The sequence below is a fragment of the Jaculus jaculus genome, chromosome 10, assembly GCF_020740685.1.
Source record: "Jaculus jaculus isolate mJacJac1 chromosome 10, mJacJac1.mat.Y.cur, whole genome shotgun sequence".
Lineage (NCBI taxonomy): Eukaryota > Metazoa > Chordata > Mammalia > Rodentia > Dipodidae > Jaculus > Jaculus jaculus.
The window spans coordinates 72,624,850-72,696,938 of record NC_059111.1 but is presented as its reverse complement, the minus strand read 5'-3'; the positions used below and the strand labels follow the sequence as shown (position 1 = coordinate 72,696,938).

Sequence of the window (72,089 nt, the reverse complement as noted above, 5' to 3'; positions counted from 1 at the left end):
TTGTTTTGCTCATCCTGTCCTCCTTGTTGTTCCCTTCCATGTCAGTGCACACAGGCTCTGATGACAAAATCACCTGTGTGGGCGGCTTAAACAAAAGAAAGTAGTGATGGGGAGATGGCTCATTGATAAAGTGCTTGCTGTACAACTCTTGAGTACCTGAGTTTGGGTCCCCCAGACTCCATGTAAAAGTTAGAAGGGTGGCAGGTTTCTGTAATCTCAGAGTGCCCATAGCAGGAAGGGAGGTGAAGGAGAATTTCCAAGAAGTGGTGAATGACAATGAGATACTCTGAGACAGTCTCAAATGTGGTGGAAATGGAGAGGATAGAAAGTTTCCCCCTATTTTGCACACATGTGCAATGGGTGTGAGCATACCCACACAACACACACAAGCACATATCCCAAATAAATAAGTTACATTAAAACAAAAGAAAAAACCAAAAGCCAGGCTGGATTATGGATAGGGCCTGTGTGCTTGGACTGGGAAAGATGCAGGTGTGCTTGAGGTCTGTAAGCTCAGGGAAATGAGGTGCAGGTGTGACTGGGGCCTGTGTGGTCCTGGCAGATGAGGTGCAGGAGTGTTTGGGGCCTATGTTATTGGGACAGGGCTTGATTCAGGCCTGTGAACTAAGACTCAGGGGAGGACTGCCAGTGAATTTGGGGCCTGGCTAGGAGTGAGTTAGGAAATGCTGATTACAGGCATGTTTGGGACCCATATGGGTAAGTTCCAACAACTTTGCCAAGCTTGGAGAAACACACTAGACTGGAATACCGAAACTGCCAAGCCTGTGGCCGCAGCTCTAGCACTCACGTGCTCTTAGGTCTGACTGTACAGAAGAGCCAGCTGTGGGGTAAGCCAGGCAGTCATCATAAAGTGACTATGTTTCCTGAGGGCGTAGTGGTAGCTATTAACAGAAAGCATCCACACCACCTCATCTCAGAGCAACCTGCCTCTCAGGCCTGGGCCATCAGCCTTGTGCCCAACAGGGCCCCAGTGAAGATCACACTCCAGTGGACTGCAATCAAGCCAAGCAGGCTGGGGTTACACCCAGACCCACCTGGTGATGACACACAAGGAGGACCCTGCTTAGACCCTAGGTCACTCAACCCAAGCAAATGGGAAGACAACCTTCCTACACCCTCCCTTAACCAAAGATGACTTGGTGATTTCTATCAGATCCTACCCACCCCCACTCCACTCCACTCCACACTGCCCACACAACAGATCCTTCTGGCCTCCTGCAACTCCTCTGAACAAGCAAAGCTGTTCTGCTGGCTGCCTCTGCACAACACCACTGCTGGCCTTACCAGCCACATAGCGGGCCTAGTCCATGGAGCCCTCTCCCTCCCTCCTACTCCCTTTCCCCTACTCTGACATCCCTATTGGCGCCCCCTAGGGGCATCGCTCCTGCACCAGAGAAGCGCAGGAGTATTTGGCAACTACCAGCTAGGGGATACCTGCTCAGCTGGGGAACAGTGGGGAACAGGGGAAAGTACTACTACTCCAGAGCCTCACAGGAAAGGCATGGCTGTGATCAGGGGCTGAGGAGATCCTAGACCTGCAACAGCTGCTCTCATATCAGCCACCAGCCCAGAGCTGCTGGCATACTTGCAACATTCACAACCTGCACATTTGTGGGTACACCAGTCGGCTCAAAGCTGTTTCAAGCCCAAAACAGAATTCTCACTGAAGATCCTACATGAGCAAACACTTGCTCCCCCCCTTAAATAAATACAGACTTTTACCCTGAGATGGGTAGACCTCAATGCAAAAAAGATAAAAATAAAAAAATAAAAATTGCAAAACAACAAATTGAGAGATCGCCACCAAAATTGCCTAGTCCCACAATGAAAGTCTCCAGAGGAGACACATAGGAGACAACAGAAATAGAATCCAAAAATGAAAGCATCATAAGCTCATTGAATATACCCAATGAGACCCTTACAAAAAGAATGGTAAAATTGGAAGCAAAACCTAACAATTGCATAAATTAAAAGCAACAGAATCATCATAAATTAAAAGCAACAGAATCATCAATCCAGATCACAGCTTTTATCACTAGACTTAATTAATTGAGGAAAACCAGAGATACCTCAAAAGAGAGATAAATGAATTGAAGTTGAGTCAATAAATAGAAGATCTCAAAAAAAACATGATTAAGTGCAAAAATGGATTCCAAGAAACATCAAGAAAATCAAACCACTACCTGAAAGTGGAACTCCACATAGGGATGGATATGATATAGAAAAATGCAACAGAAAACAAGCATCAAATAGAGCCTGTAAAGCCTCTCTAGGAACCCTCACTAACAGTTGATCATGTGGAGGATAGAAGCTCAGATCTGGAATCCACGACAGAGAAAATTTACCAGGAGTCAAAAAATTTTTAAATTACAAAAATTAGTCATGTAAACCATATGAGGAAATTGTGTGAGACCCTAAGATTACCAAAAAGCATCCATATCAAGGGTATCCCAGAAGGGGAAGAAATTGGGGTCAAAGGCATGGGGAATACATTAAACAAAATTATTAAATAAAACTTTCCCACTCTTGCAATAAAGAGACCCATCCAGATACAAGAAGCTCACAGAATACCAAACAGACAGGACCAAAGAAGGAACTCTGCAAGGCATATCACAGTGAAAACTATAATAAATGAAAATAAAGAGAGTGCTAAAAGCAGCAAGAGAGAAACAAAACTTACAGCACTTAATGCCTTCATAACAAAGACAGAGTTCTTAAATTAATAACCTAACCATACACCTAAAAGCATTGAAAAAACAAGAACAATCCAACCCTAAGAGTTCCGGACAGAAAGATAGAATTAAAATCAGAGTATAAACTAATAAATTGTCAATGAATAAAACATGCTTTAAAATTGCTGAAATGAACAGCTGGTTCTTTGAAAAAATAAAGAAGATTGGTAAACCCCAGTCAATTTGATCCAAAGGGAAAAAAAGAGAAGTCTCAAATTTATAATATTAGAAATTAAAAGTTAGAGGCCACAACAGGCATCAATAAAATTGAAAAAATAATCAGGATATATTTCAAAAACCTCTACTCCCCAAAATTGAATAAATTTGAAGAAACAGATGAATTTCTACCTACATATCACCTACCAAAATTAAATTCAGAACAGATAAATCTTCTAAATGAGCCTATTACATCCATCAACATTGAAAATATAATCAAAATTCTCCCCCCAAGTAAAAGGGACCCAATGGATTCTCAGCCAAATTCTACCAAACCTTCATCAAAGAACTGAAATCACTTTTTATCAAGATTATTTTTACAAAATCAGAGAACAGAGAGTACTTCCCAACTCCTTCCATGAAGCTAGCATCAGCCTAGTACCAAATTCAGACAGAGCTATGACAAGAAAACTATAGACCTATACCCCTGATAAAATTTGATACAAGAATCCTAATGAAAGCCAGGCATGATGGCACATACCTTTGATCCTAGCACTTGGGAGGAAGAGTTCAAGGCCACCCTGAGAATACATAGTGAAATCCAGGTCAGCCTGGGCTAGAGTGGAGACCCTATCTTGAAAAAAAAAAATAATAATCCTAACAAAATCCTCACAAACAGAATTCAGCAACACATCAAAAGCATTATCCCCCTCAGTTAAGCAGGCTTCATCCCAGGGATGCAGGGATGTTTCAACATATGGATAACAGATTCTTGTTATTCAATATAAATAAACACAAGAACCACATGATCATTTAAATTGGTATAGAAGACCTTTGACAAAATACAACATCATGGTCAAAACATTATAAAGACTAGGCATGGAGAGATCATGTTGCAACATGACAAAGGCCACAGACAAAGCACCTGAGGCCCAAATCATGCTTAATGGGGTAAGATTCAAGGAGTTCCCTTTAAGATCAAGAACAAGACAGGGGTGCCTACTTTCACCACAGCTCTTCAACTTAGTACTAGAAATCCTAACCCAAGCAATAGGGCAGGAGAAAATTATAAGAGGGATACAAATTGGAAAGGAAAAAGTCAAACTAACCCTATTTTCAGCTGACATGATCCTGTACATAAGTGACCCAAAAGATTCTGAAAGAAACTGAGAAAAAGATGAAAACATGGAAAGACCTGCCATGCTCCTGGATAGGTGGAATAAATATTGTGAAAATGGAAATTCCACCAAGATCAATATACAGATTCAGCACAATACCAATAAAAATCCCAGCATCAGTCTCCACAGAAATAGAAAAAGTAATCTCAGCATTCATATGGAATGGCAAAAGGCCTCTGATATCCAGAAAATGTCCTTAGGAAAGGAAACACCTCTGGAGGTATCTCTTTGCCTTATTTAAAGCAATACTACAAAGCCATAGTAACAAAGATGGCATTGTATAAGCATAAAAATAGATAAATGAATTAAAGACTTCAACATAAGACATGCAGCTCTTAAATGACTGGAAGAAAAAATACGAAGAACTACCCATGAGGTAGAAGTGGAGAAAGACTTTGAATACTACTCCAGTATCCCAAGGAAATAAATAATCACTCAACCAGTGGGATCTTATGAAGTTTAAAAGCTTTTGTATAGGTAAAGATAACATAAATTGTGCCAACAGACTACCCTCAGAATGGGTGAAAATCATCACCAGCTATACCACTGACAGAGGCCTAACACCTAGAATCTACAAAGAACTCAAAAAACAAATGAATAAAATAAAAGAATCAAACTATGCACTCAAAAATTGGAAACAGAACTGAATAAGGAATTCCCAAAGGAATAAATACAAAAGGCTCATATTTACTGAAGAAAATGTTCAATGTTCTTAGCCATCAAGTAAATTTACATTAAAAAAAAAAAACTATGAGAGTCCACTTTACTCCACAAAGGACGACAATCATTTAAAAATTCAATGACAATAAATGTTGGCAAGGAAGCAAGGAAAGAGGCACTAGTGGTGGTAGTGAAAACTTGTACAACCACTATGGAAATAAATATGGGGACCTGAAACAGATGAAAATACAGCTACCATCTGACCCAGCCATTCCTCTACTGGGGATCTATCCTAAAGGCTCCACTCTTCACTGCAGAGATATTTGCTCAACCATGTTTATACCTGCACAATTAATAATAGCTAATAACCGGAATCAACTCAGGAGCCCGTTATTGGATGAATGGATAGTGAGGATGTGCTACATATACACAACAAAATTCTCCTCAGAAGGGAAAATGATATAATGAAACTTGTAGGAAAATGGATGGATTTGGAACAGTTCATACTAAGTGAACTCACACAAGCACAGAGAGACATATGCATGCCATATGTTCTCCCTCCTATGTGGTACCTAACCTGAAATAGCTTGAATTGCAGGTATATCTGACAGACAACTTGAGGGACAGATAAAGATGCGAGGGTTTGATATGACAAGGGGATATATACACAAAACTAAACCCAAAATGAATTGGTACCATGGAAGCCTTCCTCATGACAGTAGACTAAGAGACAGAATTGGTAATTGTCAATAGGAGTGTGAGGAGATATCTGGTAAGAAGTACCCTAGAGAGAAAGGGATGAAGCCTAACCCTAAAAATCCACATTGTTGGTGTTGTTGGTTACAAATATCTACCTGGTCTCCAAAACAAGACAGGCTTCTTGTCTAAGCTCTTGATTACTTGCCTAAGTTAAAGGATAAGACCCTATTGCTGAACACTTCACATGATGCCCACTGTGATAGTTAAGGTGTCGTCAACTTGATCTGTTTAGTAATCCACAGGTTGCTTCTAGGAAGGCTCAACTAAGGAAGAAGTCTTTCCCCCAGGGTGAGCCCTTCCCCCAGAGTGGGAGGCCCAGCTCAGAGGGGGCCTTGACATAAGGAAGCTCTGGGTAAAAAGAGTTCCTTCCTTCCTTCCTTCCTTCCTTCCACTTGGCTGCTGGAGCTGCTCACTACCTTCCAGTGTGGATTGAAGACCAGCATCAACTGAAGACCCGCGTGGATCGAAACCCAGTGGCTCCTCAGGAAGCCGCCAGGCTTCCCGGCACCATCTGCAGTGCCGGGTGGGAACTGCTGAGGCTTCTGGACACGAGGACTGAGCAGCTACCAGTTTCGGTGATTCTTAGGCCTGCAACTGCTATTGGACTACTGTAAGCTTATCCAATAAAATCCCCTTGTAAAATAATTCATTCTAGCAGTTCTATTCCCCTAGAGAACCCTAACTAATACACCCACACAGAGCCTTGAAAGATCTGGTTAGATTCTGGAAGGAAGACAGTTACCCATTGGTTAGCCTATATAGTTTTAGAAAGTGCTACATGAGCTGATGAGGGAAAAATGGTGAACAATATTGTGAGCAAGCAGGGGACACTGCTATATTAAAGCAACAAACCTAACCAGATGTAAATGCCTGTGTAATAGTTGCATTCAGCCTTGTTGGGTAACTAATAGTTCTGAGACCACAGAGATCGCTCAGTGGAAAGGAAATCATAACTGGAACTGGGAACTAGGTGATAATCCTATTGAGACCAAGATTATGGACTCAAATGAGAAGCTCCCAGTAGTCTTTGGCCAAAAGAGAGGCGACAGCCACCATATTTTTTCTAAATTAACAGTGCATATCCCGTTTAACCTGTGCTGACCTCACTCTCTGTTGGAGAATCATTTTCTTTTTCAGAAGGCAACAAAAACTGAGGGCAACCAAAATCTATCAACAAGACAAGAAAAATTAGTTGACTCTCTGTCAGGAGATGAATCATCCCTTGCACATCAACCAGGGCCCAGGTGACACCACAGAAGAATTAGTGAGATGAGCAGGAGTGTTTCTTCCTTGGCAAGCCTGACACCCTGTGCAAGGGTGTTGGAGACAGACACTGAGGGTATTCCAAATGTACAAAGCAGAAATCTAGGAGCTGGTGAGAGCTCAACACTAAAGTAGATTTAAAACATACCCACAAAGGCTCAGGGAAGTTTGCAGATAGACAGAGCCAGAGAGTAGGCGGCAATATCCAGAGGCATTGTCCATCCCCTACCCACCCATTGACTGACTGCTGCTCTCACTACTCATAACCTACAACTCCAGTGTGAATACTAGTAATCCCACAGGGCCCTCAGTGGAATGTAGGCAGGTAGGAGGGAAATGATGGTACCAACACATGATGTGTTCATATCAAGTTTATACTTCATAAAATATTGTGTATTTTAAAAATAAAAATTAAACAAAATGTTCTGGGCATGGTGGAGCATGGCTTTAATCCCAGCACTTGGGGGGCAGAGGTTGGAGGATCACCATGAGTTCAAGGCTACCCTGAAACTACATAGTGAATTCCAGGTCAGCCTAGACTAGAGTGAAATCCTACCTCAAAAATCTAAGAATAATAATAATATTAATAATGATGATGATGATGATGTCCTGGTGAGATGGCTCAGTGGTTAAATGTACTTGCCTGTAAAGCCTGATTGCCCAGGTGAAATTCTCATGTACCCACATTAAGCCAGGTGAACAAAATGGCCTATGCTTCTGTTGCTTGTTTGCAGTTGTTAAAGGCCCTGGTATACCCATTCCCCCTGCTTGAAAATGAATGAATGATTAATAAATAAATAATAACAATAGAAATTATTTTTTCAAAGTTCTTGTGATTGAGGAAGTCCAAAATCACAGAACCCACTGATTTGTTTGTGATGACTGGCTTGATCGCTTGCACACTGCTGAATTAACACCTCGATAAGAACTTGTCCATTGCTGCATGGAGAAGCAAAGACCCCTCTTTCTTTTTATGTGGTTACTGATTTCATAATGGAAGACATACTACAAGTGGTTAGGCCTTGCCTAATGCTAATTGCCTTCCAATATTCTCACCATAGCATGCCATAAGAGTAAGAATTAGGACTTAGGTATATAAGTGAGGTTTCAGCGTTCAGACAGTAGTCATCTTCTCTTTTTCAATCCAGTTTAAATGGGATGATTATAATCTATTCACAGCTATGACTCTTCTGTCTCTCATCTGTAACTTTCCCTTTACAATACCAAATTTATAATTCAATCTATTTTCCAACTACTCTGGACTTGAATATATAGCAGTGAGACTAAGTGCAGCCATACAACACAAATACATTGATCTATTTCAATTGTAGTAAATTTCTAGACACTTCTTCCTGGCTCATTCACCTTTCCTATTTCCCTTGCAGCATTGCTATTCTGCACATAATCCATCAGACAGCATCAGTGATATTAGCATTGTGGAAAATGTGCAATCTCAAGGTCTAATCTAGACTTACGGAGAGTTTGAGTATTATAAAGATCTCAGGAGAGGTTGGAAAGAAGGCTCAGGGGCTAAGGTGCTTGCCTACAAAGCCCAGTAACCTAGGTTTCATCCCTCTGTACTCATATAAAGGCAGATGCACAGTGTCACATGGAGCTGAAGTGCATTTGCAGTGGCTGGAGGCTTTGGTGCACCTTTTCTTACTCTGTCTGTCCCTCTTCTCTGTCTCTTTCTGCTTGCAAATAAATGAATAAAAATGTTTTTTTTTTAAAAAAAAACGAGTCTTTTTATTAATTATGGACATACTTAGTATGGGGCAACACATGTTGGTACCATCATTTCCATCATCCTTGCCCCTTTTCCAAAGGGACCCTCCTCACTGGGGTCACATGATATCCCTGTAGGGATTGTGGGTTGTGTACTATGAAAGCAGCAATCAGTTATTGGGGAGAGGCAATGGCTCTGGGCATAATGTCCCAATTTGGGGCTCTAACAATCTTTCTGCCCCCTCTTCTGAAAAATTCCCTGAGCCATGTTGAGCGTGTTTTAAGTCTATTTCAGTGATGGGCTCTTAGGAACCCCTGGATCTCTGCTTTGGTAGGTGTTGTGTGTCCTTAGTCTACTTCACCCTTGTGCTGATTATCAGGTTCACCATGGGAGCTGAACTCTTTCTCATCTCTCCAGTTCCTCTGTAGTTTGAGCTGAGGCCAGGCTGAAGTGTGATGGGTGCCACTCCTGTCTGAAAAATAGAAGCAGATTCTCCAACAAAGACTGAAGTCAGCATAGGTTAAATGGGATAAATGCTATTAATTTAGAGAGAATTTGATGGGTGGAATCCCTCTTAACATATCTTCAAGAAAAGATCTCAGGAAATTTCTTTGCATATTTAACTCTGACAAGCATGGCCTTAAAGGACTTTCTTTTGAAAACCCCCAAACTCTTCCCTTCTACTCTTCTAGATGTCTCCACCAGAGCAAGGTGTGGCAATTTCTTTATAAGGAACTATGCCATCAGAATAATAAGATCACCTTAATAGATAGATGACTACTAGAAACAGAAGCCATTCGGGCAGAGGCCAGGTGATTTATTAATCCTTTAGCTGTCTTGTTCTTTGAGCTCACATAAATCCAAAGACTATAATCACCTTTACAGTGTCAGCACAATCCACACACACTACATTGTTTGTATATAATTCACAAGTGACATACTCATTTCAACAAGCATACTTCATGGAATACCAAATTGGTTTTCCATGGTCTAGCCGGTATATAGAACACTTTTTCTCCATGAGCATCACTTAGTAACATGGAAGACAAACCTTAGCTGTCCCCATCTGGAAAATTGATTTTATAATAGAAATACTTTATGGACCACATTTCTTTGAATAAATATGATTGTAGAACCTAAGTTTAAGTAATTTATTAAATAGTTCTATGTAAAAATAGACATTATGCCAATGTAGCCAATTTGGATCAGTTAGACTTGTTATTATGAGCAATTATACACTGAGTTTTTATGACTATGTTTTTTATACTGGAACTTAAGAGTATATGGTTGAGTAAACATTTTAAATATGCCTAGATAGATATATATGCATATGTCAGTACTAATGGTTAAACCCAGAGCCTCGTGCATGCTAGAGTAACTGAGCTACGCTCCTGGTCCTTAATTGTTTTCTTAAAACGTCTTCAAATATTTTGTCTGGGGCTAGGGAGATGGCTCAGTGGATAAAATTCTTCCTGCCTAAACATAAGAATTTTAGTTCAGATCCCAAGAATCCATATAAAAATGGATACTTTACCACTAGCGTCTATAATCCCAACTCATGTAGGGGAAGAAGGGAAAATTTTCCAGAAGCTCACTAGCCAGTTAGCCTCGCAAATACAGCTGTAAAAATCAAAATGAGATTCTGCCTCAAACAAGACAGAAGGTTAGGATTGACACCTGAAAGTTTCTTCTCACCTTCATACACACACTGTGGCATGCACATGCCCCCCACATGAATGTGTGTGCACACACACATATGGACTTTCTATGGAACAATCATGATTAGCACTGTTGGGATATACTTTCTGAATTATATGTGCTAGGCAATTATAAAAAAATATAAACTATAAAGAAAAAGTAAACTTTGATAATTAATAATCCCTCTACTTAAGATATTGCTCCAAATGGGTTCACTTATTTTCTGAATTTAGGCTGGACCACTTAGCTAGAATGACCCCACAGGTCACATGGTGATGATCACTGCTGCGATAGTCCCTGGAAAACAGAAGCCTACGGGGAAGAGGGACTCCCATAGGAAAGGTTCTAGGATGGAATCTCAGGGAACAGCAAAGCTCATGGGTTCCTACAAGACTGCTCAAGGACCCGAACAAAGCACTCCACATAAGAGACCACACATAGCTTCCTACTGTCCCTACTACAGCAAAGAACCCAGCTCCACCTCCCTACCAGCTCCCAGAGACCCATACTGAACAGCTCCCTCCTACAAGTCAAGCAGCTAAGGTCCCTCTTGTCTCTCTCCTTGAGGAGTCAGTGTCAGCCCTGGCTCTCTACCCAACACTGACACCAGAATTGGCTTGGGTGCTCGTGCAGGTAGGTATCTGGGATTTCTCTATCTTCAGCTAACTAATATACAGGGAAGAATCTATGCCCCTCTGCTCACTGCAGGAGATCTAAGGCCCTCCCCTCCTGCTAGATAATGGCACATGCATCCCTGGGCCAGCAACTCTCATTTATCAGCCCTTCACTACCATTGACCTCTTGAACTGGAGGCAGCACACCCCACCCTACTCTGAGAAGCCCCAGGCCATGATAGACCTGCTGTCCTCCATTATAGACACCCACAGGCCTACTTGGGAAGACTGCCACCAGCTATTCGCCATGCTCTATGACTCTGAAGATAGGCTGCACATCCTCCAAGCAGTGAGAACATGGCTGGCTGCACAGTCGGCAGCTGGGACAATGAATCCAGAGGGCTTTGCAGATGATGCCCTGCCTAATGTCCAGCTGAACTGGTACCCAAATGCAGATGCAGGGGCCCAGTCTCTCAACTGGATGAGACAAGCTATTCTTGAAGGGGCCAGGGCAGGAACACAGAGTGCCACAAAACTGACATGTGGGAGCAAAGTGATCGAGGGAGAACAGAGCCCTCTAGCCAGTTTTATGAGAGACTTTGTGATGCATATTACAGATATACCCCATTTGATCTAGAAGCCCTGAAAACTACTAAATCGTGAGCACAGCTTTCTTAATTCAATCAGCCTATGATATGAGACATAAATTGAGGCCCTGGAAGGGTTTGTGGAAAAGAACATAAGTGAGCTTCTTGAAATCACTCCCAAGGAAGTCACCAACAGAGAGTCTGCCACCAGGAAGGGAAAGGACTGATGAGAGGAGAGTTCCAGTGCTCAGGTTTGCCATGAAAGAAGACATAGACCCCCCACAGATCCAGGGCAGAAACAAGGAGGAAAGGGTGATGTCTTCCCCCTTAGGCAGAGAGATAAGGGCACCTGTAAGAGGAGAGGTCACTGGAAGAACAAATGCCTGGAAAGAAAGGAGTGAGCATGCTCAGGAAACAAACAAACAACAAAATAGAAAGGGATATATTCAAACCCGCAGTAGTTGTAGCTTCCAACCAGGCACAGGCCTCTAATGCCAAGATCCCTGATTGGGACTCTGAATCTAACTAAGGACTATTGGGCTCACCTGCAATTGGCCCCTAGGAGCCCATGGTCAGAATTAATCTGGGGGAGGGGCAAACCATGGACTTCTTTGTGGACACTGGAACAGCCATCTCCACTGTAACCGCTAACTGGAAGACTCACCGAAGACTCTGTCACCATCCTAGGAGCAACTGGGACCACCAAGAAATAACCAATTCTGTGAACATGTCCTAAGACCCTGGGACCTCTAATAGGGAGAGAGTTACATTCAAAACTGGGCCTTACAGTGACCACGTACTTGGACCATTTGACAAGTCTTGGCCACCTGCCTGTACTGATGCTGGAAGTCCACCCAGAAGAGGAATGAAGGCTTCACCAGGAGACAACAAAGGAAAAGACTCAGGATGCCACAAATATTAACTGGTATCTGGAACACATTCCCCAGGTCTAGCCAGAGACCACCTACCAGTGATGGTGACACTAAAACTAGGTGCCACCCTAGTGAGTCAGAAACAATGCCTGATTTCCCTGGAAGCCCTGCTTGGGATAGCCCCCCCACACACACATTAAAAGCCACAAGGATGGGGATATCCTATGAGTAATCCAATCTTGATGGAACACCTCCTTGCTCCTGGTGAAGAAGCCAGGTACCAATGATTACTGGCCAATCTAAGACCTCTGCAGTTATCAATGCAGCTAAGTCCCTACATCACATGGTCCCCAATCCATATACCTTGGTGAGTCTGATATCACTAACAGCCATTGTCTTCATTTACCTGGACTTGAATGATGCCTTCTGCCTGTGGTTAGCAGAAATAAGCCAGCCCCTGTTTGCCTTTGAGACTGGTGTAAAGGGCAGTTAACATGGACTTGTCTGACACAAGGGTTCAAAGACTCCCCTACCACTTTTGGGGAGGCACTAGAAAAGGACTTAGGAAACTGCTGACCTGGTGGGTGAACCATCTTACAGGACATTGATGATCTGTTGCTGACAGTTTCACAAGAGAAGGCTGTGAGAAAGGCATTGAGGAGCTGCTGCATTTCCTACAAGAGGCAGAATATAAGGTCTTTAAGAAGAAGGATCAAATCTGTCATGAGGAAGTCACCTACTTGGGGTATCACCTCAGCTGGGAGAGAGGACACTAGGGGAAGGATGGAAATGAATGATCATCTTGTACCCCCACCACACAGCTAAAAAAAAAAAAAAAAAACAAAAAAAAACTCAGAGAGTTCCTAGTGGCAGCTGGGTTCTGCTGACTCAGGATCCCAGAATTCTCCATCGCTAAGCCTCTTCACAGTGCCCTCCGAGGGTCCACTAAGGAACCACTGAAGTGGGAAAAGGAGGAAGAGAATGGCTTTGATCAGTTTAAGAAAAGAGTGAGACTCTTACGTTGGAACTCCTAGAGGTCACTACCCCTTTGTTCTCTATGTACATGAAAAATGGGGAATTGGATTATGGGTCCTAACCCAGTGGGTAGGCCCATGGAATAGACCAGTGGCAAACCTGTCCAAAAGACTAGACCCAGTGGCCTTGGGATGGCCCCCTTGCCTGTGGGCACTGACAGCTACAGTAGTATTTGCTCAAGAAGCAGACAAATTAACTTTGGGACAGAGCATCACTGTCAAAGTACCTCAACAGATGTGACAGCCAGCTTCTGGATGACTGGAAAATGAGTGGCTCAATGTCAGGCCATGCTAGCAGACAATCCCTGAGTGTGGGTGGAAGTTACAGGAGCCCTAAACTCAGCCACATACCTACCAGAAGAGGAGGGAGAGCCTCTCCACACTTGCGAAGAGGTCATGGAGGAGATCTACCTTTAAGCAGGACTTAAAGGATGAGCCACTCCCCAACTGAGATATGGATCTCTTTACTGATGGAAGGTGAACACTACGGCAGGGGGAGTGCCGCACTGGGCGTGCTATGAGCACTACAGACCCGGTCATAGAGGAGTGTCAACTGCCCATCACTGGTCTGCTCAAAAGGCTAAGCTCCATGCACTGGTGAGAGCATGTGGCATAAGGAAAGTGAGCCACCATTTACCCTGACTCCTGGTATGCTTTCACCACCCTGCACATACATGGAGCAATATATTGAGAAAGGGGAATGACTGCTCACCTCAGGGGGGCAAAGAAATCAAAAACAGTGACCAAATCCTTCAACTCTTAGAAGGTGTCTGGGCTCCCTGGGCCATAGCAGTGGTGCATTGCCAAGCTCACACAAGAAATCAGAACAGGGTAAGTTAGGGAGACCAGCTCGTGGACCAGACAGCCAAACAAATAGCCCTCCATGCAGACGTGGCCCTACAGTCCCCTCCCACTATCTCTTGGATCATTTGTTTTGCACTCCCAGTGCCCCCAGAGTGGCTCATATACAATAACTAAGAAAGAAAATAGACCACCAGGCATGGTGGCACACGCCTTTAATCCAAGCACTCAGGAGGCAGAGGTAGGAGGATAGCCATGAGTTCGAGGCCACCCTGAGACTCCATAGTGAATTAAAGGTCAGCCTGGGCTAAAGTGAGAAACTACCTTGACCCCCCCCCCAACACACACCAATAGGCAACTGATCAAGGAGCAATGAAGAATCCAGAAAACTGGCTAATTACCTCAAATAGAAAAATAATAGTCCCAAGAGGGGTGGGGAGGCTGCACCCAGCCTGGACTAGGAGGCCCTCACCTGGGAAAGAGGGCCTTGTAAGACCTGTTGCAGAAATACCTGGTGATCCCAAGATTGTCAATGTTAGCCACAGCAGGCCAGCAGACCTATCTGTTGTGTGCCCAAAATAGCCCCAAGCATTGGCCCTGGACCCCATTATTGCCACAAAGACAGGGACCCTACCCGTATATGCATCCAGAAATGGACTTCACAGAAATTCAGCTCAGTAAAGGATTTGAATGCTTGCTAGTTATAGTCTGTACATTTTCAGGATGGGCAGAGGCCTTTCCCACCTGCACAGAAAAAGCAGAAGAGGTGTCCTGCATTCTGGCTAGAGAAATTATTCCATGCTTTGGAGTCCCAATGGAGTTGGGTCAGACAATGGCCTAGCTTTTGTCAACAGGATTGTTCAGCAGGTATCCAAAGCAGTGGGTCTATCTTGGAATCTACACATACAGTATCACCCTCAAGTCTCAGGCCAAATTGAGGGACTGAATAGGGCCTTGAAGACTGCAATGGCTAAGCACTTACAAGAAACAGGTCTTCCTGGGCCAGAAAGTCTGCTACTTGTACTATTCAGAGTGTGCTGCACACCCGCAAATGTGTATTTTCCCCTTTTGAAATTTTTTTGGGCACTTTCCCCTGCTGTTCCTAGAGACTCTGGGGACCTCTGGGAGTATGGACAAACTCATCTCCAGTGGTTCTTAAAGAACTTAACTCTGTAAAGGAAATTTCTGGACATTTAGATCTCTCCCCTCTGCTCATGGCTCAGGACCCCCAACATTTCTAGAACCCAGGAGAGTGGGTCTGGGTAAAGGTCCAAGTCTGTGGAAGCTTAGACCTAGGATGGTCTTAACCACTCCCTCAGCTCTTAAAGTTACAGGTTTCAAGCTAGGGATCCATCACACCCTTGCAAAGGCAGCCTCTAACCCAGACCAAATTTGGATGGGGGTTGTGGATGCCCAGGAACCCTTGAAGCTGAAATGCTTCATGAAAAGTGGAGATGAGGACCTTGCCCACACCTTGGATCCTGAGGGTGATGTGTCTGATGACAAAACACTTCACAGCTAACACACTTCTGACATTGGGACCCACACTTATCCCAGATGGTGACTGTGGGTGGGACATTGGGTATCATCTAAAATAAGTGGACATGGGCTAGAGAGATGACTTAGTGGGTAAGACACTTGCCTACAAAGCCAAAGGACTCAGTTTTGATTCCCCATGACCCACATAAGTCAGATACACAATGGGGCATATTCATCTGGAGTTTGTTTGCAGTGGCGGTAGCCCTGGTGTGCCCATTCTCTCTCTCCCCTCTCTCTGCCTCTTTCTGGTGTGCCCATTCTCTCTCTCCCCTCTCTCTGCCTCTTTCTATCTTTCAAATACATAAATAAAAATTAAAAATAAAAACATTAAAATGGTGGACATCTATTGACTTTAGTAGCAGGGAAGTAGGAGGAACACCTGACTCCAGACAAAGGGTACAAAGTACCAAGGGCCTTCCCCCAGACAGAAGGGGAGGTGTGCAAATAGTGTTGGCCCTTAAGAGCCCCATTACTTGGGGAACTCTCAGACTGTTATTAAGATTAAATGATTGGGAAAGCTGATGACCCAGCAAGATCCTATGACTGTCGATAAGACAGGTTACCAAGAGAGGAAAATCAACTCCCTGGATAACCCCTGTGCCCCTAAGCATAAAAGAGAACCCCAACTATCAGTCTGTCCCAAGGCCATTTGATCTTGAAGAACCCCTACTGAAGATGCTGTCCCCAGTAAATGCTAGTCATGAAATTCTTAACCAGGCAACTATCTCCTTGGGAAGAGATTGCTGGCTATATCTGAGAGCCAACCAGGTCTCTTATAGTGGGTTGGGAATATCTAGCTGTAACCTAGATATCACAACAGGAGAAGCTTGCTTAATTGGGCCAATGGTCCAAGTTATACAAGAGGCTCACTGGGTTGGAATAGAGAAAAGCTATGCTAGATTGGCCCCAAGGGAACATATTTTGCCTGCTCTAAAGGTATCCATACTTGTTATCTAGGAGGGAATTGTAAGCTAGCATTTCTAGCCCCAGACTTGGATGTTTCCAGAAGATGAAGTCTGTCAGTACTTACAACTCAAGGAGGAAAAACAGAAGAGAGTCTCAGTGCTCCTGCCCATTTTGTTAGGATTTTCCCTAGCAGGACCTACAGCCACCAGTGCCACTGTGATAGGCCTCCAATAAGTACAGCATAGTCTACTCTCTAGCCCAGATTTAAGTGGACCTGACCATTGTCCAACAAAGCATAGTCACCCTCCAGAACCAAACAGACTCGCTGGCACCAGTGATCCTGCATAACTAGAAAGGACTAGATTTGTTTACTACAGAGAACAGGGGAGTATGTGTATTCCTGGGTGAAGAATGTTGCCTTTATACCAGTCAATCTGGGTTAGTAATAGAAAATTCTAAGCAGTTGTCAAAAATAATTAAGGATAGTAGCAAAAAGGAAGGTACACAATGGGAAGCTGTTTGGACAACATGGGGACCTTGGCTTGTGCCCCTAGCAGATCCCCTAACCATGATCTTATTGGGCCTGCTGTTTGGGCCTTGCATTCTCAACCTTTTATCTAGGTTTGTCAAGAATCAGATAGAGGTAGTAAATTTCCAGGTGTTATGCCAAGAATACCAATGACTTCCCACAAGATAAGGAAAAAGACATAAGCTATTATGTAGGCAAAGAGAAGAGAATGTGGTGGAACAATAGAAAATTACAAAGTTGCTGGAAAAGAAGGCCTAAATTTGCTGTGGCAACTCCCTTTGTGGCCAAGGACATGAGACCAGGCAGTCTTGTGTGCTAAAGATAAGAACTACACATACTTGGTTTTGGAATTTCTCCCATGTACATCCCTCCCCATCTTCTTGCAAATTGCAGCTGCTAACCGCCCATATCTGCTTTTGAAACACCCACATGCCTGCCTGCCGGGCTCCATTTATTGCCAAAACTATAATCTGGAAGGACACTCAGTGCTGGGGGCCAGACACTTTCAGGAGCTAAAATGACTCTGGATCATGCATGAATAAATCTCCTCTTTTCCACCCAAGTTGGTGTTGAGTCAATCTCTGGAGGGGCATTTCCCATAGCACTGTGACCAAATTCCTAAGAAAAGGAACTTAAGGGGGGAAGTAATTACTGGCTCATGATTTCAGAAGGTTCTGGCCATGGACACTTGGCCCCTTGAACTTGAGCAGTGCATCATGGTGGTGGGAGCCTGTGCTGCAGGATAGTCCTCTGCTTCATGGCACACAGGAAGCAGAGACACAGGATGAAGGCAGATAAGCTAACTAAATCATAAAGTTTTCTGAAACTCTCAAAATAGTCCTACCAACTTGTGACCAGTCACATGAGTCTGCAGCAGACATTTCCTTGAAATCATAAAAGATGTATTTGAATCTCTCATAAAGGTTATGTTTTCAGAGGCATTCAAAGCTAATTTCCTTTTAAACTTTCTTTTTGTTTATCCATAGTTTAAATTTTCTCCTTCATGAAAATGTTTTGGTGATTCTAGTTATATTGCATTTAAGTGAACCATAGTTAACTACATATGGTACATAGTAGCATAATTTTTACAAAAACATACTAGTAATATATATTATAGTAATATGATAATATACATAAATGTTCTGATAAAATGCATGCTTAAAAATAATTTATGCTCTTTGGACTAGACTACATATGTTGATAAAGAACTATTAAGTCAGAGATCATTCACTTTTTGCTCAATCTTTTGAAAATATTTTTTATTAATTTCTGAATCACATGTTAAATACTGTACTTTTTCTTTTCAAAATTCAGTCTCATTGTTGGTATATTACTAATATTGCTACTACTGTAGATTATTGCTAGAAAGACTCCAACTCCAGATCTTCATGCCACAGCTAAGTGATACATGACACCATACTCAGCTCCCACTATCATTTTTTACTTGTTGGCATCTGCATTATAATATCATATTTTTGCTTCCTATAAGCCCATGCCTGTGTTGTGGGCATGTGTAAGTACATGTGCTTGGTGTCCAGAGGCTGATATCAGATGTACTCTTCAGTTTCCCTACATTTTATTCTTTGAGACAGGATCTCTCACTGAAACTAGAGCTCACAAATTCAGCTAGACAAGCTATCCAGACAGTCCTAGATATTCTGTCTCTGCCTCCCCAGTGCAAGGATTACAGACAGGCATGTGCCATGAAGCCTGGCATTTTATGTGGGTATTGAGGATCTATCTGAATTAAGATCCTCAGCTTGTATGTCAGTTACCCACTAAGCAATCTCCTCAGCTTTTTTTCTTTCTTTCTTTCTTTCTTTCTTTCTTTCTTTCTTTCTTTCTTTCTTTCTTTCTTTCTCCCCTCCCTCCCTCCCTCCCTTCCTCCCTCCCTCCCTCCCTCCCTCCCTCCCTCCCTCCCTCCCTCCCTCCCTTCCTTCCTTTATTTATTTTTTAAGGTAGGGTCTCACTCTAGCTCAGTTTGACCAAGAATTCACTATGTAGTCTCAGGGTGGCCTTGAACTTGTGGCGATCCTCCTACCTCTGCCTCCTGAGTGCTGGGATTAAAGGCCTGCGCCACCATGCCCGGCTCATTCTTTTTTTTTTTTAATTTAATTTATTAGTTTTCTTTTCAGCAAAAACAGGCAGTTTGCTACCATTGTTTAGGCTCATCCATGATCTACCCCCTCCCATTGGACCCTCCTTGTTGATGTAAATGGGTCGTGCATTGTGGAGTTAGCCCACAGTTATTGGTATGATAAATGTCTCTGCATATCATGACTCAACATTTGACTCTGACATTCTTTCCTCTCCCTCTTCTGCAAAATTTCCCTGAGCCATGTTGGGTTCATTTTTGGTTTGCTTCAGTGCTGAAGTGTTGGGGGCCTCTGAGGCTCTGGCTCTCTGATTTGGTTAGAAAAAATGATCTCAAATTTCATATGGAAAGGCAGAAGGCCTCGCATATCCAAACATATCCTCAGCAAAAGAAATACCTCTGGTGGCATCACCATACCCGATATAAAGCTATATTACAAAGCCATAGTAATAAAAACAGCATGGTACTGGCATAAAAACAGGAGTATAGACCAATGGAATAGACTTGAGGACCCGGATTTTGGGCCAAGCAACTATAGCAACTTGATATTCGACAAAGGCCCAAACAATATAGACTGGAAAAAAGATAGCATCTTCAACAAATGGTGCTGGACAACCTGGATAACCACATGCAGGAAACTAAAACTTGATCCACACATTTCACCATGCACAACACTCAAATCCAAATGGATCAAAGACCTCAACATAAGACCAGAAACTCGAAAACTACTGGAAGAAAATTTAGGAAGTACTTTCCATGATATAGGAATGGAAAAAGACTTCCTGAATAAAACCCCAGTGGCTCAAGTTCTTAAACAGTCACTCAACCATTGGGATCATATGAAGCTGAAGAGTTTCTTTACAGACAAGCATATAATAAGCAAAGCCAATAGAAAACCCACAGAATGGGAGAAAATATTTGCAGGTTATCCAAATGATAGAGGCCTTATCTCTAGAATTTACAAAGAACTCAAAAGTCTAAACAATAAGAAGACAAATACCCCACTCACAAAATGGGGCACAGAGTTAAACAGGCAATTCACAGAGGAAGAGATACAAATGGCAAACACACACCTAAGAAAATGTTCATCATCCCTAATCATCAGAGAAATGCAAATTAAAACAACTATGAGATTCCACCTTACCCCAATAAGGATAGCCAACATCAAAAAGTCAAATGAAAATAAATGCTGGCGAGGATGTGGAGAAGCAGGGACACTCATTCACTGTTGGTGGGAATGCAGAATGGTACAACCACTTTGGAAAGCAATATGGAGACTCCTGAAAAAGCTGATTTGGTAGGAGTTGATTTTTCTCTGTTTTGGTCTACTTCCCCTTTGTGCTGGTATCTGGTTCATCAGGAAAACATCACCCTTGCTTGTTTCGCCAATTGTCCTTAGTTTCAGTCGGGCCCCTTTTGAGGTATGTTGGGGCAGGTCTCTCCTTAAGATCTGCATCTATCTGAAAAAGAGAAGCAGATTCTCCAATGGAGAGTAAGTTAGCACCCAGAAAATTGAGATAACAATTACTTTTTTGATAGAGAGTTTGATAGGTGTAGGCCGTCTTGTACCCCATGATTGATGGTAGCTTGATATTGGAGAGTGGGCTTATGTTTGGGTATGGTTCTGACTTGTTTCCCAGCTCCAGCTATGGGTCTCCTTCCACTGAGGGGATCAGTTAGCCAAATCAAGAGCAGTTGGTTCCCCACCATGGCTGAGTGCCACTATTGCACTTGTGTGGGCATCACATCAGGTTATTTGTTGCTAATTAGGTTAGACAATGAGTTGCTTGGACAGATATTGGTCATTTCCCCCAGTCGCCCATGTAGCACCTTCTGGCACGAGACATGCTGACTGTCTGGGGACTGACTCTCTCCTGGCTTCCAGCCATGTCATTCCATTTTACGTGTCAGCTGTGTATGGAGTCTTCGGCAATAGGGTCTTACCACTGGCCTTTGGTGGGTCATCAAGTACTCTGACAGAAGTCTGTCATTGTTTTGGGAAACCTTGTAGGTTTCTCTGATCAAAAACTCATTGTGGATGGTAGGCCCAAGCTGGTAGTGGGGGCTACAGGTCAGTGCCCACTAAGAACTTGAGGAAAAACATAACTAATATACAAGGGTTAGAGAGGAGAGAGAGAGAGAGAGGGGAAAGGGGGAGAGGGAGGGAGGGAAGATGTAGAAGATTTGGGTTAGTCTTGATCCTACCCTCTCCAGTGTCTTGTGGAACAGATTATTCTCAGTGAATTTACCCAATCACAGAACAACAACAACAACAACAAAAAAAAAAACAGACACATAGTCTCACTCATCTACAACACCTAACCTGAATCTACCCAAGATACCTTACACATCCAGCAAGCACCTCATGGACTAGACAACAGGATGGATGGGGAGGGCAGGGAGGGCATCAAAGGGTGGAAAATAGTAATCAGGACCCAAATGGCAATGGTACCATAAAATTCTACTTCCTAAAAGACAGACCAAATGGCTGAACCTTCACTAGACCCTTACAGGAAACACCGGCTCATTCTTTTTTTTGCCTTTCAATAGAGCTATTCTTTTCATTGTAAAACTGATTTTGGAGACTGAGACAGGATTTGCATGAGTTTTGGAAAAGCCTGGGCTAGAGAGTTCCAGGTCAGCCAGAGATATATACTGTAAACTTGTCTCTAAAACTCAAATACTATTAATAATATTAATATTAATAATAATACTAATAAAATGACTTGAGTTGGGAAGTACTCGTATTGCAGTATTAGTTCAAACAAATATGTGACTATTTGAAACTTTGGCTGGGCATGGTGGTATATGCATATAATCCTAGCTGTTCACAATGCTGAAGCCAAAGGACTGCAAGCCCATGGGTGTGCCCATTCTCTATCAGCTTCCCTCCCACTCTCTCTCTCTCCAATAAATAAATAAGTAAATAAAAATACCAAGAAAGGGAGGGATGGGGAATGTAGCTTAGTGGTAGAGTATTTGCTTAGTATGCATGAGTCCCTAGATTTAATCTCTAGTACCATAAATATCCTTATTGTATGTGACAGTTTGAGTGACTCCCATAGACTCATGTGTTTGTGATTAAGTCCCATAGTTAATCCCTAGCCTTTGAAGGTAGAATCTTGTGGAAGGAGGTGTGCTACTGGGGAAGGCATTGGGATATTGGATCCCAGCCCTGCTTGCCACATTTAGCTGTCTCAGTATTTCTCCCCTTGTGAAGATGTGATACTTGGTTGTCTGTTCCTGCCATGTTTCCCCACCATAATGAAAATTCCCCTCAGAACTGTAAGCAGAAATAAACCCTTCCATTCCACAAACTGCTTCTGATCAGTTGTTTTGTCCCTGCAATGAGAAAGTAACTTCACTATTGTACTTATTTATTATTCATTTAAGTATTACAAAAAGAAAAATTCCCCCAGAGTTGGGTCTACACAAATGTATATGGGAAACAAGGATAACGAAAAGTTGTTCTCTAGTGAGGACATAGCTGCCCATCAAAATACACATAAGACCATCTCCCTATATTTCTCACCTATGGACAACATAGGACTTTTTCATATTTTTCTAGTGTGAAGGACAAATTACATTTTATTTGCATTCTTTCTTTGTGGATTCAAAAGTAATTTGAACAGTTTTTATTGAAATTTTATTTATTTCCAGCTGTAGGCTAGAAAGATCGCTCAGTGGTTAGGGTGCTTGCTTGCAAAGCCTATGGCCTGGGTTTGATGTGCCAACACCCATGAAAACCAGAAACACAAAGTGGCACATGGAGTTTATTTACAGCAGCAAGAGGCCTTAGAGCACTCATAATGTCTCTCTCTCTAATAGATATAATAAAAATATTAAATATAAGAAAATATAACAACATAAATAAAATATTTAAAAATAAATTGATAGATGAACTAGACACTGTAGTAAACACTTTCAATACCACATCCTGGAAAGCCTAAAGCAGAAGGAAAACTAGTTTGAAGCTGGTCTCTATACTGAATTTGAGGCCAGTCTGGTCATAAAAGGATGGATGAAAAAGGATTGAGGTGCAGCTCTACAATAGATTTCCTAGCACTGTGTTTGTTCCCTAATACTCCCTGTCATGTGAAACTTTTTCCCTTGGGAGATGTGAACATATGTCTATCCCCACTAGATAGGATACAGATGACAGACCAAAATACAATTGCATCAAAACCAATTTTGGTGAACCAGTGAGTTTATTGGGGTTACTAGAGATCTGGGTGATGGGTTTGCTTACAGAAGCATGGGTGACTCAAAGGCAGCTGCATCACCAAAAAGCCCACCCCAGCATAGGTGATTCCCCCCCACAAGGAAACTGCAGCTTTGGAACATACTACAGGACTCACAGGCATCTGGGCTGGTCAGAGAGTCCCCAACCAAGAAGTTATTTATAATGGTAGGGAGGGATCTTTTAAGTTTTATCTCTGTCAGTCTTGATTTCTATTCCCTTGGAGTGGGGGAGGCATTTCAATTTGGTGAAATGTTCTGTACAACAACCCATTACTAAATGATATCTGAAATAAATGGATTTGAATTAAGGAGGATGAGTTTGTGTATCATCTTCTTATATTTAGTCACTAGTTTGTGCTAAAAGTCCATCCTGAATAATCATATGATTACATTACCTATTTCATGAAATTAAAAAAAAAATTCTTAAAAAGAGTAAACTTACATGGTCCTAGGCTGCTTTCATTTTCCAATTTTTGGCCACAAAATAACTTAGCCTTAGAAAATAAATACAGATGAATACATCTGTTATTTGCACTAGTCTGAGTTCAATTAATTGTGGATACAGACAGCTGGCGTGGCTGAATGTTTCTGTAGCTCAAATGAAATCCGATTAGAGGGAGCTGTCTGAAATTTCAACCAGGCAGTTTATAAAACAATTCAAAGTGGCAACTTGCTCAGATAAACTAAATAAAATTCTCCGTGAAGAAAGCAAGTGTCCTTCTACATTTGAATAATAAAAAGGAGAATTTGAACAATGTTCCTAGCATTTAAAAATCTCTGCTTTCCCGACTGTTTTAGATAACTCACCCTATATAAAGACAGTTTGATTTTCTTGTCAGTCCTTATTCCTAATGCAGTGAGCACTGGTGTACAAGATGGTTGTCTAGAAAAGTTATCTCTATCTTGCTATTTATTATTATGTTGTAAATTATTTCCTTCAAAAGGCATAAAATCATACAAGCAGATCTGAATCCTAGAGTTGACTGAAGAGAAGACTGAGGAAATAATGGTTTCATCCATTCTAAGAATGAAGGGAAATGCATTTGCTACAAATGATCATGTTCATCTCTTTCTTAAAGTGCACAGCTTCTCAATGTTTTCATCCACTGCATCACAAGAAACATGTTCTCCTAAAGACAAGCTAGTGGGGTTCTCAGGGGCTGAGATGACCACCCACTCCAGGACCCAAGTGGGCTAGTAGAGGGCTGGCAAAACGAACCCCATTTGAGGAGTATATTGAGTGTTTAGACATCCTTGTTTATTGATACAGGGTCTCTCATTGGCCTGGAACTCACCAATTTGGCTAGACTGACTGGCCAAAGAGCCACAAGAATTCCCCTTTTTAACTCTCCATAACTGGGATCTCAAGCATGTTTCATCACTCAGCATTTTACATGGGTACTGAGGAGCAAACATCAGTATTGTCCTTGCAAAGATACAAAGTAAGCACTTCACTATCTCTTCAGCCCACACTTTTTAAGGTTGGCTTATTACTATTATTGTTGTTGTTACCATTATTATTTTTTTAAATTTTTTTGTTCATTTTTATTTATTTGAGAGTAACAGAGGAAGAGGTAGATAGAGAGAGAATGGGTTGCCAGGGCTTCCAGCCACTGCAAACGAACTCCAGATGTGTGCACCCCCTTGTGCATCTGGCTAACGTGGGTCCTGGAAAATGGAGCCTCGAACCGGGGTCCTTAGGCTTTACAGGCAAGTGCTTAACTGCTAAGCAATCTCTCCAGTCCACCATTATTATTTTTGACATAGTCTCATATAGCCCAGCTGGCACTGAACCTGCCATGTAGCAGAGGATGACCTTGTATTTCTGTTCCTCCTGCTTCCACCTCATGAGTGCTGTGATTCCAGGCTTGCGACATCACTGAGGTCAGGCAATGCTGGGGAATAAGGGTAATAAACTCGCTGCTAAGCAGGCACTCTATCCATTGAGACACACCTCCAGCTAGGATGGGATTCTTCTAAAATAAAAATCTGATACAGGGCTTGAGAGATGGTTAGCAGTTAAAGGTGCTTTTTTGCAAAGTCTGAGTTTGATTCCCCAGTACCTTTGTAAAGCCAGATGCACAAAGTAGCGCATGTGTCTGGAGTTTGTTTGCAGTGGGAGGAGGTCCTGGCCCACCCATATTCTCTCTCTGTGTGTCTGCCTCTTACTCTGCTTTTGTCTTAAAGAAATAATAAATAAGTATACAAAATTTAAAAAATCTAAATTATATTGTATTTTTGAATAAGAAGCGATTTATGAATTTGGTGACATGAGACTGAAGAATCGTGTTCCAAAGACAAAAAGTCAGAGATATTTACCAGAAAAATGAGAAAGGAAAATATGTAGGGAAGAATGTAATTCAGTGGTAGAGTGCTTGCCAAGCATGCCCCAAACCATGGGTTCAATTTCCAGTCCTGCAAAAACAGTAACAAACCAAAAAGTATTTACCCACTTGGAAAGTTCCTAGTTATATAACCATATTTTATTAACTATTTATGATTAGCTGGGGTTTTTATTCTAATCTAACATAGCATCTATCAGAAAAAAAGCTATGTAAAATTTTGTTTCCATTTATAGTTATGATTCAAAAATAGATAAATAGATTTCATTTGTGAATATAAATTAGACTTTTTGTTTTTCTTTTGCATTGCTGGGCCTAGAATACATACCCACTAAGTTACATTTCTAGCCCTAAGGCTATCTTTAAAGACATTGTTCATTTGGTTTGCTAAGAAATATTTCAGCACCTGTCACTATTTTATTTTATATTTAAAAATATTTTATTTAATTGAGAGGAGGAGATACACATAGGAAGAGAGAGAGAGAGAGAGAGAGAGAGAGAGAGAGAGAGAGAGAGAGAGAGAGAGAGAATGGGCACACTAGGGCCTCCTAGCCACTGCAAATGAACTCCAGATTGAGGTGCCACCTAATGCATCTGGCTTTATGTGGGTACTGAGGAATTGAACCTTGGTCCTTTGGATTTGCCAGCAAGAACCTTAACCACTAAGCCATCTCTCTACTTTAATTTTGCTTGAACAGGCCGTATGTTTTCATATCTGTACCACCACAACTAAATGAAGGCCTTTGTGGCAGTTTGGGTGCAAATGTGTGCCCCGCCTAGTCTTAGGTGCTTTTGATTAAGCTTCTTACTAAGTCTTCTGCAGGCAGAGCCCTGCTGAAGGGAGTGTGACACGGGGGCAAATCTTGAGTCCAGCTGTAGGGTGAATAAAGGGCCAGCTTGAGCTCTGGCTGTGCATGCTTGCTGGTATTTGGTTCTCTCTCTATGCTATGGATATGCTGATGTGAGCCAGCTTCTTCCACCATGATGGGGCCACTGAAGCAGGGTTAAAATCCTTGTATTGAGGGCTGGAAAAATGGCTCAGTGGATAAAGGTTCTTTCTGGCAAAGCTTACTTGCCCTGATTCCGTTCTTTAGTACCCATGTAAGCCAGATACACAAAGTGGTGCATGACTGGAGTTGTGGCGGCAGCAGGCCCTAATGTACCCATTCTTCTTCCACTCTCAGATAAATAAAAGATATATATATATATATATATATATATATATATATATATAAAATCCATGTATGAGAGACCAGTAAGGCCACTGTGTGGAGCTGTGAAGATGAGCAGTGGTTTGCAGTGTAGATGAGATGTTTTGGATATACCAACACTGTGGAACAGCTGTCATGGAGAGCTGCTAGCTTGTGATGGAGTTTTCCCTAGGTTGTGAGTAGCCCAGCTGGAGTGGTGAAATTGGAAACCCAGTCTTCATCTCTGGTTATAGACGCTGGACTTGGGACTGCAGATATCTAATGTTTGTCTTCTGGCTATTGATCTTGCATTGGTCGTCTCTCCTTGTTATGCCTTCTTTTTACAATGGAAAGGTGTGCTCTGTGCCACTGAGTTGTAGATATGTAACTGTGTTTTGATCTTTTAGGGTTCACAATTAAAAGGAAGTTTTGAATCTCAGATGACACTTTAGACTTTTGAACAGTGTTAAAGTTGGTAAAGACTATGGGAACCTTTGAAATTGGATTGAGTATAATTTGCCTTGAGAGATTACCATGAGCCTGTATGGGGCCAGGGGAGAAATGTAGTGGTTTGAATGTAAGTGTATGTCCCGCATACTCTTAGGTATTTATTAAACTTCCTTCTTAGTCTTCAGCAGGCAGAGCCTTGTTGAAGGAGGTGTGTCACTGGGGACAGATCTGGGGTCCAGTTGTAGGGTGTGTAGAGAGCCAGCTAGAGCTCTGGTTGGCTATATTTGCTGTTGTTCATTTCTCTCTGCTGTGGATGGATGCTGATATGAGCCAGCTTCCCTGCCATGGTGGAACGCCCCTGGGAATCTGTAAGCTTGAAATAAGCCCTTTCATCAACTGCTTCTGGCTGGGTGTGTGACCCAACAACAGAAAGGTAACTGCAGGCTGAGCAATGTAGTGCCTGTCTTTAATCCCAGCACTTGGGAGGAAGAGGTAGGAGGATCACCATAAGTTTGAGGTCACCCTGAGAGTACATTAGTGAATTTCAGGTCAGCCTGGGCTAGAGTAAGACCCTACCTTGAAAAAACAAAAACAAAAACAACAAAAAGGTTATTGCAGCAGTCCTGTATTTAGATATTTCTCAGTTTACCGGTTGATGATTTTAAATTCTTGCAACTCTTAGAATCATAATTAAAAACATGATAAAAGGTTTCATAAAGAGATCATGTTACCACTTGTAAAATACCCTTGCTTTTGTTAAGAGCAAATCTATTAGAACCCAGAGTCACAAGCATTAAAAGTAGTGTCTCTTTTTCATTCTTCTTTGTTAATACTACAAGCTGGGAACAGGAGGTGTTGAGAAGTGGGTGGTGAGTAAAAGGAAACATGCAGTATGAAAGAGGAAGGGAAGCTATGGCGGCGACAGGGCAGAAGGGGGACAAGGATGAGAGGACCGAGGAGGAAGGGAAACAAAAATAAGAACTTGTTTGAAAATCCCTTATGAAGCCTAATTTTTTGTATACTATTTAAAAATAAGAGAGTACTGTATTACATTTAGGAGATTCCAAGTTGGGCGTGGTGGTGCACGCTTTTAATCCCAGCACTTAGGAGGCAGAGGTAGGAAGATCACCATGAGTTCAAGGCAACCCTGAAACTACATAGTGAATTCCAAGTCAGCCTGAGGTAGAGTGAGACCCTATCTCAAAAAACCAAAAAAAAAAAAAAAAAAAAAGAGAGAGAGAGAGAGAGATAGATATTCCAGGATGCTAAAAGGAACAAGATACAGATACTGATATAGATCAAAGAAAGAAATCACAGCTGAAGTTAAAGTGGAGTCTGGTAGGGACGACACTCAAAATTTCAAAAGCATGAGAAAATACTTGACTAAAGCAAATTTTATTTTTCATGCTATTTTTTTAAACAAATTTTATTTTGCCATTCACAATTACAAGATTAACAATAACAATTACTACTGAATTAAGAAAATAGCATTTGGGGGCATTTTCATTAACTTGCTCCTATTATATGCATGTTTTGTTACATGAACAGCAAGAGTAATAGGTGTGACTATCGGACTGTTCAAATACTAAATAGATGTCCCACAATGGAGGCCACTATTTGATATGCACACAGAGTACGTATACAGAGCATATTTTCACATTCTACATTACATAATTAAAAGTGAGTGTCGGAGTCTAGTGATACCATCATTCATATATCTCACCAAGTGAGCATCCCGTATGATTTTCCATTTTTTTAGTACAGTACTAAAAGTAAATATGAAATAAAACAAAAAGACATGACTTCCTGTTATATTATGCCTAAAGCCAAACACTATGTAATGTAATTCTGCATCTTTTGGAAGTCAGCATTTTTTCCACCTCATAAAAGATGATTAAAAGATTAATAGCACGTATAGCACTGAGACTCACCCAAATACTGCTGATACAGTATCTCCCAGACTTCTAGTTTCTAAAATTCTGGGTGAAAAGGAACAATTGTAACTATAAGAGTCTACATGGTAGTAATATTACCTTTTGGCCATTGGCACAATACTATTCCTTTTTTAATAGTATATAAAATATCCGAAAACATTTCTCTTAAACACATTTCAATTAATGTAATTAAACAGAAGGCAACAACTTCCTTCTAGAATAGTTAAACTGTGAAAAGCTTGCCATACATTTGCTAAATTTTATGCAATAATTTTAGGATCAAATACTGACCATATTATGTCCTTCAATCTAGAGTCTGTGTTAGCCAGACTACAAATGTAATCACACAGTAGCTAATATATGGAAATTCCATTTGTATTACTTTGTAACTATGTCACTTTTGATTTTATGCAAATTAAGGATAAATTTCAAAATACCATGAAATCTGATTTCTAAGCCTACAAAAAATACACAATGATAGCTGTAATCATAAATTTCAGATGACAAGTCTGATAAAGGCAGATTTGGGATATAGATGTTCAGTTTTAAACCAACTATATACCACAAATACATTTTGTGTTAGTGTAAAAATAAAAATTTAGAGAAATAATATTTGAAAGTTTTTGTAATATCTCTGACACATAATATTTTTCCTTAAAATAAATTTAAGATAAGCATTTCACGGCAATCTAAATTTATAAAAATGTGAAATAAATTCATTACTCTTGGATGTGCTTGAGCTGAGTAATTGCTGCTTTTCAGTGAGCTAATAATTTACCTGATTACATTAAGGTTATTAACTTTATGCTTATAATCTAACAACTTGTTAGTTATTTCATATTGCTTATCAAAGAAGACTGATATATATTGAAAAATGTAAAAACTTCTAAAAAGTAAATGAAACATATTTTTTAAATAGGAAATAATCACTATTTAAAGAATTGTAGACAGTTTAAAATACCAACCAAATGGAGGAGAGTTGCCTGCCAACGAAATATTACAGCTGTCTCACAACAGTAAGGCTAAGAACCACGAGGGATTCCTTAAAGTGTCAAGTCCTCTAATATCTCATTTTTATTGTCACAGTTGCCTTCTACTCATTTTTATTTGCACTATCACTTCCGCAATGCAAATCAGAAGACTTGAAGTGAATTTTATGTTCTTCTTTTAAGATTTTTAGAGAAAATAATTACCTCATTAGCCCATGTAAACTTAAAAGTCATAGAAAACTGCACATAAATAAAACTAGTCATTTAAATGTTGCCACAGTAAAGACGGTCTGTTAGTAATTTCAAGTAATTTATCAATATTTGATATTCTCATGTTGTATCTGAAATCTCAAGTACACTAATCTCTCTTATTTAGAAATAATTCACTCTGACAAAACATCAGTTTTATCGTTAGTGATCAAGGAATAATAAATATTAACCCCAAAATTAAACAATTTTGCTTTAAATTTATTCTCTGAAAATACTCAGTAACTTAAAACCACTGAAATCCTTGCCCATCAATACTGTTTTGTCACTAACTGCATGGACTTTTCTTCTAATTTTTTACCACACTAACATGGCTTTCCAGTGAATATTTTAAATGAAAGGCCATATATGTGGGACATACAGACCTGGTCTCAGTTAAACTACTTAACTGAATATGCAATTTTAAAGCAAGTTCCTCAATGTCTTGATACTCCTAGTTGCAGGAAGTCATGTCAGAAAAACAGGTGAATGAGCTCCAGTCAGTGTGCTGTACACACTGAGGTTTGAAATAGTGTTGGATTGTATTACAATGACCAGACTATTAAGGTGCAATTTAAGACAAAGTTGTTTCTGAAACTATCAGAAAAAAATGTTTAAATATATTCATGATGTCCCTGGAGAAGTTCTGAGCACTTATAAAAATACAATGATGTCTATCCTATTTCCATATAAGAAGCCATAGTGGGAATTGACCAGAAGAGCTGCAAGTCCTTTTCTTTTTTCCTTAAAATTTATTATTTATTTATTTATTTGAGAAACAGGCACATGGAAAGAAAGAGAATGGGTGTGCCAGGACTTCCAGCTACTACAAATTCCAGATGCATGTGCCACTTTGTACATCTGGCTTTCATGGGCCTGGGGAATCAAATCTGAGTCTTTTGGCTTTGTAGGCAAGAGCCTTAACTGCTAAGCCATCTCTCCAGCCTTTTTTCTTTATTTCTGTTTTGTTTTTATGGCTATAGTTTTGCATCTATAAAATATATTTTTACACCTAAACTTACAGCCTGTTTTAAGCTTATCTGGTATAGTAACTTGACTTTCTTTGAAAGAAGTCACAGGTAATCCTTATTTTTCTCCTATTGATCTTTCACTTATTTTAAATTCTAGTTGATTTTCTGACTCAAACTCCATTAAAATTAGATGTAATAAAGAGTTTTCAATTTAAATGGTGAAGGAAACATTCAAAATTAAGCTGCTGAGACCAAAGGTCCCTCCACCCTTCTTGCCTCTTCAGATGTTTGCCATGTGATCTGAAGGATATCAGAAATAGAAACTATTGGACAAACTTTTAAGACAATGCAACCTGCCCTAATTAAAATATATAATATAGGAAATAAGGATTGTCTTATGAAGCACCTAAGAACAATTTTTGTAGAACTGGTTGAATGTGAATAGTGATTTTGATGTCAATGAGGCATAGTCGTGGTGGGGAAAATAAAAGAAATGACTTAAAAAATACTCAACATATTTTTTGTTTGCTTTCCACATTAGACATCCTAAAACACTCTATTTCTCATTCACAAAGTGAATGTGGAACTTTATATGTGACTGGTCAAGTGCAGACACAGGTTGGGAAGCCCCATAGAAACCATCAATTCTGATGTAATAGGATTAGAATTTAAAATAAATAACCATATGTGTGTGTGTTTGTGTATGTACATGGTTATTTATTTGTACCTGTGTATGTGTGCATGCAATGCATGTGTACTGGTATACCAGGGTTTCTTATCATTGCAATCAAATACCAGATGCATGGGCCACTTTTTGTGTCTGGCTTTTACGTGGGTTTTGGAGAATTAAACCCAGGCCAATAGACTTTGGAAGCAAATGCCTTTAACCAATGAGCCATCTCCCCAGCCACAGGATTAGAAATTTGAGACAAAAGGGGAGCTTAGAACATTCATAGACACAGTCATGTCCAAATGAGACTCAGGGCAAAATGAGATTGACTTGCAAAATTTAAGCAGAATCAATACACCAGAGAAGGGTACAGTTTCAAAGAGACTGGGAGTAGCCAGAAACAATGACAGAAGAAAAAACAAAATAAAGATTAGTCTGACTAGAAAGTAAGTGAATGTGAAGAGTGATCTGGGCTTATAAGTGAGAACAGCTAACTAGTAAAAGATTGGCAGGGGAAGGGAAACCTCATTTCTGTTACTAAGAAACAGAAAGAAGCTACCTTAGTACCATACTCAGTTCAATGCTTAGTGTCACATACTATAAGGTTTTTAGAACTTGCTAAGTGACTAGAAAAAAGACCTAATGGAAAATGGTCCCAGAACTATAAGCCAGCAAAGTGAACATGTGAATTTTTTACACTTCAAAACCATTTTACATAAAAGTGGAAACTTTAAAAACATAAATGCTAGAAACAACACATTTATGTAAAGTACAAAAGCATATTGTAAGTTTTATTTTGATGTAGCAACCATTATTTAATGGAATAAATTCTTGAATAATTTGTGGCAAATACAATTTCCTTCTGTGAAACATTCATAAAACTGACGACTGGGTACCTAATTACTGGGAAGAGTTTCTGCATCATTTTTAATATGAAAAGGAACATCAAAAGATAAAACATCAAATGCTTTATTTTAAATCTATTTTATGCCAGATCCAACATATAATTGGAACCTGTTACACTTTATAGATTTCTGGATTTCATTTCCTTATTTTATTTGCTTTTATGAGCAGCTTGCTTTAACTTTGAATTTGTTTCACTTTATTTGACAATTATCAAAGCTGTATAAAAGCCATGCAGTTTATTTACAATACTGTACATTAAGTTATATATTTGAAGATCACACAAAAAAATTCACAAAGCTATAATACAGAACAACTTGTGAAATACATTGTTTAGAGGTTCTTACAAATTTTAGGTATAGAATTTTGCAAAGAGTAATTTGGCTTGTCAATGTTATGTAGCTACTAACTAGAAATAAGACAAATCATTCAGATGTATGGAATCTCAACAAATTAAAGGCTAAAAAGGTTTAGCTATAACCTAAGATACAATGTAGCCAAAGTACTACCATGTAACAGTAAGAATTTATAAAACAGGTAATTTTTAAAAAGTCCACTGTAATAATAGGCTCTTGTAATTTTCTATAAAAACATCTTCAAAAGTTGTTTTTGAGTATGTTCAGGACCAAATTTATGTTGTTAGTAGAGCTAAGGACTGTATCTGTGACTTTCATATAACTATTTATATTACAGAGGAAGTTTCCTTTTTTTTTTTTTTGAGACACAGTGGAAAAGAACACCAATCAGTAAATTTACCTAAAAGTAAAACATCCTGCTACAAATGCATCAATGTGGAATGAAGAGCTGCACTAGCTGCAAGTCCACATTCTTTTAAGTGGACTTAAAACAGAAGTGTAAACTTCAGGTCTGTTCAATGTAAGATCTCCTACTAGGAAGGACTTCCTCCTCGACAGTTCACAAAATATCTACAGGTGTTTCATGTTCTCTAATGATACCTCCTCAGATTTCACTGTTGTGGCTGAAGGACATTTAGATACTCAGACTGCCCCAACTGGTAGGTCGTGTTCCTCCCACAATCGACATACTGATATCTCTCCTGGGATGTCTGCTCAGAGTGACCGAAGTACGTGGTTGTTACAGTAACTCTAAAAGTAAAATAAATACAGAGGAATGTTCAAAACTTCTATTAAGATATTTTTCATATTAGAATACTTTGCATATAAAAATCCTCTATGGGGAGATTAGTGTTAATATCAATTTAATATAAATGTATGCCTTGCAAGTTATTAGTAATATTTATATCTCAATGTGAATTATAGTTATTACTTGTTGATTCTTCGCTATTTTGATGACAATACTGTAGACACAGGATTTCTAGGTTATACTTATTAAGTAGACTACAAAATGCAAGCTGGGCATGATTCCAACTGCATATGCAATATGTATAATACAAATATATTTTAAAAGTTACCTTTTAGTAAAACTCTAATAGTTCCTGACATGCTTAGAAATAATCATATGGCTCCCTCAACGTTGGAAAAGAAATCACCAATGTCAACTAATGGCCAAAATGACAAACCTATAACTATTAATGAATTGTTTAGGCAATACCCAAATTATAACCCCAAAGCACTATTTCTCCTCTTAACTATTCAGATTACTTACCAAGGTAGGAAGGATTGGTTGTGGGCTCAGTCCTCTCTGTTAGCCTGCCATTCTCCAGGGTTCTTATCAATGCTAGCAAGTGATCTGTTAGCGCTTCTGTGAACAACTATTTTCTAACTAGTTAAGTGGAATGTTTCCTCAACTGTCCAGCATTCTTGTAAGGCTTAAGACCCAGTAGCAATGGCATATGTAAAGGTGCGTGCATGCTACATTACACATCAAAATAACTAACAAAAAATATCCTTAAAAAAATAGTCCATACTTACTGCATCATGAGCACGATGTTATGCACTTTGATGGATATCAGTGTGCAGAAATCACTGTTAAAGAAATTAAAATGTGAATCAATACATTATAAAAAATATCTTTCTATGGTAAAGTTAATAGAGACTCTTCTGAGATGGGTCTCTGTATGTTGCCTTGGCTGGTATCAAACTCCTAGGCTCAAATATTCCTCCATATCTTTGCCTCCTGTGTAGTTGGAACTATGGACACATGCTGCTATAACAAGACACTAATGACAATATATGCTGGGATGGAGAGATGGCATAGCAGTTAAAGCACTTGCCTTCAAAGCTTAAGGACCCATGTTCAACTCCCCAGATCCCATGTAAGCCAGATGCACATGGTGATGCATGATCAAGGTTACACATGTATCTGGAGTTTGATTATAGTGGCTAGAGGCCCTGGCATGGCAATTATCTCTCTCTAGTTCTCTGTCACTTAATAAAGGCCAGTCTGTTGAGCTTACCTCAAAATATAAATATTAATAAATAAATAAATATGTGTGCACATGCTGAAGTATTTATGCTTCTGCATTTTCTTTTTTCAAATTACTTTTATTTATTAATTCATATTTTATTTATTCATTTGAGAGAAGAAGGGAGAAGAATGCAAGCCAACTGCTGACACATGAACCACACTGCACATTTGGCTATACATGGGTGCTGAGGAATTGGTCCCAGGCCTGCAGGCTTTATAAGCAAGAGGCTTTAACTGCTCAGCCATTCCCCAGCTCCAGTTCAGAATTTTCTATACTTCATATATATTCATGACTTCTTATTCCAAAAAGATATTTATGCATTTGTGAAACTGTTATATAGCTTTAGAGTGAGCTACAAATTGCTAATATATTTTTGCTCACCTTAAAAGTTTTAGTAACCAGAAATTTCACATTTAGACTTACATCAAAAGATTATGAAAATTTAAAGTTATTTTTGAACAAGAAGAGTTACTCACTAGAAATTAATTAAAAAGATCCAGGGGAAACCGACGAAGCTCCCAGATAAGATGGCAGATCAGAGGACGGAGGGACATCAGCAACAAGTGAAGTGGCATCACAGGAGCAGAAAGGTATGGGGAAACAGAAAGACAATGGACAGAAAACTAGGACACAGCCTTTAACTCCAGTAGATGCTGGGGTAAGGTGAAGAGAATAATAGATTTCAATCACAGGGAAGCCATGTAGTCTGGGTAAAAGAAATATTAGACAACCAAAGGAGAAGTCCATAGTTCTCACAGCCTTCAATCCACTGTGGCATTTGGAAAGACACTGACTCCTCCTGCCTGGCAAGCCAGCATTGATGAAGATATGCACTTTGGAATTTTCTCTTATTGTATATTCAAGTGGTACAGCCAGGTCTTTATTGAGAGGGAGCCTACTGTTTGGCCCTGATATTCTGGGAACCTGAATATTGGAAGCCACACACCAACCTGCTAAGAAGTTTAAGCCACAGAGAACCCGGGGTATGAGGAAAAGAAGTATGAGGAGGATGAAAAGGATGACAACAATAATGGAGAAGATGACAAAGAAAAGCAGTCATTACCATAATATCTAAGTCCTCTGGGACATGACGATGAGACCAAACCTATGAATCTGAAGAGAGAACTAAAGACACAGAAAACTTATGTATTTAAATTATAGCAAAAATATTTCCCAAGTCACCAGAGAAGAAATGGACATTAGAGAACATGAAACATTTAGAACCTAAAACAGACATGATCAGAAAAGAACTTCTACATCACATTGCAGTTTAAATGCCAAGAATACTGAATAAAGAAATCCTGAAAGCTACAAGAGAGAAGTCAAGTTCCTTAAAAAGACAAACCTATCAGAATAACAGCAGACTTCTAATCAGAAGACCTATACAGATGAAGAATATGGATGGATATGTTTCCTAAAACAGAACAACTGCCAAACAAGATCATTATATCTAACAAAGTTACCCTTTTCAATCTAGGAAGAAATAAAGACCTCTACAATAGGTATAACTAAACAATTCATGATCATCAATGATCACTTCAGAAGACACTCAAATGAGTACACAGGAGAGAAAGGAGGATAAACACAGATGAGTGCTTGGGAAAGAATAAATTTCTCTAGGAGACTGGATCAAAGAGAAGAAAGAATGAATTAAATATCAACTCAGTATAGGAGCAAAGTTCAAAGATGAAGATGGGACAAATTAGTAGATATCTTTCAATAGTAACCTTAAATGTAAATGTAAATGGCTACAAAAGTCTAAAACAAGTCGACTGTCCAAATGGACTAAAATAATATGACCCAACTGTTTACCATGTATAAGAAACTCACCTCACTTGTAAAGATACACTCAGAGTGAAAAGATAGAAAACAAAATTCAAGTATACATGATTTAAAACCAAGTAGCGGTAGCTATACTTAAATATGATACAGTATGCTTAAAGCCAAAATTAGAAGAGATAAAGATTACTACATACTATGAAGGGGAACAAGTCATGCTGATAATAGGGATAGGGAAATGGATCAGTGCATATGCACAGCCTTAGCCTTGCAAGCATGAATACGAGTTTGGATCCATGAACCTACAGGAAAGCAGACACAGTAGCATGAGCCTCTGCAATTCCAGTGCACCTATAAAGAGGTGGAAGGCAAGAGACAGGGGAATTGAATCCCCCAGAATTTGCATGTCAGCTAAGCCTGGCATACACAGTTGAACAAGAGACCCTGCCTCAAACAAGGTGAAGGGTGAAGACTGAATCCAATAGCGGTCCTTTGACCTCCACATGTGCACTATGTCTTGTGTATGCCAACACTCACATACACAATACACATATAAATGAAAAGATAATGACAACAATTTTAAGTGTATACACTTTTTTGTTGTTGTTTATTTTTAAATATTTCTTTGAGAATCACAGCCAGACAAAGAAAGAGAGAGAATGGGCACACCAGGGCCTATGGACACTGCAAATGAACTCAAGATGCATGTGCCACCTTGTGCTTCTGGGCTTACGTGGGTGCTGGGGCATTGAGCCTGGAACTGGAGTCCCTAGGCTTCACAGACAAGCGCTTAATCACTAAGCCATCTCTCCAGCCCATGTATATAGTCTTAATATCACACTTAATACCATAAAATAATTACTACTAAACATAAAGGGACATACAGGTACAAATATTATAATGGGTGACTTCAACATGACACTCTCATCAATAGACCATCTCACTCTCCCAGAAAATCTATAAGGAAGCTGCAGAATTAATCTGAACTTTTACCCTAAATAGTTTGACTTAACAGGTATCTACAAATTATTCTGTTAAACCAGGCCATGAAGCCATAAAGTAAATCTTAACAAATTTAAGAAAACTGAAAAACTTACTTATAAACTATCATATCATAATAGCATACTACTGCAATTCAAAGGTGAGAGATACTACAACAACACATGTATATAGAATGATGCAGTTTAGAATGATCAATGGGCCACTTAAGAAATGAGGGAGGAAATTAAAAAAAAAAAAATCAGAGCCAAATGAAGATGAAAACACAATTTATCAGAATTTTGGGGTATAGGCAGTCCTAAGAGGAATGTTCATGGCTGAGAACCTACCTTAAAAACTCTAAAATAAAACTCTGTAACCAGGCATTTCAAGGCCTTGGAATGATAAGACAAAGAAATGAAAGTAGAAATGAAAAGAAGAATATTACAACAGATTCCAACAAATTCTAGGGCATCGTTAAGGAATATTTTGAAAATCTGTATCCCAAACAAATGGAAAAATCTGGAATAAATGGATAATTACTAGACATACATAACCTACCAATATTGAACCAAGAGGATAAAAACTAAACAGAACTAGGGCTGGAGAGATGGTTCAGCAGTTATGGCACTTATCTGCAAAAACTAAGTACCGGAATTAATTCCCCAGTACCCATATAACACAAGATGTACAAGGTGGCACATACATCTGGAGTTCATTTGTAGTGGCTAGAGGTCAGGCATGCCCATTCTTTCTCTTTCTGTCTCTCTCACTCTCAAATAAATAAATAACAATAATAAAAACTAGGATGGAGAGATGGCTTAGTGGTTAAGGCACTTGCCTGCAAAGCCTAGGGACCCATGTTCTATTCTACAGATCCCATGTTAGCCAGATTCACAAAGGTGAGTCAAGTGCAAGGCTGCATATAACCACTAGGTGGCACAAGCATCTGGAGTTTGATTTCAGTGGCTGAGACCCTGGCTCACCAATTTTCTCTCTGTTTCTCTTAAAAATAAAAGTGAAAATAAACAACTAAACAGAACTGTAACAAGCAAGAGTCTGAGGTAGCAACAATGACTGTCCCAACAAATAAAGCCCTTGGCAAGACAGATGCACTGCAGAATTAATTATGAACACCAGGGTCTGTAACACTATTCCACCATCAGAAATAAGAATACCTTTAACTCATCTGAAGCCAGATCACAGATTCCAGACAAGGACATAGGACACTACAAAAGAACCCTACAAACTAATTTCCCTGATGAACACAGGCACAAAAAATGACTACTGACTAAACTTAAACATATTTACTGTTAAAATATTTATTTTAAAATAAGTCCACAAAGCTTTAACATCTAGTTTTCAAAAAAGGTGCCAAAATCAAACACTGGAAATAAGACAGGCTTTTCCACCAATACTGCTAGCAAAATTGGATGACTACCATATGAGACTAGATTCCTATTTCTCACTGGAATAAAAAATCCATTCAAATAGGTAAAAGATCTAATGTAAGACCTGAAACTTTGAAACTTGAGGAGAACACAGGAAAAGAGTTCAGGATACATTCAGTCAGGGATTTTCTGACTAGAATCCCATGTCCTAGAAACAGCAGCAAGACCTGACAAATGGAATTACATGAGTTACACAGTTTCTTCAAGCACAGGCAACAACCAGAATGAAAAGATGGCCTACAGAATGAGAAGAAATCTGTGCTGGCTATATACTGACAGGGGATTAACAATCAGGATATCTAAAGAACTCAAATTACTGCAAAGCAAAAGAATAATCCAATCAATAACTGAGTAATATCTAATAAGCATCTCAAGGACTAGACAATAGGGTGGTAGGGTAGGAGGGGAGGGTAAGGGTGGAACATACAAAACTGGACCCAAATGGCAATGGTACCTTAAAATTCTACGTTCTAAAAGACAGACTAAATGGTTGAACCTTCATCAGGTCCTTAGAGGGAACACCTGAATCACAAGGCCCTGCAGAGGGTATGATGAAGACTAACCTTAATCTTCTCCTGTTTCTTTTCTCTCTCTTCTCTCTATCTCTTTTATATTACCTATCTTTTCTTCCTTTTTTTCCTTGGTGCTAGCCTGTAACTCTCAATGCCAGTGTGTGGTTAATATCTACAATGAGCTGTTGATCAGAGATACCTACAAGGTTTCCCAAAAGACAGATTTCTTTCACAATACTTGATAGCCCACGAAAGGTTAGTGAAGACCCTACTGCTGAAAACACCATATGCTCTTGGTACAGAACATGGAGTGACCTGGATGGAATCAGGAAGAGTCAGTCCCCAGACAGTTAGCTCGTCTAGTGCCAGAAGGTGCTACACGAGCAACTGAGGAAAAATGATCAACATCTGTCCAAGAAACTCGTGGTCAAAGCTATTCAGCAGCCAACAACCTGATGTGATACTCACATAAGTGCAGTAGTTGCATACAGCCATGGTGGGAAACCAACCACTCTTGATTTGGCTAACTGATATGTTCAGTGGAATGGAACACATAGCTGGAGCTGGGAAAGAAGTCAGAACCATATGCAAAAATGAGCCCGCCCTCCATTATCAAGCTCCCACCAACCATGGGCTACAAGTGGGCCTACACATATTAAATTCTCTTTAAAAAAAACAATGGTTATCCCATTTATCTGGTACTAACTGCACTTTGTGTTGGAGAATTTGCTCCTTTGTTTTAGATGGACACAGATCCTAAGAAGAGGACCAGCCCATTACACTTCAAAAGGGTCCCAGCTGAAACTAAGAGCAACTGGAGAAATAAGCAAGAGTGCTGCTTTCTTGGGTGAACCTGGTACCAGCACAAGGGTGAAGGAAATAGACACAAAGAACAATCAATTCCTACCAAACCAGATATCCAGAGAAACAGAGGCTCCCAAGACCTCATCACTGAAGCAGACCTAAAATGAACCCAACACGGCACAGGGAAATTTGCACAAGAGGGGGTGGAAAGAATGTTAGAGCCACATGTTGGGTCACTAAGAACAGAGATGTTACCTCTCATGCATAACTGATGGCTAACCCCATAATGCATGACCCATATTCCCTAACGTGGATGGTCCCTGAAGAGGGGGAAGGACAGGGAGGAGGCTAACGATGGTACTAACATGACTATATATGGTACTAACATGACTATATATACTGTGTATATAACCAATAAAAAAACCTGAAACTCAAAAAAAAAAAAATAATTGAGTGAAAGTAATGAGCAGGCACATCTTAAAAGAACTACATATGGTCAGTAAGTACAAGTGTTCAAAACCTTTAGCTATCAGGGGAAGGCATACCAAAATTACACTAAGATTCTATCTCACCCTGATTCTGAATGTCATTGTCAAGAAAACAAACAACTAATGCTGGTGGAGAAAAATCAATCAATACAGTTTATGGAAATGTAAACAGTGGAAATCAGTACAAAGTTCCCTCATTAAATTAAAACTAGAACTATAATGCAACACAGTGATACCACTTATGGGTATATAGCTAAAGGGATCAATGCCAGCATGCAATAGCTATACTTGTACATTTTGTTGATTGTGGCACTATTCACAGTATCCAATTAATGCAATCAATCTAGATGCCTACCAAGAGACAAGTGGATACAGGAATGTGATAAACACAATGAACTTTTTTTTTTTTTTTTTTTTTTCTGGGAAAAAGAGGTTTATTTTGGCTTACAGGCTCGAGGGGAAGCTCCACGATGGCAGGGGAAAATGATGGCATGAGCAGAGGGTGGACATCACCCCCTGGCCAACATAAGATGGACCACAGCAACAGAAGGGTGTGCCAAACACTGACATGGGGAAACTGGCTATAAAGCCCATAAGCCCACCCCCAACAATACAGGAGGCATTAATTCCCAATATCCATCAGCTGGGAACCTAGCATTCAGAACACCTAAGTTTATAGGGGACACCTGAATCACACCACCACACCAGGGTTCCCCAATACCCATGTAAAGCTAAATGCACAGAATGGTGTTTACATCTGAAGTTTGTTTGCAGTAGCCAGAGGTTCTGTAGTGCCCATTCTCTCTTGCCTCCCCCTCTCTGTTTGTAAATTTTATGTGTGTGTGTGTTTCAAGGTAGGGTCTCTAGCCCAGGCTGACCTGGAATTCACTCTGTAGTCTCAGGGTGGCCTCTACCTTTGCCTCCCAAATACTGGGATTAATGGGGTGCACCACCACACCGAGCTGATATATATATGTATGTATGTATATGTATTTGAGAGTGGGAGAGAGAAAGAAATGCAAATAGAGAATGGGCATGTCAGGGTCTCCAGCCACTGCAAGCAAACTCCAGACACATGTGCCAACTTGTGTACTGGGCTTATGTGGGTACTGGGGATCAAACCTGGGTCCTTAGGCTTCACAGGCAAGTGCCTTAATCCACAATGAACTTTTTATTCACAGAGAACTGTGTAGGAAGATGAATGGATCTTTATTTTATACAAAATAAGCCAAACTCAGAAAGACAAATTTCAAATATTTTATCATGTGGAATATATTTAAAAAGACATAAAAGTAGGAGGTGACCTACTTAAAAAGAAGAATGGGAGAGGTAAGGAGGGAAACAAGGGATTAATGTGATCAAATTACTTTATATGCATTATATGAAAACATAATGAAATTTTGTACAACTGATACATACTTTAAAACACTTCAGAAAATAATTCAATAACAAAGCATTATATCTTAACGTTTTAGTACTCTGATATTAAAAAATCATATATACACATACACTTCTTTTATCTAAAAATAAAAGTGGCATGGTATATATGATCAAAGTTTTGAAAATAAAAAAAAATGGGAGCTTATATATGTACTTGCATATGTCTCATGGCTGGGAAAAATAGAAAAATAGTTGCTTACAGGACAGAACAAGGATTGTAAAATGTCATTTTAACTAATAAGATTATAAAAAATATTTTAAAGGAAAATATCCTGTACACTTTTTATTACTTAATAAAAAGTGGACAAATGCCTCATGCACTCTCTTTCATCTGAAGTTCCTAACTGGGATCAATTAGAGAGAATGCAAATGGTAGTCAGCACCAGAAATATGGGCATAAAACTAGAGACCAAGAGAGAGAACAAATAGGGATAAAAGAGATGAAAAGTTAGGGGAAGGCAGAATATTGGGGGTAGGAAGGACTTGAAGGTGTAGGAGGTAGGGAGGGTGGGGAGGAAATTACATAAAAGACAACATGAATCAGTCCCATAGAAACCCTCATTCTGACTAACATTCTGCAAGATACAACCACCAATAAAGGGGGACAGGTAACAGCCTGAAAGAAGGTGAAAAAAGCTTAACCTTGGGTTGGAGGATGGCTTAGTAGTTAAGGTGTTTGCCTGCAAAGCCAAAGGACTCACTCAGGTACGATTCCCCAGCATCCACATATGCCAGATACACAAGGTGGCACAGGCATCTGGAGTTCATTTGCAGTGGCTGGAGGGCCTAGCACATCCATTCTCTCTCTCTCTCTTAAATAAATAAAAATAAAGAAAATAAAAAGCTTAACCTTAAAACCATGGACTCTGGCCAGTTATTTCCAGGCCCTGAGTTGGGTTGCCTCCCAAAATGAGATGTTGGCTAAGGAGATTCATAAAGTTCCAAAAACAATGTAGAACACTGCCAACACATTTGATTACCTGCCAAAGCTAAAAAGACCTTATTGCTGATGACACCACAGACTGTGGTCACAGGACATTGGATTACCAGGCTGGAACAGAAAGGGAAACTAGTTCTCTCTTGGCTAGAACTTATTGTGCTGGAAAGCCCTACGGGAGCTGCTGGAGGATAATGGTCAGCAAGAGAATGAATAAGCAGGAATAAGCAGATTACAAAAATCAACCAGCCAGACAAGAAGGACACACTTGTGCAATAGTGACACTCAGCCTCTGTGGGTGATCAACTGTTCTCTGATGGGCCATGAGGCACACTCAGAAGGAAAGAACTGGAAACCAAGTCAGAATCCATGGTCTGAAAACTCAGACTTCAGAAAAAAGCCCCCACTGCTTTCTGTAGAAGAATACTGGGGCTTGCACACCAAAAATCTCTCAAATACCTTTGTATATCTACTTTAGCCCAAGCTGCTCTCATTCTGATTGGAGACTCTGCTTTATTTTACAGATGACATAGAAATCAGAGGAGAGTTGAGATCCATCCATATAATCTGATAGCCCACCACAGGATTTGCAACCTTTTTCATTTCTGCCAGAGCCTAGGAGAACTTGAAGTGGAAGTGGCACACCATGAACACTACTCTTACTGCTAGCCCGACCAGCAGTTCTAGGGTGATGATGACTACACAGCCAATCAAAACTATAGGCTACAAAGAACTCAACATTAAATCAGACTGCCAACAGGCCTGTCATGGCTCAGGGAACACTGTGGGAGAAGGGGGTAGAAAGCTTGTAAGAGCCACAGAATAGGTAGGAATATCCCGAGGCATGGTCCCCCACCCACTGCCCTATAGGGACTGACTATGGTCTTCATGACCCCGCAGTGAATCCCATAATCCCACTGTGGAGGGTCCCTGGGAATTTGGAGCAAAGGTGAGGGCACAAAAGAGTAGTCTGTTAAATACATGCGCGTGCAGCGCGTGCACACACACACACACACACACACAAACACACGATAAAGTAAGCATTGTAAGAATGAATAAAAAAAAGTTATCAAAATCAGAACTTACTACATATAACTCATTTCCTCTGCTATTACTGTTGGTACTGTATAATCAATCTGAAAGGCAAAAAAGGGGGCTGGAATCAATAAAAATACTAGTGAAACATCAAATATTACAACTCCATGTTAAAATGTCAAAAGCATTAGAAAGCTTCCCATTTAAGAGTATTTTCTAAAATCTCATCAGACATGTATGAGACACACTTGAAAACAGAGCTTTTAAGAGAATCCCCACTCCCTGCTTAAGTTATGAGAGACATAAGATCAAGACCCCCTGAAATGCTCACAGTGCTGCGCTCCCGAAGCTCACCTGCTTCATGTCAAGTGGACCAATATTGGTTATGTTGTTTAAGCGTGCCTTTCCAATAACTGTTTTTGAAAACTGAACTTGGGCAGTGATGTTTTCAACTTCAACAGAGTAATAGTTATTGTTTGTTATATTTAATGTGTTCTACAAAAGAAAGGAAATACAAAATGTGTTATCTTTACATAAGCATAGAAACAAGCATGCCAAATTAATAACCCAAGTGAATTTAGTTGTGATTCTGTTTCGTTTGTTTGAGAAAGTATTGATAAAAATTCCAAGGAATATTAATTAACCTGATTATTTGAATTTTGCATGAGAATTATGGATACAAATAACATATAATTGGCATTTTCAAGTACAAAAATATATGCTATGAAACAAATGTGAGAATGTGTATATGTGGACTTAATAAAAGTTCAATGAAAATTATTTTTAAGTTTCATCAAAATTTTAGCTAACTTTTATTCATCTACATTACCAGTTAAACTGTTTAAAGAAACTGATACTTTAATTTACATACATGCCTTTGAAATTTGCAATAGATTCATAAGAAAAATTAACGAGTTGGAGTTGCTTGTTTTATACTATAGAAATGTAGTTGGTTCACTCCTATACATGTTTACAGAAGGGTCTCACTTGTAGCTCAAGCTGGCTGCTTCTTTTTATTGCCACTCCAGTGCCCTCCAGAAAGCTGGCATTATAGGCAGGTGTAATCATGCCCAGCTTTAGTTGTTTTTTTTTTTTTGTTGTTGTTTGTTTGTTTTTGTTTTTGTTTTTTTGGTTTTCAAGGTAGGGTCTTTTTCTACCCCAGGCTGACCTGGAATTCACTATGTAGTCTCAGGGTGGCCTTGAACTCATGGCGATCCTTTTACTTCTGCCTCCTGAGTGCTGGGATGAAAGGTGTGTGCCACCACACATGGCTCAGTTTCTACAATTTTAATTGTAACCATCATCTCAAATTAGTTTAGAAAACAGACAGTGAAAAAATATTGTCAATTCAAGAAATAAACCTCAGGTGCCATTTTAAGACAGGAGAGATGACTTAGCTATTAAGGCACTTGACTGTAAAACCTAAGGACCCAGGTTCAATTTTGCAGGTCCCATATAAGCCAGATGCATAAGGTAGTACATGTGTCTGGAGTTTACTTCCAATGGCTAGAGGCCCTGGAGCACCTATTCTCTCTCTCTCTCCTTCCCTCCGCCTCCCTCTCTCAGTCTCTAATAAATAAAAATAAATTTAAAAAAGAAGCAGATGGTATAATATCTATAACAGTAATATAAAAAGACTATAAACAAAATCAATAGTCACTAAGTGATAAAGAAGAAATATTTGCATGTTAAATAGCAATGGTCATGATCTATTATATACAAAGCATCTTAACAAATTAAAAAAATAAGATACAAAACTCAGTACCCCTCAAAGGATAAGGATAAACTATCAAAATAAATATAAATAAATATAGAAACCCCTAAGTTCTCAGATTCATTTAGAGTCAGGAAAAAATTTACTTAAATAAAATAGAATGTTGCTTTATACCTGTCATGCTAGCAAATTTATAAAAAACTCATAACTTCTATTTTTTCTTTGTAAACAATCTAACAATACCCATTACATAAAAACTCATGTATGTCCTTTGAGCTAGCAATATTACTTCTGAGCATCTCACAACACGGAAAGACATTATTCTTTGGACTATTAAAAAAGAAAGAAAACGAAGCCCCCACCCACCAACCAATATGCTCTAAAAAAATGACTATCCATAAAAACAAAAGAATGACTGAATAAATTAATTGAAGGCCTTGCATGGAATACTAAGAAGCCACAAAAATAATTATCTCTAATCCAGATAATTAGAAAAGATTTTTAACAAGGCATTAAAAAGTGAGAAAAAATCAAGAGGCATAAAATATACAAGAATATTATTTTTAAAAACATAACATTTGAATGTACATTTTAACTTGAATATGAAGACAGAATTGTAAAGATGCCATGAGGGCCGAGTGAAACACAGAGAAAATGGTTTTATGAATGAAAAGTCAAGAAATAAAATATTGCAGAGATTTGTAGCTATGTAACATTTATATATTAATATAGTTATATTATTAATATACTATTATATATACTAAATTACATATATTTATGTTTATATACTATACATTTATATATATCATATATAATCAATATGGTTACAAGCATAAATTTAAAAATTATTTAAAAATATAATGTTTTCTCTAAATATGGAATCAGTATATTAGGTAGTTGATAGTCACATAAAATTTCATTTCTACACATAACAAAAAAATGACTTATTAATTTCAGGTCAATGAATCTTCTGATGTAGACCAAGAAATGAGATTTTCAGGTAATAATATTATCATTTTTGATATGTCCATAATAATTACTGTAATAATATTAAATAAAACAACCACCAAAATAATATGAAAATTAAAAACAGACACATTGAGAGTTAGAAAATACAAAGATAAAACATTAAGACAAAGAAAATATGAGAATGAAAATGCATTAATAAAAGGACAGATTTTGTTGCTGACAGCAATGAAGATCATTTAACATATAGACCATAGCAATAATCTTTAAAGTCATGACAGTTTATTATCAAAGGTCTTACATGGCATTACTTTGAGGAACTTAACCATAAAAAAATACTCTGGAATAGAAACAAAGTTCAAGTACAGACACATTTTCTGAATAAATATATGTAATGATAAGGCAAAACCATCTATTAAGAAAGTGTTTGGAGGTGGGGTTGGAGAGATGACATAGCAGTTAAGGTGGTTGCCTGTGAAGCCTAAGGACCCTGGTTCAATTACTCAGTTTCCACATCAACCATCAACGTAGTGCATATGTCTGGACTTTGCATGCAGTGGCTACAGGCCCTGCCACACTCATTCTCTCTATGTGCCTCTTTCTCTCTCTCTCTCTCTCAAAATAAATAAATATTTTTTAGTAAAGAAAATGATTGACCAAATTGTAAAATCATAATCAAATACTAAATACATGAAAATTATGTAGGTTTGTAGTGTTATTTCAGTGGAAATGTACATGCATATACTCCCTTTATACATTTATATATAAATATGAGAATTTGGGGGGGGGTGTTTCAAGGTAAGGTCCCATTCTAGCCCAGGCTGACCTGGAATTCACTATGTAGTCTCAGGGTGGCTTTGAACTCACACAGTGATCCTCCTACCTCTGCCTCCCGAGTGCTGGGATTAAAAGCATGTGCCACCATGCCCATTTAATTTGAGAATTTTTTTATTACATGTGTAAATATCTACATATGTACATATATAACATGTATATATTTTGCCAGTTAAATTTACACATACAAGTGAAAATCTTTATGCCTAATAGTTTAAATGCCTAATAATGACAAAAATTTCTTAAGTATAAAATCAGTAAGAGGTACTGTGATATATTATATATATATCTTGGTTTTCATCCAAAGTTCTGGCTGAAAATTCCCAGGGCTCCTGTTACTGCCAAAAATGCCAGAATAATAAGGTTAAAGTAATTGGTCTTTAATCCTTGGTTCCCAATGCAGCTTGGGAAATGCTTTTCTGAAAGACTGTTGTTTGTTATATTGGTTAATTTAGTCCTTAGAACCTAAATCTCTTTCTGGCCTTCTGACTCATTCATCTGTTCCTTTTTATTATCAATGAAGGCTGTAGATCCTAGAATTTCTCTTCCCAAGAGCTTGTGACAGATACTAAAACTGTACCCTCATCTTGTCCTGCCTGTCTTGGAACTGCCACATGAAATTCTCTGACCCTGGCTGCCAGTTCTGCCTCACATCTGGAAGGAATACTGCCCAGAGAGGCCAAGATTCTGAACAGAGGCATAATAGATTCCTCCTCCTACCATTTTATTTGCATTAGATTATACATTTTTGTCTAATTAAAGAGTCCAACCTTCAATCACACAAATGCATATTCACATCCATAAAAACTGAAATGGGGCTAGAGAAATGGCTTAGTGGTTAAGGCACATGCCTGAGAAGCCTAAGGAACCCAGTTCGATTCTCCAAGTCCCACATTAGCCAGATGCACAAGGAGGTGCATGCATCTGGAGTTCATTTGCAGTGGCTAGAGGCCCTGACACACCCATATTCATTCTTTCTCTCTCTCTCTCCTTCCCTCCCTCTCTCTGTCTCTAATTAATAAATAAATCAAAGCAAAATCTTTAAAAAAAAAATGGAAATGGCCAGGGTTTGGTGCAATACTGAGCAGGTGGACATTTGGAAACATCCAGGAAGAGGACCAAGAACTCGTCTATACTATATGCTGGGTGGGTGGTGCATGCCAACTGCATAGGGACAGAAGCTTTTGCTGTCTGGACTCCCCTCAGGACCTCACCATGTATTTCTTCATCCAGCTGTTGGTTTGGACCCTTTAGAATAACCCTTATAGGTGGGCATGGTGGCACACACCTTTAGTCCCAGCACTCGGGAGGCAGAGGTCAGAGAATTGCCAAGAGTTCGAGGCCACCCTGAGACTACATAGTGAATTCCAGTCAGCCTGAGCTAAAGTGAGACCCTATCTCGAAAAACCAAAAAAATAACAACAACAACAACAACACTACCTTTATAATAAACCAGGAAATGTAAGAGTTCTGTGAGCTGTTTGACAAATAACTTGAGTATAAGGAAGGGGTTGTAAGATTCTTGACAGAAGTCCACTCCTGAAATTGGTCTCTGAATCAGGGGTGGGGAGGGAGGCAGGCTAGGAGGTCTGATTCTTGAGACTAGAGGACAGTGTCAGACCTGAGGGATTCAGAAGGTTCACCGCTGGTTCCCTGTGGAACTATGTACTTGCTTCTGGGGAAGAATCCCCACAATTTGGGATCACAGAAGTCATGGTGCCAGAGATACTATGATTTTGCATTTTTGTCTCCCACCCTATATTCTTAGTTATTAAAAAAGAAAACTAAGTACTAATATAATACTATTCATTTTAAGAGACAAAAGTAACATAATTCTGCTTTCAAAATATTGTTTAATAACACATCAGCTTATCTCTTACCTCAACATCCCCTAGTGAGTCCTAATGTTCATCTAACTAACAAGTTTATGTCTTTACCTGAAGGTTTTTTTCATTTAAGTATGAGGAAATACCTGCAAAGGTGTGAATCCCTGCTAAATAGTTAAAAATCAAGTAGGATATTCACATTTAATTGCTCTACTATTTAAAAGGAATGGCAAATGGATTGATTATTATATATTTACAGTATTTGATGATACTACAAAACACTTGGAAGATAGGCCAAAAATTTGATAACAATTTTAAACACTGTACAAAGGAGAAAAATATCTTCCTCATTCCAAAGGGCCATGCAAATAGGAAAACACCCCCAAAATATTTCCCAGTTATGTAAAATTATATACATTTTGCATTTTTATGAATGTTTTAGTCACATGTATATTTCCCTAAGTATTGATCAATTGATTTTGCTTTTTGAGACAAGGTCTCCCTAGGTAGCTCAGGCTGTCTTGAACTTAGGATAATCCTCCTGCCTTAGCCTAAAAGGCATGTGCTAACACACCCTGAACTTCCAACTATCACCTTTTGGCAATAAGCAATGAGTGGGATTTGAAGAAGTTTACTTCCTATAATTAAGTGGTAATTCCCTTGATGAGCACTCTGGGTTCCTACAAAAGTTTCTTTCTTCTCCCTCCCTGACCACAAGTATCTTTATCAACCTTTCACTTGTGAAAAGAAAAACACTAAGTCTTCCAGAATTTTCTGAACAGAATCCCCCCTCCCAGCCCCTCACCACTGGGCCTGAAGCCACACATGAACTGTGAATGCCATGACTGAATATAGATTCCCTTTTTCTAATACAGAGGTCAGCAAGCCATGTTTGTTTGTTTTTTTTCCTTTTTCCAAACAAATGTTAATGTACAAAATGCAGGTGGAAGATCTTTTCTGAAGTTTATATTTGGTTTTAAGAGTTGGGAAGCTGCACAGTCCTAGGCAACACTGCCTCAGGAAACATGAACCTTTTTCACATGTATTGCAGCCCAGAAATAAGGAATCATCTCAACTTTACCTTTAAAGGTGGCAAAACTTTTATAAAATTCAAGGAGCAAAATGTTCCATTTTATAAGATCTGTTGAACCAGTTATGTTAAAGCCTTGTTATGAACTCCTTGGAATCAAATGTGGAGAGTAAACTAATACTTTTCTTTGTGAGTATACCTTATCCTTCTAAAGACATCTTTGAATGCTAAATGATTCTGAATGCACACAAGTACCACATGCAGCAAAACCACAGATGGTACAGAGGAGGGCCCATAAGCTGTGTAGAGTCATAAGCCATAGGGAAAGCTCACTGGCAGAGTGTCCAAACCAGGAATCTCAGAGCAGGATAAAGGGGCTGTTAAGTAGCATGAAGGACAGTAAAACATTTGCAACATAAACTTGTACTTACTGTGATATTTAAGTATATTGTTCGCTTTTGAACATCATAACTGACATATGCCGATTTAACGCCAACGTATTTCACATCGATAGTGCGAGGGAAAAGGAAAAACACAGCCAGTCCCGACAGGAGCAGACAGACAAAGACAGACGCCAGCACATACAGCTTTCTGAAAAGGAAAAGAGAGCATTTAAATGTGTGTACATCAAAAGTTACATAAAGCAATATCTTAGGAAGATATTTGCTTTTTGAATTTTTCTTCCATGTATACTAGCAAGAAAACATGATTCCCTTGTGTTGAAATGTCTCTTTAGAAGATGAATTCTTATTTTTGGAGAATGGGATTTCAGGCTTCTCATAGAATATTTACTGAACTGATGCTCAAACCAGATTTCATATTAGAATCAAGCTAGGAGCTGATACAAACATAGAATCCAAGGCTCCCATGTGAGTTCACTGAAGGCTTTTTTGTAATGGATCTCCTGAAGTAGTTATTCATGAGAACCACCTGGGAAAGGGGAAGCTATTCCATAATGACAAAAACACACAATTCCTCAGTCTCAATAATGTCAGACATTTTGACTCTTTTCACCCCAAAGTATTCATGTACTCGTTTTTAAAAATATTTTTCCATGTATAAACAGAAATTTTACTTTGAGAAATAACTTTCCCGTGAATAACTGGGTTCCAGTTAAATCTGTTTTACATTATATCCCTTAGAGGAAAGCAAGAATACTTTTTCCTTTTTCTTATTTTCTTTAAGAATTTAAAATTAACTGTATATTATAATAAAATTTAAAAACTCTTGTTTATATTAATCAACATAGCTATGGATACATCACTCTGTTCGTTTACCTGAGGAAATAAGTAATATTCAGCAGGTATAAGACAAGAAAAAAATAACTTACATGCATTTGCTAAGCTTTTAACACCTTCTGAAATGTACCTATCTTTTCCATCTCCCTCTACTTTCTTTCTAATCTTCATAAAGGAAAATCCTTTTTTTCTTTAAGATGAAACTCCCAACTATAATTTCAAATATCCTGATCTCTTCAAGGCATAGTCCTCTGCCAAATAACTTTCTCATTCTACATCTTTTTTGTTTTGTTTTTAATTATTTTTAGCCAGGCATAGTGGCACATGCCTTTTATTTCAGCACTTGGGAGGCAGAGGTAGGAGGATCGCCATGATTTTGAGGTCACCCTGACACTACATAGTGAATTCCAGGTCAGCCTGGCTAGAGCAAGACCCTACCTCAAAAATATTTATTTATTTGCAAGAAAAGAGAGTATGAAAGAGGGGAAATGGGCACACAAGGCCTCTTTCCACTGCAAACTCCAGGTGCATGGACCACTTTGTGCATCTGGCTTTAAATGGGTACTGGAAAGTTGAACCTTGGCTATCAGGCTTTGCATGCCAGCTCCTTTAATCATTGAGACATCTCTTCAGCCCTCATTGTATGTCTTGCATGCCATTTCATTTTCCTTATATTCTAGCAATACAAACATTTCATTTTATTCATTTGCCCATTCTTGCCTGAATGAAGTTAATCTCAGTATGACACATATGATTAGAAAGGGGCTTTGTAATGATCTTTATTAATTTTATCTAGATACATAAAATTGCTTAAGAAAAAGAGAAAAATGGCTTTTCCAAAATAAAATAAAATAGAACAAATGAAGAAACCTTTGCTAAACAACCATGCTGTGTACCAATTCCCACTCACTCACATTAGCAGACCACTAGCCTGCACCAACCCAAGAGCTAACAATGTCATCTGCTAGCAACTGCAACCTCTATGAGGACTTTCCCACTTTCCTGTAACCCACCTACCTGACCTTCACACCAGCGTATTTGGTAAATTAATTAGGACTTTCTTTTGTTCTGCAACTGTAAAAAGTTCATATGCACATGCATCTGGAGTTCATTTGCAGGGGCTGGAGGCCCTGGCACGCCCATTCTTTCTCTCTCCCTCCCTCCTTCCTCCTTTCTCCTTTCTCTCTCTGTCATTCTCATATAAATAAGTAAAATTAAACAAAAATAAATTTTTAAAAACATTCATGTAACTACTTCCATGGTAGTACATGCCATTTGAGCAACCTTGTTCTGTACTCCTGGGCTATGACCATTCATTCTGGACTCAGAATAATTTCTTATTCCTTTTGCAGTGAAAGCTGTTTTGTGATGACAGGGTAGGATCTTTTCTATATGTGCAGAATGAAAGCTGTCTCCAGACAGGGAGCTAGTAAAATAAAAGCTTAACTTACTTGTCTTTCCCCTTTAAGTGATAATTTGTGTTTTGCTGTTTAACAGTACAATTTCATATACTTGTCTAGTGAGAGGGTAATCAGAAGTGGAAAATCCAGATGGCATTTCATATGTTAATTTCAAAATTATACCAATAGTATCTCTTACAACTATTGGGTGCATCTTAACATATGTGTGGCTTCTGGTTGTTCAGAACATACCTCGAAAGACCAACAATAAAAATAGAGTAATTCCAAAACACTTAAAATGATCCTTCCAGGGCTGGAGAGATGGCTTAGTGGATAATGCACTTGCCTGCAATGCCTAAGGACCCAGGTTTGATTCTCCAGGTCCCACATTAGCCAGATGCCCATCGTGGCACATGCATCTGAAGTTTGTTTGCAGAGACTAGAGGCCCTGGTATGCCCATTCTCTCCCTCCCGCCCTTCCTCCCTCCCTCCCTCCCTCCTCCCCCCTCTCTCTCTTTCTCTCTCTATCTAATAAATAAGTAAAATGATTAGAAATTAAAAAAAAAAAAACAAAAAAAACGATCCTTCCAGTTGTGAATTGATGAATATAAGTGATTTAATTTTAGGAGTTACTTTTTTTTTTTTTTTTAATCCATCTTGTCCATTTGGTTTATATGGGTTCTGGGGAATTAAACATGGGTGCTTAGGCTTCATAAGCATGTGTCTTAATTGCCAAGCCCGAGTTATTATCTTTCTTAACTCTGATTCTATGTTTTAAATTATGTAAAAGAAAAATGAGTATGCATTGTCAGAAGCACAAACAATATGCATAGAGCTCTTACTTGCCTACCTGTTACATGTTCCTACTTTTCAAAGTTTTACCTCGTCTGAGGGTTTGCCATTGTAACTTCTGGTTTATCATTCCTTTTTTGGCACATGTGTCTGTATGGGGGAGTGTATTTCAAATAAAAGTGTGTTGAATATCATCACATTGTAGTGAAATGTATTTTCTCATTCCATTTTGACATTCTGTCCACAGAGCATAAACAACTCTACCAGTGGTTTGGTTATTTACATTGCTTCAGATACTTGAATGAATGTTGAAACGACTCTCTCTCTCCCATTTTTTAAAATTTAAATTAAATTTTTTTGTGGCAGAGTTTCATGTGGCCCAGGCTAGCCTCAAACTTGATAGGCAGTTGAAGATGGCCTTGAACTCCTGGTCATCCAGCCTCAGCATCTGAGTGATGAGATTTCATGCTTACAGGCATGCTCCACAATGTCTAACTACCACTTAACTATATGTGGCAAATATCTTTAAGAAAAAAAAATTAAAAATTAATTTCTGGGCCAAAGATTAAATGAAGTTTGCTGAATAATTCCAAATATCCATTCACTGTTAAAATATGAGAATGTTTGTTTTCACTCAGTCTTGCCAATAAGCTATACTAACAAAATTTGGAACATTTAGCTAGGCATGGTGGCACACACTTTTACTCCCAGATTATAACTCAATTTTAATCACTTTGTATTTTCATACATCCATATAACTTAAAAGGTAAGTTATATTAACATTGTTAATTAATGTCACATAACATCCTTGACCTGTCTGTGATGGCTACTAAATGCTACTCTGCAACATCTTTCTTTGAAGCACGAACAGCATTCCTACAGACCCTGACATATCAATTGATCCTCTTGCCTGAATGTTCAACATCAAGACCTTTTTTCCTTTGAAACCTTTCAAGTCCAGAAATTCGCTAGAATTGTTTTCTGGATGGTGATGTCTTTTCCATATGTAGGGTTGTCTTCTGTTACATCAGAGATGTTCTTTAATATTTACTCCCCACTATGCCTTTTTTTGTTTGTTTGTTTGTTTCTGGTTTTTTTTTTTCTGCATGTATGTATATTCTCACCTTTCTTTATTTTCCTAAATCTTTGTCACTAATTTGTCTGTTCTTACTGCTCCTGCTTTCTCTCTGCTCGCCTTACACTTTCCAAGAGTTATCTGTTTGCACTTGGATTCTTCCAATTTTGTGAAAAAAAGTATTTATCTCTTTCTTTTAAGGGGTCTGTAGACAATCTTTTCACATCTTCCCATCATTTGGTAATCTTACATCTGAATTTTTTGGGTTCTGACTTACTCTACTGGCATACATGTTCATTTGCTTCAACATTTAAAAAATATACAGGTGTGTGATGTTTAACTGCAGCCCATTCATGATGATTATAGTTATGAAATAAGAGATATACTTTTTCTTCTTAAATGATTACATTTTGGATGATGGGGATAGCCAGCTTTGGTTTTCTAACTTCACTGCTCAAAAGATCCATCCTCCATCACAAATATGGCCCACTGAAGTCTTCACTCCTGTAGTTCCGAGTACCTCCATAGTCTTCTGGACTTTTTATCTGCTTTATTCCTAATGTCCATCCTTTGTAGATTGGATCCTCCCCCAATAGCTATTTTCTATAGGATATGACTGTCCTTTTATAAGAGGTCTCCTGACATCTTTAAGGACTTGAGCTTCCTATTGTCTTCTTCAGAGTCTTCTCATTGTAACAAATTGTTCTCAAAAGGATTTGCTCGGACACTGCGCTGAGTGTGGACTTCTTTGGGGGAACAATATTTTCTGTGTGCACTGGCGCTCTTAAGACCTCTGGGGACTTCCTGTTGTGTTGTTTTACAACTCATGCAGCAGCAAAGCATGCACTGTCTGCAATGTAACTACAGGTGAAAACCCATTACTCTTCTACAGCTAGTGGGACACTGCACCATTCATACATTTGAGAGAGAGAGAAAGAGACAGGCAGAGGGAGAGAGAATGGGTGTGCCAGGGCCTCCAGCCACTGCAAGTAAACTCCAGACACATGTGCCAACTTGTGCATTTGGCTTACATGGGTCCTGGAGAATCAAACCTAGGTCCTTTCACTTTGCAGGCAAGTGCCTTACGTGCTACACCATCTCTCTAGCCCTGCACACCTCATTTTTGATGACAATGGCTGGCACTCTGTGTGTATGTGTGTGTGTTACTGTTATTTTAAATGTGTTTTTAATAAACAGATAACTGAGGAGACATATTACCATGATGCTTTTGAGATTTCTCCCCAGTCAGGAACCCTTTTTGGTTTAATGACATAAAACATAGGATGGTAGAACTTAAGAAGCTGACACATTTTACCTCTTATTTGTCTTAACTAGAAGGATTATTTATACATAATTTGGATGAAAATAAAAACCACATACATGAAGGAGGATGAAAGGAAAGAGAAAGTCATGTTGTATTCTTATAATCACTTACGTTCTCCTGGGCCGTAATCTCTGATCACTATATGGAATCAATGCCACTAGTTGGTTTTCCTGCCCTAAAAGAGCAAAGAGTAGGTTTGGAAATTAAAATTAAAAATACAGTTATTAAAAATCAATTCATTAGAAACTATTTTTAATTAAAATATAGGAGTACCTCATTATAATCTGTTTTTAAAAGACTGACTATGATACCAACTGGCTCTCCTTATTCCTTTAGTAAAATGTTCCCTGGGTTTTCAAACATTATCTACCAGACGCTGTCTTAGAAAAGACAAAGATGTCTAGCAAATCAAAGTCAGTTATGAAAATGGGGTCTCCACTATTCTTATGCACTGGAAAAAGTCTGGCAAGTCCTAGCTTTCAGATGACCTGTATTACTAGCTAAGACTTGACTGACAGAAAGTAGCACACTGCTACATCCTTTACAAAAAACTTTACCATGGCAGAGGTTGTCAGCTCTCTCCCTGAAAACTAAAACTGACATTCTTCAAGCTTCAAAACTTTTTGGTAAAAAATTAAAAAATACTAATAATAAAAGTCTTAAGGCGTTATCTAGTTTCAAGTGGCCCTTAAAGAGGCAACTGATTCCAGTGTATTTCCTTAGTTCACATTCTCAGTTCAATTCTGAAAAATCACAATTTCAAAACTCTCTTCACCTTATAATGTGGTACACAGAAGAACTTTTTCTATATGAACCCACTATGCTGATAACTCCAGATGTCCTAAATTAAATTACTAGACAGAGAATGGAGGAAGGAAACAGATTAATTCATATTGCCTCACAGCACCAAATAGAGAAAAATTACTACACACCTCTTTCATAAAATCTGCAGATTAAACATCAACGCCATGCTATATTCTGCTTTTGGAATAAAATCAACCAAGTAGCAAAAGCTTCTGTTTATGGATAATTCCTTACTCTCAGACTTTACTGCTATCCTGCTCTTTCCCTATGTAGGGAAATGTAGGTTCAATAGAAATGATTTACATACTTCTCCCAAGTTCTGTAGACATGAACCCAAGTGCTATCTGACCATGCTGCTATTGCCTTAAGAACACTCTTCCAGCACTTTTACCCTTGCTCAATATCCTACACAGCTCACTAAATCCTTTCATATCTCAGAGATCTTTAGCTTCCATGTTTCACTTAATATCTACCTGTTTTTATGTGAAAACACTCTACCTTCTCCTCTATTACTAAGAGGCTTCCTCTGGTATAGCAGCCTCCCACACTCATACACTCACCCTCTTTTGCCTACACAGTGACCCTGCTCCAATATTCTCCCATCTCCTGCATTGCCAATGTCTTCTCTAAGAATAACTTGCTTCAGCATAAAAATGTCTACTATTCACTCCATTTTAAAAAAAAAAACATCCCTCTCTTGACCTCACAACCCCTTCCCACCTACCACCTCTACTCTTTTCTATACAACAAAACTCCTTACAAACACTATTTTCTCTCTACATAACTTCTCCAAAATGCTCCTGATCCCATACTGTTTATGTTATATGTATTTTTCCCTATTTGTATTACCAGATACTAATTGTACAAAATAACAGGATTCATTATGACACTTTTTGCACATGCTTTTGCAAATTCTTTTAAAGATTCCCAATAGCCTCCACATTACCACATCCACGGGCAGTCCTCAGTCCTCACAACTTGTCCCCTCAGCAGAATAAGTTGATTATTTTTTCTTTCTTGGCACACTTTCTTCACTTATCTTCCAGGACCCCACACACATTAAGGATTTCCTCTTACCATTCTAGCTGCTTTATTAGTGTCCTCTGCAAATTCTTCCTCATGCCACTGACCTCAAAAGCTGCAGTATCCCAGAGTTCACTGCTACAGTCTCTTCTTTCTTCTCTCCAAGCTAATACACAGTGTTCCATCACTTGAACTTTCACCTATACTGAGGACTACAAGCTTGGACTTGCACTTTTATTCCAGACCCTTCTATCTACTGAAAATAAATATCCACTTTGATGTCAAAAAAACATCTGCAAGCATACACTGTCTCAAACCAAACTCCTAGTCTCACTTCTAACATACATACTCATCAATCCTTTGGCCTGTTTAGTAACTTTTAGTAAATAGCTACTTCAGTCATAGTTGTTGGAGGAAAATACCTTGGAGTCAGCCTTACTTTCTTACTTTCCACAATCCTTATCTGGAACATCAGAGAGATTGGCCATACCTCAAAAACAGAGCTATGCTGTCAGAACAGTATTCCTTCCTCCATCTTGATCTATGAATTTCAAGTACAACACTGTTTTAGGAACCTTGCTTAGAAAGCTTGCTTGTTTCCAACTGGCTTTTTGACAGACTACAACTGATAGGAAGTTTTAACTTAAAGACTTTTGAAAACAGAATTGTTTAAACCCACAGCTTTTATAAATTTGAGTAGAGGCCTAGACTCATTCTTGGGGGTGGGGGGACAAAACAACGTGGTAACACATACCCCTAGGAATTCTTCCTGTTCCTTGACAAGTGGGGCAAGTGACGCTATCTCTTCCTGTGAATTCCACATAGGGAAACTGAGACACATCTCCGTTTCTCCCATCTTCATTATGGACTTCATTATTAACTAATCCATTCCTCATGTTGTCAGTCGTCATGACACCATCATAACCATCTTCTTTATTTGAATGCAGAGGTAAGTGAGAAAGAGACTTTCCCATGTCTAGTGCAAAAGAAAAATCTTACAGTAAACTTTGGTGTGTGTGTGTGGGGGGTTGACTCCCCAAATTCTGTGAAAATATTTATGTTCATATAACTGATTTAGAGCCTACATCAAAAGTGTGCAGATTAAGTATTATATTCAATTGGAAAGAAAGTCATTTGTCATGGTCCAGAAGAGTTTTTCTAACAAAGTATTGTGAAATGATGTCCTGTCAGACTTGGGATAAGAATGGGTCTTTAAGTGCAACTATTTGACAAAAGTTCTTAGGGTTCTCTAAAAAGAAACATGCTCTTCATTCTTATCAGACTAAAACACATTCTAAAGGTAAAAGCCACTTTGAGCATCTTACAATCAAGATATTATGCATATTACCACATGGTTTCAAAGTAGCACTTTTCAGTTATTTAAAATTCCCAACCCTTTGAGAAAAATCTTCACTTCTATCCTTGTAGCTCTTGATTCAAACATTTTAAACATTTGCAACAAAAACCCCTCTGAAACTTTAAATCATGCCACTTTAAATCATCTTTTAGCAGTTTACATTATGAACATTCCAATATATCAAACATAATTTACGAGTACAAAACAACAAAGTTTTAGGGTAACAACACAAAACTACAAGGGGAAAGTTAATACAAGTTTAAAAGGCAAGTAAGAATTAGTAGAGTACTAGCAGCCCCACAAAATTAACCTCTGCAGGTAGATGGGGCAGTAACATTTCCAGGAACGTCATACACTTTCAAGGCTGAAAGGAAGTTCAGCCATGTATTTCAATCTGCAAATATTCCAAGAAAAGGCTAATAGGAAGTGGGGGAAATACCTTACAAATGGCATAATTCTTCTCTTTTTAAACTTAATCACATATGATCTATCAGCTTTTAATATAAATTATTAGTCATCTGCACAGATTATTTGAACAAGGAAACTACACTAAATCAAACCATTTTTCAGTATAAAGAAAAGTTTGCTTTTTAAAATTATCACACTACCCATGCCATTTGGATTCACTCAAATTTAAATAGCAAGATTTAAAACAGACACCACAGTAACTTAAAAAGATGGCAATGTCAATAAAATTTTTCAGTATTTCACTGTTTGTAAAAAAACTCATACATGACGGTGACTTCTAAAGAAGTCTTAATTTGACCGAAGGAAATTAAAATCCGAGCCAAACCAAACCTCATCAGTCACAGGTGGCTCAGGAGTGAAGTCTAATCACCAAGTCCCACACACTGTGACCTTGGAGGAGTCTATGTGGAACACTGGGCAAAGCAAGATAAGTGGGCCTCATAGACACCCTTTTCAGAATCTTCCACAACATAGAAGTGAAAGCTACATCTTAATGGAAGGCTCTGTGTGGAAAAGACTCATGACAAGGCCAGGTGGCCCTGGTCTAGGCCTTTGTTTTTCTTCTTCCCAAGTACAGCTTCCCTGACTGACTGCTCCAGGCAGGTCTGGACTCGCACCACACCAGCATACACAATTTCCACTTCCCTTATTCGCGTCCCCCGAGAGTGCTGGCAAGCTTAGCTACGGTTATTCTTGGGAGACTTACTGGTTGACAAAGGAGCGCTAGACTCCCCTTCGTGTCTCCTGCGGACGCTCAAGGTTTATACCGCGGCCTCATAAAAACCAGCACTGTCGGTTCCCAAGGCGGTCTGGAGAGGGGCGGGGGGACAGAAAGGTACACGTAAAACGACAACTGCGTCCCATCCAATGTGCCACGGTATTTTTCGGTGCAGACACCCGGCGTCGGCTCTGAGAGGGTTCCAGAAGGAAGCTAGGTCCTCGCACATATGAGCATGACCCATCAGAACACGAGCCAGCCCATCCCGCCGCGTACTCTTCGGAGGCTGAGAGGGGCACCCAGGGCAGCGCGAGCAGGCCGCGCAGGGCGTGGGGGGACGGCACCCCCGGAACCGGCGCCCGCGGCCCGGCCTCCCTCCTCCACCCCGGCGGGCCCGGCTCGGGAAGGGTCGCTCACCGGCACGCGGCGCGGCGCGGCGCGGTCCCGGGCGGCTCGGGGTCGCGGAGTCGGCAGGGCCGCGGGAGAGGGGTCGGCGCGGGGCTGCAGAGCGGGCCGCGGAGGCCCGGCGGGGGAGGGGCGCGGCGACAGCAGCATCAGCTGAGCCGGGCTGCGGCAGTCTGCGCCTGCGCGGGGCGGAGGGCGGGCACACGCAGGGCGCATGCGTCCCTCCTCCGCCCGGGGGTCTGGAGCGCCGGAGCTGCGGCGCTGCGGAGGTGTGTTCGCTGCGTTTTGTCAGCTGCCGGTCCCCGGTCTTCACAGTTTGGCCCCTGCAGAATAATCCCACCTCGGGATTTCCTTCTAAAAGCCAGTTCCTTCTGCAAAGTGGAGAAATGTGCACCATCTGGCCTAACATCCAACTTAGCTGGTCCGTCGCAGTAGCCGGGAGACTAGTCACAGGCCTTCTCCCTGAGTGGAGGATGAGCTGTGCGCACAGCTCTGGCATAAAGCTAGACACATTTTAATACAGAGTATTGCAAGTGGTTCGGTACCCTTCCCACTGTTTACTTTGCTTTTGATGTTGTTCGTCACTTTGCATTATATTTTGTGCATGGCTTAGGGTTCTGTCCTAATCCCCACGACTAGGCGTTGCTTAGAAGACACCTGTCACTGCGCTCAGGTCCCAGTAAGTTCATGCACTGTGAGTTAAGGCAGTAATTATTATGACCATGGTTGCAAATACATTTGTAACCAATGAAGGAAGTAGTAGTACTTTATTTAGCCATTTTGACAGGATCGGTGTGTTTGACCAATAAATATGAATATAGGTAAAAGTAAAGAGAACAATGTGTTATTTAACATTTAAGATGATTATATCCACATGTGAAATAATGGTGTTCTCATACAAGATTGTTGAAAATATCAACTCTTACAACTTTTCTCACATCTAATAATGTGTTGTTTCAAAATCATTTGAAATGTTCACTTCCATTGGCTCAGTAATTCCTCTCTGGAATTGTTGATGCAAGAAAAAAAAAAACAGCTTTTACTTCAAAGAAAATATAATTTATTGCTGAGGCAAATATGAATAACCCAAGGCCAAGAACACAGATGTATGTTGCCCCAAATACCATATTCCAAGTGGTAACAGAACAGACTTACAAATCAAGACACATTTTTAAGTAAATTGGAGAATTCAGACAGGCAGGTTACAGAAAAGTTAGGAATTCTTTGTAATGGGCCCCAGATGCTATCTGATGACAGTCCACAGAGAATTTACAGAGTAGTCTCAAGGATGTTAGGGCATACACAAAGGTGGATAATAAATGGCTATTTAAGGGGGTAAGATAAGACCATTTGGCTAATAATAAAACATTGCATCTTTTCCCTAGTCACAGAAGTTCTAATTAACTTTGTAGAATGTTTAACACAGGTGTGGCTTTTTCCTGGAACTTCAGTTCACAGAATTTGTCTTAAATTTAAGAATTCAATAAATAAGCCAGGTGTGGTGGTGCATGCCTTTAGTCCCAGCATTCAGGAGCCAGAGTAGGAGGATTGCTGTGAGTTTGAGGTCACCCTGAGACTACATAATGAATTCCAGATCAGCCTGGGCAGAGCAAGACCCTATCTCAAAAAAATGAAACAAACAACAAAAAGAATTCAAAAATTAATGTTTGTGTACAATGTGTGCCCATTCCAAACCACTTCACATATCTAACAATGAAGATGCAATAAACAATGCACTTGGTAAATTACACCTTAGTATGAAAACATTCTTTTACGCAGCTAGTTAGATATTAATGGGCTTCAAGGTCATTGGGGATGAACCTTTCTAGCATGACTCACAGTTCGTAAAACTACAAACTCAGCGGGGAGTGGTGGCACATACCTTTAATCCCAGTACTCCGGAGGCACAGCTATGAGAATCACCATGAGTTCAAGGCCACCATGAGAATTCACAGTGAATTCCAGGTCAGCCTGAGCTAGAGTGAGACCCTACCGTGAACAATCAAAAAAATTAAATAAAAATAAAATAAAAATTAATTGAAAAAAAAAACCTATAAACTCGAAATTGTAGAACTTTAATTACTGGGTCAAAAGGATGTGATCCAAATAGTTTCCCTGACCCTGAATGGAGACATGACATCTTAAACTGCCTCAAAGATCATAAAATTAGCCTGGTGCTGTGGCTCATTCCTTTAATCTCTGCAATCAGGAGGCTGAGGTAGGAGGATTGCTCTGAGTTCCAGGATAGCGTAGGACTACATACAGTGAGTTCCCTGGAAGCTCTGGGCCAGCCAGCTATCCTGCCTGGTGGTCTTAGTGGTAAACAAGAGACCCTGCCTCAAATAAGATGGAAGACAAGACCCAACTCTTGAGGTTGTCCCGTGATCTCCACATTTATAAAATGGGACACATGTGACCTCACATAGGCTTAAACTTACATACACAAAGACAATTTAAAAAAAGAAGTATTTCCGTCTAATTCTAAGCAATGATCACCACTTCAGATAAGAGGAGAACTGGGTCCAGAAGTCATGAAATAAGTGTTCTGAAACTATTATAAAAGAAGAAAAGCAAGTATGAGTTATAAGTCAATATTGCTCCAGTCACAACCAGCAAAATGTGCCAAATACTTTTATAAAAAGAAAACATAGTTTTAAGAAACAAAACTTATTACACAAAAAATAAACTTAAGGGGCTGAAGAGATGGCTTAGCTGTTAAGCACTTACCTGTGAAGCCTCAGGACCCAGGTTCGAGGCTTGATTCCCCAGGACACATGTAAGCCAGATGCTCAAGGTGGTGCATACATCTGGAGTTCGTTTGCAGTGGCTGGAGGCCCTGGTGTGCCCAGTTCTCTCTTTCTGTCTCTCTCTCTTTGCCTCTTTCTCTCCCTATCTGTTGCTCTCAAATAAATAAATATAAATAAACACAAAATTAAATAAATAAATAAACTTAAATCCAAAAGGTAATAAGAACTTCTCGGGAGTAAGGAGATTTATAGCTGCTTTCATTTCTTCTAAAACAGTGGGAGAACAAGGAGTGACAAGAAACAGGGGTAACAAGAGCCCAGCCACATAGATGTCCATTGGTTGTGTGTGGGCTGGAATGATGATGCTGTCATAGACTAAATCTGCTTCCTTAGCCAGCTCTTCCCAACAGGCTTTCAGGAACAGCCCAATAGTGTATGTCAAAGGTAAGACATTGGCAAGATGACAAAGACATTACTTTGCTGATCCCAAGCCTTCATGAAGATCACCTCAGCAACTCTTTAACAATGGGAGATGGGGCCACAGATAGAATTCTCTTCAGATGCAGAAAGCCTGTTGGACCCTACCTCAAAAATAAATAAATAAATAAATAAATAAATAAATAAATAAATAAGAAAGAAAGAAAAAGAGAGAGAAAGGAAGGAAGGAAGAAAAGCATGTGAGAAAGAGCCTGTTGGCTTGCATGAAGTTAATAGATTGATCTAACAGATTATCAGTTTCATGGATCTAGCTATGATCTTCCAACTCTTGCTAGCATTAGCAATGCAAACATCTTTGAAAAAAAATGGTGAACTAAATGCAATTAACTCTTCAACAAAACCAAGAATCCGCACATGCAAAGATATGATTGACTCAGCATTCCAAACAAGAAGCCTAATTTTAAAAAAATATGGCAAGAAAACGTAGTTATGGAAAAGGGATAAATGTGGTAGTGGGGCAATCACAGAAGTGGTCTGGATTTGTAGATATTTACAAAACTTAAACTTGCTTTGATATTTATCTAACAAACTCTGTAGAAAAAGTAGAAAACACACATGAATAGCGAAAGCATTTTACCAAATAGAAGGGAACTGTTATAAAGTAGAATATGGAAGAGCTGTGCAGTAGAGCACTTGCTTGACATGCTTAAAAGCCTGGGTTTTATTCCCTAGCAACACACACACACACACACACACACACACACACACACACACACACACGCAGACAGAGACATATGAGAAATAAAATATTGAACATGAGGAATTTCTTGAAAGAATCATCAGCCAGTTTGACATAACAGAGGAAGAATTCTTTAAACTAGAGGTATTAATAAATGCACAAACTAAGTGTAAAAACAAATATGGGAGTAAATAGAGACCCTGTCACTTGTTACCACATGGATGTCAGGACAGAAAGACAAGTGCCACTTGCTCTCATGCACATAAGGAATCCAAAAATGTTGATCTCATAGAAACTGAGAGTAGAGTGGTAGGGGTTGGAGAGAACAGAGGGGGTAAGAAGGATGAAAAACATTAGTTCATGGGCAGAATGTGACAGTTAGATTTGAAGGGTAAGTTTGGTATTTCTTTACCTACTAGAGTGACTACAGATAATGATGCACAAATTTAAAGTAGCTAGAAGAGAAGCTTTTGAGCACCCTTATCATGTTGATAAATATTTAAGGTGATAGATAAATGAATTATCATGATTTGATCATCATGATATATATATATATATAATATATGCACATATATACCTATGAAAATTACATTGTTCCTCATAGGCAACTATTGTCTACTGTACCCCATGTATAATTATTATGAGTAAATGAAAACTAAAATCATATAAGAAAAAAAACTACAAAAAGTCTTACATGAGGATATTCATAGCAGGCTTATACTTAGTAGACAATAATGTGAAGGGGGAGGAAAAGAAACACACCATCCACAGAGTAAGCAAAGGGGTTCAACAGAACAAAGCATTATATACTTAAATATTAATATAACAGAATACCACTTAGCAATAAAAATGTTCTAATATATGCAACCTAGATAGCTCTCAAAAACATTTTGTTGTACAAAAGAACCTCAATGAGAAGAGGACGCATATAGTGGGATTACAATTTACCTGAATTCTGAAAAACATGGCACCACAATCCATGGTTGTAATGGGCATGAAGAAGGAACATCACAGAACTTTCTGAAATTGTGGAAATATGTCTTATTTTGTTTGGGTGGGAGTTATGAGGTCGTGTTCAATTGCCTGAACCCATTGATCTGATACTTAATATCTGCAATTTATAATTACACAATTTATACCCTAATCAAAATTTCAATTACATTCATTTTAAAAAATTGGCTTGCTTATGTGCGTAATGTATGTTTGGTGTGGTATGTTTGTATGTGCGATGTATGCACATGTCTTTTCAGTGCCCCCCCCCAATAGCTCATATGCTGTGACTAGAGTGTAATGTTGTGTATCCTGCTCCTTCACTCTTCAGTTGGCCTTGTTTTCAGCAGCCATCTTCTCTTACAGACTCAGGAGTCCAGTCTCTGCTCCCCTGAAGGACTAGGTTACAAGTACAAGTACACATGGCCACTCCCAGCTACTTTATGTGGGAGTCTCATGCTTGCACAGGAAGTGCATTTAACCACTGAGCAATATTTCCAGCTCTCAAATACATTCTTATTAAAAAGTGTTGCAATTTCCTCATCTTCCTTTTCTCAATACATCATCTTCTAGCCTGAATATTCTGAATTGCCTTTCATTTTTTTCATGTATGACACTCAATACTTCAGACCCCTTTTCCTCCAACAATCCAACAATGAGATCCTATACTCATTATTTTAAGGACCTATTAATGATAGTATCCTATAAGTCCCCTAATGATTCAGAATTAGATTTAAATTTCTTTTTATATTTTATTCATTTATTTATTTATTAGAAAGAGAGGGAATGGGTACACCAGGGAGGGCCACAAGCCACTGCAAACAAACTCTGGATACATGTGCCACCTTGTACATCTAGCTTATGTGGGTCCTGGGGAATAGAACCTAGGTCCTAAGGCTTTGCAGGCAAGTGCCTCAACTGCTAAACCATCTCTCCATCCCTGTATTTAAATTTCTATTATGATCAACATTTTCATTTGTCTACCCAGTCTTTTCTCCTGGTTGTCTGATCTTGGTTGATAGACTCATTTTCCTAGATTTTGTATTTACCCTTTCTTTTGATCTTTAGTACTTTTGTGAACATTAAAATTACTTCTTGTGTCTGTCTGTCTTTACTGTACATTGCATATACCTTGAAGCTGAGAAATTATCAATATATACTAATATACAGATATATTTGAGACAATGACTCACTATGTATTCTGGGATAGAGTTGAATTCACTAAGTAGCCTAGGCTGACCTCTAAAGTGATGCTCTTGACTCACTCTCAAGAGCTTAACACTGTGTACTGTAAACTTGAAATAAATTACTTTTATGAAAATCAAATTAAACTGAAGAGGTAAATAATAAATGGCATTTGACTCATTGACTCTATATTTTTTTAAAATTTTTATTAGCATTTTCCATGATTATAAAAAAATCCCATGGTAATTCCCTCCCTCCCCCCCTACACTTTCCCCTTTGAAATTCCATTCTCCATCATATTTCCTCCCCATCACAATCATTGTACTTACATATATACAATATCAACTTATTAAGTACCCTCCTCCCTTCCTTTCTCTTCCCTTTATGACATTGACTCTATATTTGAATAGGTTCTCTTTTCTCTGTATTCCTGTCCTAGGATAGTAAATGTTGCAGTCAGGTTTGCATTGCTGGCAGAAATCACCCAACCAAGGAAAAAAATGGTTTATTTTAGCTTACAGACTCAAGGGAAAGTTACATGATAGCAGAGGAAAACAATGGCATGAGCAGAGGGTGGCCAAAATAATGTAGATAATAGCAATTGGAGAGTGTGCCAAACACTGGCAAGGGGAAACTGGCTATGATACCCATAAGCCTGCCCCCCAAAATACACCTCCTCCAATAGTTGTTAATTCCCAAATCCCCATCAGCGGGGAACCTAGCATTCAGAACAGCTAAATTTATGGGGGACACCTGAATCAAACCACAACAGTAAATCATTTTGATAAACTTTATAATAACTGTAAAGCTTTGACAAACTTTGATATACAATAAATATCATGAAATGAATGTGTGTTGTATGTCTTAAAGCTTCTTTTATAATTATAATTAATTGAGTTGATTTTAAAATCTGGTAACAAAGAAACTGCATATATATATATATATATATATATATATATATATATATATATATATATTTGAACTGAAAGACATAATTGCTAGTTGCTTTAAAGAACTTATAACAAATTCTCATCGCAACCTGTCATTTGCTTGTTAATCTGAACAAGCAGTTTGAGAATGCTGGTAAATACAAGAATATACAAAGGAAGGCCTAGGGAGGTGATTCAGTGGGTAAAAGCACTTGCTGAACAAACCTGAGGACCTGAGTTTGATCCCCTGTACTCACATGAAAAACCAGGCATGATCCTGCATGCCTATAATATCAGCATTTAAAGTGGAAGAAACAAGAGGATTTACAGAGCTCTCTGGTCAGCCAGTCTAGTGAACCTAATATCCACCTCTGGCTTCCAGCTGCATGAATATAGACTCATACATGTGTACACACCACATATACTACACATACAAAAGAATAAAAAAGACTATCAATGAGAATCTTGCCCTGCAGAGTTGATGGATCAGTACCACAAAAGTCTTTATGTTCAGCTCATGAGAATTACCACATTTTTAATGCCCAGGTTCTAACCCTGGAAATGTGGACCAGAGCATTCACTGGAATGGGTACTTAGCAAAGCTCCGAAAGCTACTGCAAGGAAGCACTTTGCAAACACTCCTGCCATCATATTCTGCAGTCATTGTACTTCTGTCCTTTCTAGTGTGTTCTTGGCCCTGCTATTCATTCTGTTCTGCTTTTTGCTCAGAATATATATGCTCAACAACTTCCTCCCAGTGTTCCCCCAACCTTTTTGGTTGCTTAATTATACTTTTCAAGTTAATGTCAAGTATATATCATCAGTTCCTTATTTTTATTTTACTTATTAAAGAATAGGAATGGGCTACATGAAATACATTTTTATAATTTTCTTGTAGATTTACTAGAACTTATTTCTTACCAAGATAGCAAACTTGTTATTGACATATTTTTCAGAACTCATGTATGCTTGGCAGAACTACTTTGAGCCAGACATTTAAAAAGTAGAAAATACACATGGGACATTCAACGAACTTTATCAGCAGCCAATAATACAATCAAAAAATACAACCTGCTGTTTGACTCTTCCTTCTGATGACTAATGGAAAATTACAGAGCCTCACTTCTAACCTTGGCCTTCCTTTGAGGTGTTTCTTTCACAAGAGATCAGGCATGCCTGTATAATAACTAGAATACTCAAACAAAGATAAGCCATGAGGAAAACAATTATGATCAAAGGTTTTACACAATTTGTTATTGCTGTTCCTGTCACCAGGATTTGGCTAGAATAATGACACTTTGTTGTAAATATGCCAAGAAGGATTCCTTTGTGGGGAATCCATGAAACTTTCTGTTTATGTTTGGAACTACTTACATAACTATCAAATAAGAATTACATATATTTTCCTATGTAATCTCTGGGCTATAATTATGTACAACAGTGAGGTTCCAGATTTGTAGTTCACTTAGAAATTGTCTTTGATCATCATGGCAATTATAGCCTGGATACTGCTCAGAGTGGTAAACAGGCCAATCAGGTATTTTTCCAAAGTAAAAATGTAGCTTGTGGGGATATTTCACCTTGTTTCCAAAGTAAAGCACTTAATTTGAAGATTCTTCATTTATTTTCAAGTTGTAAATTCTTTTAATAAAATGTGTTCATCCACCTTTAATGTTTTGCATAGGTTGTACTGAGAAGATACCTATTAGGAATAAGTTTTAAAAGCAAGGGAATTCATGTTTGAAAGGAAACTTCACAAGTCAGCTTATACCATTACCTGAAATTTGATGAACAATAAATAGTTCTTGACTAAGCAAGTGAATCTCAAATAAAGATAAGATGTTTTACAGTCATGTGAACTATCTATATATATTTTTTTTCTCCAGAGAAATGGTGTTAAAGCCAGAAGTGTGGAAGAGTCACTGACTGCACTCATCTTATAGGCATTATTTAATGACTTTCTCTATTACTGATTGACTGCATTTTTATTGACAGCTTTATTGTTCACTTCCCTTTACAGTAACACCACACAGACACACCACTACACAAAGTTGTATTAAGTTTTTGTAAGCAGCTGAATTACCAGTGGGCTCATAAAGGGCAATATTAACAATCGAGAAAAATTGGCTGGAGAGATGGCTCAGCGTTTAAGGTACTTGCTTGAAAAGGCTAAGGATCCAAGTTTTATTTCTTAGTCTCTATGTAAAGCCACATGCGCAAAGTGGCACATGTATCTGGAATTTGTTTGTAGCAGTTAGAGACCTTGCCACCCCTATACTCTGTCTGTCCCTCTTCTTTCTATCTCTCTCTGTTTGCAAATAAATAAATAAAAATGTTTTAAATTTTAAAAAGTGTTATTTAAATAACAACACTTTAATTGATAAGCCCTAAATTGAGCCCTTTTTAAGTGGGGCATATGACATGATAAAGAGTGCTCTGCTGACAGGTGGCATTTTACTCTGTAGACAAAAATGATCTTTCCTTTGCCCTCCATTGGAATACTCACCACCTGGTCAATACTTTCCTTCCATTTTATTCACCCCTTAAAATAAAAAAGGACAACTGACAAGAAAGAAAAAAACCTGCTGAGTTTACAGACTAGAAATTTATATAATTATGATCTCAATTTATTCATTTCTATTGCTTTCCTATCCATGTACTTCCATAGTAGCAGTCTCTTCTGCTCTTGAACAACTCACCAACTAATACTTCATCTGGGCCAACAGGCCAAGAAGTGACCACTGGCTATAAATCAACATGTTTATGTTGATTGAACTGAAGCAAATGTTCACTTAAAATATTTAACTTTCATTTTTATGCTAATTTACATTGACAAACTACAAATTTACATGTACCAAAACCAACTAGCATTTGATATGCAGTAGAAATACCTGAAAAATGGATTCTTTGAACTGGCTTACATTGAATATTTATAAATTCTGTTATTACTAGAAATGGTAGTATTACATTAATTAACCACAGTAACAATACAAAATCAAATCAGTATTAGTAATATATAAAAAGTAGGCATAGTTAATACTAGTGTTTATTGGGGAAAATACCATATCATATAATAATAAAATAGTAATATTATACCAAGTATTTTTTTCTGAGAAAGAAGTAACATCATTGACTTGGACTCTGACCTCCACATGCATGCTATAGCA

General features: G+C 39.0%; 1 protein-coding gene across 2 annotated transcripts; it reads right to left on the bottom strand.

Moving 5' to 3' along the window:
• Nucleotides 1-33,157: 33,157 nt before the first annotated feature.
• On the bottom strand, nt 33,158-61,924 carry Tmem106b (transmembrane protein 106B). 2 transcript variants are annotated; one of them, XM_045160862.1, is made up of 9 exons: nt 61,907-61,924; nt 61,478-61,580; nt 59,701-59,922; nt 57,231-57,294; nt 51,722-51,881; nt 45,275-45,415; nt 44,972-45,021; nt 35,000-35,053; nt 33,158-34,213 (listed from the first exon to the last, which is right to left on the bottom strand). In XM_045160862.1, exons 3-9 carry the CDS (start codon nt 59,918-59,920, stop codon nt 34,075-34,077), a joined length of 828 nt encoding a protein of 275 aa, XP_045016797.1. In that variant the 5' UTR covers nt 59,921-59,922; nt 61,478-61,580; nt 61,907-61,924; the 3' UTR covers nt 33,158-34,074. The 2 variants fall into 2 exon arrangements, with proteins under 2 accessions (XP_045016797.1, XP_004671647.1); XM_004671590.2 differs by lacking the exon at nt 61,907-61,924 and having other exon boundaries at nt 61,478-61,805.
• Between the last annotated feature and the right edge of the window lie 10,165 nt (nt 61,925-72,089).

Excerpts from the sequence above, each read along its gene's own strand:
- Tmem106b (XM_045160862.1), bottom strand. The coding sequence starts at position 59,920 with ATGGGAAAGTCTCTTTCTCACTTACCTCTGCATTCAAATAAAGAAGAT. Across the intron at positions 51,882-57,230 it reads AGATTACGGCCCAGGAGAAC|AAAGCTGTATGTGCTGGCGT; the intron begins GTAAGTGATTAT and ends TTTCCTTTTCAG. Across the intron at positions 35,054-44,971 it reads GAGGAAATGAGTTATATGTA|TGATTTCTGCACACTGATAT; the intron begins GTAAGTTCTGAT and ends TTTCTTTAACAG.